Source organism: Nomascus leucogenys, chromosome 11 (assembly GCF_006542625.1).
Source record: "Nomascus leucogenys isolate Asia chromosome 11, Asia_NLE_v1, whole genome shotgun sequence".
Lineage (NCBI taxonomy): Eukaryota > Metazoa > Chordata > Mammalia > Primates > Hylobatidae > Nomascus > Nomascus leucogenys.
In genome coordinates, this window is record NC_044391.1 from 30,546,266 (window position 1) to 30,618,354 (window position 72,089).

The following is a 72,089-nucleotide window of genomic DNA, read 5'->3' on the forward strand; positions in this document are numbered from 1 at the left end:
AATCCCTGTAACTAGTTTCTATGTCTTTTCTATGCATCAGCATCATTATTTTAGGGAGCTCCCTTGCTTTCTGGCCCAAGATACCCAGAATCATCTTGTAGTTTTTCTGGCCCAGCCATTAAGCCAGCATTTTTCTGAGGATACTAGATGGTTTTTTTTATTTTTAATGGAGAATAATATTTAGAAGTTATAATCTGTGTTGGGTATGCTCATTGCTGTTGAGACATTATTGTTCCCCAGCCTTTTCAAAGGACAGGGCTAAGGAATATATGTATGTACGAACACAAGTAATGTAAAATAGTTACATATTTAATTATAGTACAATATATTACAGTGGAAACTTATGTGTATATTTGTTTCTGTATCCATCTGTATGTTTTGAAAACCATGAATTCACAATGAAGCCTCCGATTCCAGACTATCACCACACTTTCTTATAATATTTTCCTTTTCCATATTTATAATTTCTTCTGTAACAGTATGGAAATTAGTTCACATTGTTTTCTAAACATACATATATATTCTAAACATATATATGTTTCTGTGTATATGTGTGTGTGTGTGTGTGTGTGTATATATATATAATTTCATGAGTCCTTACATGCATTATCAAACTCCTATTGCTGCCATTGCTATCAGCTTCCCCCAACATGGTTGCCCTCCTCACACTGCTCAGAAGTCTGTTGCTCTTTCACCACTGCCTTCCTCACCACACTCTGACAATGATTCCATGCACCTGAACTTCACCCCACCTATCTTTTCCCTTCTCAGCCACTTTGTGTACTTACACCTCGCTCCAGGATACCCTTCTCTAAGGATGCCCTCCTTACCCTGATCAAGATCTGATACTCTTGCTAGATTGCTTCCCGTGCTGATGCTTTCGTCACCTTGCTGAATCTCTGGAACGTCTCACTAGATGGTGCCTCTAGTTAACACCCTGTTTTTCCTCCCCTCAGGCTCTGACACCTTGAACTGGACTGCCTTTCTCTATGCATTTTTTTGTTACTGTGCCTGAGCTCTGACAAAACACACTTGGCTACTCGTTCACCTGCACACTCTCTACTCAAGCTCTGACATTCCATGTTGGACTATGCCTCTCCTTACCTTAATTTGGCTCTGACATCTCATACACCTGCAGGGGCTCTGACACCTTATGCTAGGAAGTAAGAAGTCCTTTGCAGCCACTGAGGGCAATATCCCCTTGAAGCCCGCTCTGAAATGTGAAGAAAAGGATAAACAGCTGATTCCGTGTCATTTCCTTTAGCTTTAGAGATGTCTGAGGATTTGATCCTTGGCCAATTATTCTTACAACATATACTCATAAAATCATTTTAAAAATTTTATACTAAATTCAAGGGAGATATGAACCTTATCAAAGTATCTATTGAACCAGACACTGTCAACATTGTTTATTAAATAAGGAGAAACCAGCTTTGATGACACACAACGGCATTTGTAGATGGAAGTTGGTCATGGACCCCTGGTCATATATATTGGAAGGGCCATGTGATTATCTTGTTATTAAAGGCTAAAGGGACCCTAGAGCTTATTGGCTTCCCTGAGCTGAGGTTGTCTGCACATATTCAACCTCATTCCTTAGCATAAAATGACTGGGACACCAGAAGCTGAGTCTAGGGATCACATACTTCCACTATAGTCTGACTGTGGATACTATGTAGGCCGTTCTTTTAAGCTTTAGCTAACTAAACTTGGTGCTTGCTAAAGGCTATTACATTTAATAAATTTAATTATTGATAGAAATCCAAGCCTGTGGCTGCTGGTAGAGCAGAGTGGAAGTTGTAGCACTCTTGGCCCATTAAAGAATACATAACTAAGCAAGTCTGGGTTTAGAAGAAAGGCCATAAAATCACTATACTATATAGTGTGTGCTTCTGTGAGTCATCCAACATAGGCAAAAATGTTGATCCAGTCTTCTGAAGTCTTTGAAAAAGGTTGGTTGTGGGAATAGAAGAGACAATTCTGGGAATCTAGCCAAGGTTAGCTTCCAGTCAGGGGATCGGACCTTTGAGTCAGCAACAAAGAAGAGACAAGTATTTTCTCTTAGGAGGTAAAGGATATAAAGTAGACTGAATATATATATATATGTGCTCTTCTTAATTGGTTATGGAAGTACCACTCCTTTTTTGGATTATCTACATCTCCAGATTTTAAACAAAATGAGAGAATAGAAAAAGCCTAAGAAGCAGATGCCAAACTACCGGGCACAGTGGCTCACACCTGTAATCCCAGCACTTTGGGAGGCTGAGGCAGACAGATCACCTGAGGTTGAGGGTTCAAGACTAGCCTGACCAACATGGAGAAACCCCGTCTCTACTAAAAATACAAAATTAGCCAGGCGTGGTGACACATGCCTGTAATCCTAGCTACTCGGGGGGCTGAAGCAGGAGAATCGCTTGAACCCGGAAAGTGGAAGTTGCAGTGAGCCGAGATCACGCCACTGTACTCCAGCCTGGGGAACAAGAGCGAAACTCTGTCTCAAAAGTAAATAAATAAATAAATAAATAAAAGAAGTAGATGCCAGACGATATAAGAATGAATACTTAAGTAAATACAAATATTTTTCACTTTATGTTCGTAATTTACAAGTGCAAACTAGCTATCTGCACAGAAACACTAACCAAACTAATTTTTAATTATAATCTTTTAATTTTGTGATAATTATTGATTTGCATGCAGGTGAAAGAAATAATTCTGAAAGATTCTCTGAATCATTTACGTGAGTTCCTCCAATGATAACATCTTACAAAACTATGATACCATACTACTACCAGGATATTGTCATTGATGCTGTCAAGATATAGAACATTTCTATCACAACAAGCATCCTCACATTAACTTTTTATAATCACACCTACTTTTCTCCTACCTCACCCCCTCTTTAACCTTGGCAACCATTAATTTGTTCTCTGATGTCATCATTTTTTATTTCAAGAATAATATAAATAAATTCATATACTATATAACCTTTTAGGATTATTTCTGTATTCCTCAAAATTATCTGGAGACTCATCCAGTTTTTTGTGTGTAACATGTTTTTTAATGCTGAATAGTATTCCATAGTATGGCTATACCACACTTCGTATAACCATTCACCTATTGAAGAACATCTGATGATTGTTTCTAGTGTTTGACTATTATAAGTAAATCTACTATAAACATTAGTGTACAGGCTTTCTATACATCAGTGTAGAAGTTTTTATTTTCCTGGATAAATGCCCAGGAGTTCAATTACTGAGTCAGGAGGTAGGTGGATGTTTAGTTTTTTAAGTAATTGTCAAACTGTTTTGCAGAGAATCAGGACCATTTCTTTCATATCCTCACTAGCAACAAAGTGAAATAAATTATGCGCATTCCAACTAGCACTTGATGTTGTTAATATATTTCACTTTAACAATTCTGATATGTGTGTAGTAATACGTTGTGGTGATTTTATTTCCATTTTTGTAATGAATAATTGTTTTGAAAATGTGTTCTTAGCTGAAATGTGTCTTCGTATAATTTACCTATTCTCTAATTGGATTTTTTTTTCACTGTTGAGTTCTGAAAGGTTTTTTTGTTACTAATGTTTTCTCACTACTCAATATGTATGCTATTTTTTTCTTGTATTATTGCACTAGCTATGACTTCTAGTGCAATTCTGAATAAAGGGTGATGAGGAGACATCCTTGCCTTACTCTGGAATGTAGGGAGAAAACGTGCAATTTCTCACTGTTAAGCATGACGGTAGTTTTAGGCTTTTTGCAGATGTTCTTTGTCAAGTTTAGGAAGTTTCTTGCTATTTTTAGTTTGAAAAGTTTTTGCTTTACCATTGAGTTTTTAAAGTGCCAAATACTCTTAATGTACTATAGCCTGTTGGTATGCCGAATACATTATTTTCAAATGTTGAAACACCATTGCATAGCTACTATAAATCTCATTTGGTCATGGTGTATAATTCTTTTTATACATTGTTGGAACTGATTTCCTAATATTTTGTTGAGAATTTTTGCATCTGTGTTTATGATAGCTATTGTCTGTAGTTTCCGTTTCTTGTAAAATCTTCAACTGTTTTTGTATTAGATTAAGTCTATATTTACAGAATTATTTAAGACGTGTTCCCTCTTACACTTTTTGGAAGAGACTGATATATATATCTATATATATATATATATATAGATATATATATATCCATGAAACTTTCACCTCAGTCACAATAATGAACATATATATCACTGAAAAACTTTCTTCATACTCCTTTGTAATTATTGCATCCTACCTCTTCCTGTCCTCCAGCATTTTGTCACTATTCATTGATTTGAAATTTCTAGAACTTCAAATGGGTTGATAAAATATGCTTTTCTTTCTGACATCTTTGACTCAGCACAGATTTTGAAATTCATTTGTATTATAGCATGTAACAGTAGTTAATTCCTTTTTGTTATTGAGTAGTATTCCACTGCAAGAATATATATTAGTTTGTTCACTAACTTGTTCATGGACATTTGGATTATTTCTATTTAGCTATTAAAAATAAAGCTGGTAGAAACATTCATGTATCAGCCTTGGTAACACTTTCTTCTCTTTCATGTAAATATTTAGTTGCAAAATGATTGCATCATATTCAAAGTGTATACTTTCAAGAAACTGCCACACCGTTTTCCAAAGTAGCTTTGCCATTTTAAGCATCCATCAGCATTGTTGAAAGTTTTAGTTGCTCCGTATGCTTACTAACACTTGGTATAATCAGTCAGTAATTTTCATTTCAGCTATTTTACTAGCTGTGTAATGGCGTCTATATATGGTTTTAATTTGCATTTCCCTAATGACTAAAATGTTGAGCATCATTTTTCAGTTTATTTGCCATTTTTACATCTTTTTTGGTCAATGGTTAAGATATTTGTCTCGTTTTTAAACCACCGTTATCAGATATATGATTTGCACCTATATTGTCCTAGTCTGTAGGTTGTATTTTGCTTTTTTAAACTGTGCCTTTGAAAGTGCAGAATATTTTAGTTTTGATAAAATCCAATTAAACAATTTGTTCTTTCATAAATCATATTTTTGAAATCGTATCTAAGAAGTTTTTGTGTAACCCAAGGTCAAAAAGCCTCTTTTCTAGCTGTCCTCTATAAGTATTGCAGTTTTGCATTTTATGCCTTTTTATGATCAAATTTAAAGGAATTTTTATATGTAGCCAAAAAAACCTTTTTTTTGTTTTGCCTATAGGTATCTAATTATTTTAACATCATTTATTTAAAAAGAAAAAAAAGACTGTCTTTCTTCTACTGACTTGTATTTGTATCTCTGTCATAAATCAATTCTCCACAAATGTTTGTCTCCTACTGGATTCTCTACTTAGCTCTATTGATTTATTTTTCCTATCTTTGAGTCAAATACCACCTGTCTTCATTACTACAGTTTTATAATAAGTCTTGAAGTCAGGTAATAATCTTGATTTTATTCTATAGATAGAAATTAGAGCCAGGCACCATGGCTCACCTTGTAATCCCAGCACTTTGGGAGGCCGAGGCAGGCGGATCACTTGAGCTCAGGAGTTTGAGACAAGCCTGACCAACATTGTGAAACTCTGTGTCTACTAAAAATATGAAAGTTATTTGGACATGGTGACACACGCCTGTAACCTCAGCTACTCTGGTGGCTGAGGCATGAAAATCGCTTGAACCCAGGAAGTGGAGGTTGCAGTGAGCTGAGATCACGCCACTGCACTCCAGCCTGGGCGACAGAATGAGACACTGTCACCACCACCACCACCAACAATAACAGTAACGACAACAGAAATTAGGAAGCACTTCAACTTTGTTCCTCTTGTAAAATATTATTTTATGTTATTTTGGGACCTTTGTATTACCATGTGAATTTTAAAATTGGCTACTCAATTTCTGAAAAAAACCTTTCAGTTTTCATTTAATATACACATTAATTTAGGAAAAACTGATATCTTAAATTCACAATTCATAAACATTTTTCTGTTTATCTCCTTTGCATTTCTCCTTTTCTTAGGCCTTCATTAATTTCTCTCATAATTGTTTTATAGTTTTTGATTTGCTGGTCTTGTACATCTTTTTCATTTTATATTTTAATGTTATTGTAAGGGTGTTTTTAAATTTCAATTTCAGATTGACCATTAGTGGAATATAGAAATGCAGTTTCTTTTACTATTTTGATTTTGTATCATGCAATACTCCTAAATTTGTGTAGTATTTCTAGGATTTTTTTATATTCTATTTGATTTTATGTAGATTATTACATCATCTGCAAACTAAGATAGTATTACTTTTTATTTTCCAATTTGAATTCTATTTACATATTTTTCTTGCCTATGTGCACTGCATATACCTTCTAGTTGAATATACGTGATAATAGCAGACATCCTTGTCTTGTTCCTAATCTTAGGGATAAAGTGTGTAACTTATTACCATTAAATATGAGGTTAGCTGTAGGATTTTCATGGAAGTTCTTGATTAGGTTGAGGGTTTCCCCTTTTGACTATATCTTTCATCAGAAATAGATGTTGGATTTTTGTAAAAGTTTTTTCCTGAGTATATTGAGATGGTCATACTTTTTGTTGTTAATATGTTTAATTGCATTGATATTTTAATTTTAAACTAGGTTTGCATTCTGGTGATAATTCTTATCTTTCTAATATATCATTAGATTCAATTTGCTAAAGTTTTGATTAAAATTGTTGCATTTATTAATGAAGGATATTTGTACGTTTCATTATCTTGTAACATCTTTGTCTGGTTTGAGTATCAGTGTATTGCTGCCTTCATAGAATGAGTTGGAGAATGTTCTCTGCCTTGCAGTTTTCTGGAAGAGATTGTGTAAAATTGATATGATTACTTTCTTAAATGTTTGGTAGAACTCACCTATATAGTTATCTGGCCTGGGATTCTCTTTTTCAGTAGATTTTTGACTACATATTCAATTTCTTTAACTGATATGGAACTACTCATGATATCTATTTCTTCTTAAGTGAACCTTCATAGTTTGTATTTTTCAAGGAACATTTTCATTTCATTGAAACTATCAACTTTAAAGCCATAAAGCCATTTATAAAATTTCTTTATTATCCTGTAAATATTTATAGAACCTGTACTGATATCACATCACCTACCTCATTCCTGATATTAGTAATTTGTTTCTTCTTTCTTTCTTGGTAAGTTTGGTGAAAGGCTTACTGATTTGGGGTTTAATCAAAGGAACTGTTTTATTGATTTTTCCATGCTGTTTTTCTGTTTTACATTTTAGGATTTTCATATTTGTTTTTATAGTTTTATTCCTTCTCTTTGCTTTGGGTTTATTTTGCTGATCGTTTCCCAGTTTTTTAAGTTGAAGTTGTTTATTTGAGGACTTTATTCTTTTTTTATATTGACATTTAGTACTATACATTCCCACCATGTACTACTTAGTGGCAAATGACATGTTTTGATATGCTGTGTTTTTACTGTTATTCAGTTCAAAATACTTTTAATTTGTATTCTGATTTTTTCTGTTACTCATTAGTTATTTAAAATTATTCGTGTGGTTCCAAACATTTGAGAATATTCCAAATGTCTTTCTGTAATCAATCTCTAATTTAATTTCATTGTGGTTAGAGAACATTCTTTGTAAGAGTTGAATTCTTTTAAACTTATTAAAACATTTTATTGCTCAGAAGATGGTCTATGGTACTAAATGTTCCAGGTGCACTTAAAAAGAATGTACATTCTGCTGTTGATGGGTGGAGTGGTCAAAAAATTTTTAATTACATCAAGGTGATTTAATGTTTTTTATTTTTTTATAATTTTACTGATTCTCAGTCTACATTTTCTGTTATTTATTGAAAGAGAAATATTGGGATCTCTGGCTATAATGGTGGACTTTTCTATTTCTCCTCACATTTCTATCAATTTTTGCTTTATGTATTTTGAAGTTCATTTATTAAGATAATAAACATTTGGTAACATTATGTACTTTTGCTAAATTGATGAATCTACTTTTACTGACATGGCTATAGCCGCTGAAATTTTGTTTTTGGTGGTATTAACATGGTCCATTTTTTCTATTATTTTAAACCTATTTTTGTCTTTATAAAGTTTGTTACTTATGACCATCATAGAGTTGTGACATGTGTTTTTATCCAATCTGAAAGTCTCCTCCTTTTAATGGAAGTATTTATACCACAGCAGTTTAGTGTGATTATTGATTTAGGCAAATTGCACTATGTCATCTTGCTGTCTGTTTTTTATTTGTCTCATCTTTTGTTGTTTATTATTTTACACATTTATTGTTAAAGCTTTTCTCCCTTGTTGGATTATTTTATGATTACATTTTATTCCCTTTGTTGTCCTATTAACATTTTTTTTATTTTGTTATTTTAGTGACTAGGGTTTAGTGTGAACATCTTTAACTTATCACAGTCTGCCCTTAAGCGATATTATATCACTTCACATGTAGCATAAAAGCCTTTTAAAATTTAGTATTAGAATAACTATGTTTCTTAGATAATTTTGGCAACTTAACAAAGTACCATGGGCCACATAGCTTATAAACAATGTAAATTTATTTTTCACAGTTCTGGAGACTGGGACATCCAAGATCAAGTCACTGGTACATTTAGTGTCTGGTGAGAGTCCATTTCCTGATTCAAAGGTGGTGCCTTTTAGTTGTGTCCTCACATAGTCAAAGGGACAATGCTTCTTTCTGGGGCCTCTTTTGTTAGAACACTAATTCCATTCATCTACTTCTCACACCATCGCTTTGGTGAAAAGGTTTCAACATATGAATTTTGGGTGAACACAAATTACATAACTATAAAGTATTTTTGTGTGTGTGGAGTATTGGTGAAGAGTGTTGAAGCAATGCAAAAAGATGAGTAGGACTTTGCAACTGCCTTTAAATATGTTATACTGTTGCTTCTGTTTAGAACCATGAGCAGAACAACAAAGTTATATTAACTCGGTTCTTCCGGTACAAGAATTCTAGAAATAGATTGTCTAAACAATGTCTTCAAAATGCCAGAAACCTTATAGAAAATACTACATTTGGTTAAAGAGAGCTTTATTGATAAGATCTCAGAGTTTTATGGAAAGTCATTATCTTACAAGGTTTTATGAACCATTATTATATGCTATTTTACATGCAAAATGTAAATATTTGTCTCTTGAAAAAAAATTTCCAGGTCCAAACTTGTTTTGAACACACTGATTGTTTCCAATCTTACAGAGTCTCAGTAGAGACTCTCAGTAAAGATTTAAACATTCTCAGTAAAGAGATCCTGTGAACAAACCTTTTAATTAACTAATTGTTTTCAGAACTTATATGACTATATTGCTATATATCTTCTGTTTTTCTTACCTATATTTCTCATCCATCCTTCTCTACTCTGCTCTCTGCCTTGAAAGACTGACCTGTATGTGTTACAGCAACAGATTTCTTAGCCCTCTAACTTTACCATGGGTTTGACTTATACCAATAAGAAGAAAGAAAGACATTCAGGTACTTGTTTCTTCGGTTTCAATTCTACTTGGTTATTCCTATTTTTGTCCCTGATAGAAAATCACGTCTCCTAAACACAGCCTTTCACACATGACAGTTTCTTTTCATGTTCAGGTTAGGTTCTCCTCCTTTTATCCCTTTGTCTTACATCAGTAACAGGTAATAACCCTGGGTTACTGTACTTTCCCTTTTGGCTTCTTTAGAATCTGTCCATACCTTGGAAAGAGCAAAGCTGTTCCTGAAATATCCTTCCTGCTGGGGTTTTCTTTTTTTTTTTTTCCCAGAAAAACTATTAACACCTATTAGAACCCTAGTGTTCCAGAGACTGTAATTTAGGACACTCGAGTGCTATAAAGGGCCATGGAATATTATTCAATGGGCATGGTATTTAGTTTCAGTTGTAATAAAAAAAATGGTTTTGAAAACTTTATTGAATCACTTGACCTCTTCAGGATTTTTTTTCAACATCCGTACAATAAATTCATCATATTAGGTGATTCCTAGAGTTCTTTTAAACTTGAATACACTTGACATACTATTTTCTTAGCCATCATACAAGGTACTCTATCAGAGCATTAATAAATTTACAATGGGTTGAGGTAGAGCAAAATGGTGGAACAGACTCCACCAATCATTTCTCCCACAAGGATACCAATTCAACAACTATTTACACTACAAAAGCACCTTAATAAGAACCAAAAATCAGGTGAGCACCACAGTACCTGGTTTTAACTTCCTATCTCTGAAAGAGGCACTGAAGAAGAAAAAAAAAGCCATAAATCACTGACAGCACCCTTCCCTGGCAGTGGTGGCATGCTGCAGAGTGAGTTTCTGTGCACTAGGCAGAGAACTGGCTCAGTGCTGCCTTATTATAGCAAAAAAAAAAAAAAAAAAAAAAAAAAAAACGGACCAAAGTCAAGTGACTCCCGTCCACTGAGGGAACATTTAAACCAGCCATAGTCAGAGGATAATCCTGATCTCAACATTCAAACTTGAGATCTCACAAGGGCTAAAGTGCTCTGTGGCCCTAAATAATTTTGAAAGGAAATCTAGGCCACAAGGACTGTAAAACCTGGGTGAATCCTAGTGCAGATGTAGGCCCAGAGCCAGAAGACAGGGGGAACATGAGACCTATTGAGACACTAGCAAAGGCAGCTACAGGAGTGCTGGCATCACCCTTCCCCTAACCCCAGGCTGCACAGCTCATGACTCCAAAAAAGACACCTTTCTTCTGATTGAGGAGAGGAGAAAAAAGACTGTGGAGGACTTTGTTGTGCCTCTTGGACACCAGCTCTGTCACAGCAGAATAGGGCAATGGTCAGAGATGTGAGGCCCCCTTTCTAGGCTCTAGCTTCTGGATGACATTTCTAGGCACTCGCTAGGATAGAAAGGAACCTGCTGCCTTGAAGGGTAGGACCCAGTCCTGGCAGGATTCATTACCTGCTAACTGAAGAGCCCTTGGGCCCTGAATAACCAGCACTGATACCCAGGTACTACATCAGGGGCCTTGGGTGAGACTCAGATTTGCTGGCTTCAGGTGAGACTCAGTGCATTACCAGCTGTGGTGGCTAGAGGGCGAGACTCCTGCTTCGAAAAAGCAGAGGGAAAAGTAAAGGGGACTTTGCCTTGGACCTTAGGTACCAGCTTGGTCGCAGAAGTGTAGAGCACCAAGCAGGCTCTGGGGGCCTCAATTCTGGGAATTGACTCTCGAATGGCATTTCTGGACTTGCCTTGGCTCAGAGGGGAGCCCACTTCCGTGAAGGGTGAATCCTAGCCAGGTAGCATTCACCACAAACTGACTGAAGAGCCCTTGGGGCTTAGGGGTACACTGGCTATAGTCTGGCCGTACTCTCCATGGGCCTGTGATGGTAGTGGCCATTGGATGAGGCTCCTCTGGCTTTGGAAAGGGAAAGGAAGAGTGAGAAGGACTGTGTCTTGTGGTTCGAATGCCAGCTCAGCTGCAGTACAATAGAACACCAGATAGACTTCTAAGGATTTTTACCCTAGTCCCTGGTTCCCAGATGGCACCCCTGGACCCATTTGGGGTCTGGGGCAAATCAACACCCTGAAGGAAAAGACACAAGTCTCACTGACTTTGCCACCTGGTGTTTTTAGAGGCCCAGGCCTTGAGAGAACACAGGTGGTAGCTAGGGATTGGTTACAGCAGGCCTTGGACGAGACCCTGTGCAGTACTGATTTTAGGTCTGATCCAGCACAGTCATAGTGATGATAACCACAGGGTGCCTGAGCCACTCCACCCCTAGTTTCAGGTGGCTCAGAATAGAGACAGAGACTCCATTTGTTTGGGAGAAAGTAAGAGAAGAGAATAGTGTTTTCCTGGTAATCCAGAGAATTCTTCTGGACCTTGTCCAAGATAATCAAGGTGGTACTTCTATAAGTCTATAAGTCTGCAAAAAGCACAGTACTACTAAGTTTGGGGTACAAACAGCCCAGAGTGAGAAAACTACAATAAATACCTAATATTTAATGCCCAGACTCAGACAAACGTCTTCATGTATCAAGAGGATCCAGGAAAACATGACCTCACCAAATAAACTAAATAAGGCACAAGGGACCAATTCTAGAGAAACAGAGGTATATGATTTTTTGGATAAAGAATTCAAAATAGCTGTTTTCAGGAAACTCAATAAAATTCAAGATAACACGGGGAATGAATTCAGAATTTTATTAGATACATTTAATAAAGAGATTGAAGTAATTAAAAAGAATCAAGAATAAATTCTGGAGCCGAAAAATGCGATTGGCATAATGAAGAATGCATCAGAATCCTTTAACAGAAGAACTGATCAAGCAGAAGAAAGAATTAGTGAGCCTGAAGACAGGCTATTTGAAAACATACACTCAAAAGAGACAACTGAAAAATGAGTAAAAAGACTACTGCCTAAGTTCTCTCAAAACCTAGCACTCTAAAATCAAACTACAGGATCTAGAAAATAGCCTCAAAGAGGCAAATATAAAGGTTATTGGCCTTAAAGAGGAGGTAGAGGAAGAGATAGCAGCAGAAAGTTTAGTCAAAGGGATAATAACAGAACTTCCCAAACCTAGAGAAATACATAAATATCCAAGTACAAGAAGGTTATAGAACACAGGGAAGATTTAACCCAAAGAAGACTACCTCAAGGCCTTTAATAATCAAACTTCCAAAGGTCAAGGATAAAGAAAATATTCTAAAAACAGCAAGAAAAAAGAAGCAAGTATGATACAATAGAACTCCCATATGTCTGGCAGCAGACTTTTCAGTGGAAAACTTACAGACCAGGAGAGAGTGGCATGACACATTTAAAGTGCTGAAGGAATAAAACTTTTACCCTAGAATAGTATTAGATTGTTGCAATAGTTAGTGTGATTTTAGGTTTGCACAAAAGTTATTGCATTAAAAGGTAATGGCAAAAACTTCAATAACTTTTGCACCAACATAATATACCTGATGAAATTATCCTTCAAACATGAAGGAGAAATAAAGACTTTTCCAGACAAACAAAAGCCAAGGGATTTTATCAAAACCAGACATTTTCTACAAAAATTTCCAGAGAGAGTTCTTCAATCAGAAAGAAGAGAATGTTAATGAGCAATAAGTAATTACTTGAAGCTACAAAACTTGCTGGTAATAGTAAGTACACAGAAAAACATGGAATATTATAACACTGGGATTAAGGTGTATAAACTCTTATCCTAAGTAGAAAGACTAAATGACACATCATTCAAAAATAAAAACTTCACCAATTTTTGAAGACATCAACAATATAATAAGATATAAAAAATAAAAAAATTAAAGTGAGAGGGTGAAAGTAATATGGGGATTTTTTATTACTTTAATTTTTGCTTGTTTCTTTATGTAAAAAGGGTTAAGTTGTCATCAGCTTAAAATTATGGGTCGTACGATAATATTTGCTACCCTCATGGTAACCTCAAACCAAAACCTACAAGAGATACACAAAAAATTAAAAGGAAGAAACCAAATTATATCACCAAAAACTAAATTAAATCACCTTCACAACAAAAAGAGGACAGGAAGGAAAAGAAGAGGGAAGAGAGGACCACAAAACAACCAAAAAACAAATAACAAAATGGAAGAAGCCAAGTCCTTACTTATCAATAATAACATTGAATGTATGGACTAATCTCTCTAATCAGAAGACATAGAGTGTTTGAATGGACAAGAAAATAAGAACCAATGATCTGTTGCCTACAAGAGACACACTTTACCTATAAAGGCACACAGAGACTGAAAATCAAGGGATGAAAAAATATATATTTCATGCCAATGGAAACCAAAAAGGAATGCAAGTAACTATACTTAAATTAGACAAAATAGATTTCAAGACAAAAACTATAAGAAGAGACAAAGTAGGTCACTATATAATGACAAAGGGGTAAATTTAGCAGGATGATATGACAATTTTAAACATAGATGCACCTAACACTGGAGCAGCCAGATATATAAAGTAAATATTATTAGAGCTAAAGAAAGAGATAGGCCTCAATACAATAATAGGTAGAGACTTCAACACCCCACTTTTAGCATTGGACAGATCTTCCAGACAGAAAATCAACAAAGGAACATTGGATTTAACCTGCACTATAGACCAAATGGATGTAATAGCTATTTACAGAACATTTAATCCTAGAGCTACAGAATACACATTTTTTTATTCTCAGCACATAGATTATTCTCAAGGTTATACCATATGTTAGGCCACAAAAGAAGTCTAAAACATTCAAAAAAATTGAAATAATATCAAGCATCTTCTCTGATGACAATATAATAAAACTAGAAATTAATAACAAAAGGAATTCTGGACATTATGCAAATACATGGAAATTAATATGACCAAACTGAATGGCCAATGTAGGTCAATAAATAAATTAAAAAGGAAATTTTAAAAAAGCTTCTTGAAACAAATGATGGTGCAAACACAACATACCGAAACTTATGGGATACAGCAAAAGTGGTACTAAGAAGAAAGTGCATTGTCATTAGTTCCTCCATAAAAAAATAAAAAACTTCAGATAAGCAACCTAATGTTGCATCTTAAGGAGCTAGAAAAGCAAGAGCAAATCAAACCAAAATTAGTAGAAGAAAATAAATAATAAAGATTAGAGCAGAAATAAATGAAATTACAATGAAGAAAATAATGCAAAAATGAATGAAAGAAAAAGTTGGTTTTTCGAAAAGTTAAACCAAAGTGACAAAACTTTAGCCAGAACAACTAAGAAAAAATGAGAGAAGGTCCAAAGAAATAAAATCACAGATGATAAAGGAGACCTTACAACTGTAAGTGTAGAAATTGAAAGGATCATTAGTGGCTACTGTGAGCAACTATGTGCCAACAGGTTAGAAAATGTAGAAAAGTGGGCAAATTACTAGACACATACAATCTACCAACATTGAACCATGGACAAATTAAAAAACTGAATAGACCACTAAGGAATGAAATCAAGGCTGTACTAAAAATCTCGGTCGGGGCTGGGCACGGTGGCTCATGCCTGTAATTCCAGCACTTTGGGAGGTCAAGGCGGTGGATCACGAGGTCAGGAGATCAAGACCATCCTGGCTAACATGGTGAAACCCTGTCTCTACTAAAAATACAAAAAATTAGCCCAACATGGTGGCGGGTGGCTGTAGTTCCAGCTACTCAGGAGGCTGAGGCAGGAGAATGACATGAACCCAAGAGGCGGAGCTTGCAGTGAGCTGAGATCGTGCCACTGAACTCCAGCCTGGGCAACAGAGCGAGACTCCATCTCAAAAAAAAATAAAAAATCTTGGCCGGGCATGGTGGCTTACGCCTGTAATCCCAGCACTTTGGAAGGCCAAGGCAGGTGGATCATGAGGTCAGAAGATCAAGACCATGCTGACCAACATGGTGAAACCCCGTCTCTACTAAAAATACAAAAATTAGCTGTGTGTGGTGGTGCATGCCTGTAATCCCAGCTACTCAGGATGCTGAGGCAGGAGAATCACTTGAACCAGGGAGTCAGAAGTTGCAGTGAGCCAAGATCATGCCACTGCACTCCAGCCTGGGCAACAGAGCAAGACTCCATCTCAAAAAAACAAAACAAAACAAAATCCTCTTAGTTATGAAAAGCCAAGCACTTGATGGCTTCACAGCTTAATTCTGTGAAACATTTAAGGAAGAACTAATACCAATTTTACTTAAACTATTCCAAAAAGCAGAGGAGTATAGAGTACTTTCCTACTCCTTCTACAAGGCCAGTAATACCCTGATATCAAAACCAGGTGAAGACACATTCAAAAAAGGAAATTATAGGCCAGTATCTCTGATGAATATTGATGCAAAAATCCTCAACAAATACTAGCAAACTGAATTTGGCAATACATTAAAAAGATCATTCCCCATGACCAAGTGTGATTTATTCATGGAATGCAAGGATGTTTCAACATATGCACATCAAACAATGTGATATATCATATGAACAGAATGAAGGACAAAACCCATTTGATCGTTTCAATTGATCTTGAAAAGTGTTTGATAAAAATCAATATAATAAAAAGCCCAAAACAACATTATAGAAGGAACATACCTCCTCAACATAATAAAAGTCATATATGACAGACCACAACTAGGATCATACTAAATGGTGAAAAACTGAAAATATTTCCACTATGTTCTGGAACATGACAAGGGTGCCCACATTCACTACTGTTATTCAACATAGTACTGGAAGCCCTACCTAGAGCAATCAGGCAAGAGAAAGAAATAAAATGTATCCAAATTGGAAAGAAGTCAAATTATTCTTGTTTGCAGATGATATGATCTTATATTTACAAAAACCTAAAGGCTTCACACATAAAGCCCTTTTAGAACTTATAAACTAATTCAGTAAAGTTGCAGGATATAATATCAACATATGAAAATCAATATCATTTCTTTATGCTACAGCAATCTCAAAAAGAAATAACAATGTAATCCCATTTAAAATAGACACAAATAAAAGTAAATACCTAAGAATTACTAAGAATTAAATACCAAAAATGCGAAGGTCTCTATAATAAAAATTATCAAACAATAATAAAAGAAATTGAAGAGGACACCAAAAAAATGAAAAGATATTCAATGTTCATGGATTAGAAGAATCAATACTTGTAAAATATCTATACTACCCAAAGCAATCTACAGATTCAATGAAATCCCTATAAAAAATACCAATGACATTCTTCACAGAAATAAAAAATAACAATCCTTTAATGTATATGGAACCACACAAGACCCAGAATAGTCAGTTATCCTAAGCAAAAAATAAAATGGGAGGAATCACTTTACCTGACTTCAAATTATACTACAGAGCTATAGGAGCCAAAACAGCATGGTACTGGCATAAAAACAGATACATAGACCAATGAAACAGAATAGAGAACCCAGAAACAAATCCACACATTTACCTCAAACTGATTTTCAACAAATGTTCCAAGAACATATACTGGGGGAAAGACAGTCTCTTCAATAGTGGTGCTGGGAAAACCAAACATCCATATGAAGAAAAATAAAGATATATACAAAATAGCCATATGCAAAAATCAATCCAAAATCGACTAAAGACTTAAATCTAAGACCTCAAACTATGAAACTACTACAAGAAAACATCAGGGAATCTCACTCACAGATTAGTCTGGTCAAAAGTTTCTTGAGCACTACCCTACAAGCACAGGCAACCAAAGCAAAAGTGAGCAAATGGGATCACATCAAGTTAAAAAGCTTCTGCACAGCACTCCCATGTTTGTTGAAGCACTGTTCAAAATAGCCAAAATTTGGACACAACCTGTGTCCATCATCAGATGAATGAATAAAGTTGTACTTATACACAATGGAGTACTATTCACTATTACATGTTCTCATTTATTTGTGGAATCTAAACATCAAAACAACTGAATTCATGGAGTAAGAGAGTAGAAGGATGGTAACCAGAGGCTGGGAAGGGAAGTGAGGCAGTGTAGGGAGATGTGTGAGAGTGGTTATTGAGTACAAAACATAGTTACAAACAATAACGCCTAGTATTTTATAGCACAACAGAGTGACTATAGTCAATAATAATTTAATCGTACATTTTAAAATAACAAAAAAACTATAATTGGATTGTTTTTAACACAAAGGATAAATGCTTGAGGGGATGGACATACCATTTTCCATTATGCGATTATTAAGCATTGCATGCCTGTATCAAAACATCTCATGTACTCCACAAATATATACACCCACTATATACCAACAAAAGTCCAAACAAAAAGTTTTTGAAAGATTAAAAAAATTGTATCCTATTTTTCAATGAGAATTTGCATTATTTTAGTTATAATACAGGTAGAAGCCTCAGAAAACCAAATTCAACCTATTATTTCAACTAAAGAAATAATAGAAAAGCTATCAAATTGTTTACTTTTGAAAAACAAAACTGTGTTATACATAAAGCCTTACTCATTGAAATTCATTGTGGAATGGGCACGGTGGCTCACGCCTGTAATCCTAGTGCTTTGGGAGGCCAAGGCAGGTGGATCACCTGAGGTCGGAAGTTCGAGACCAGCCTGACCAACATGGAGAAACCCCATCTCTACTAAAAATACAAAATTAGCTGGGCTTGGTGGCATATGCCTGTAATTCCAGCTACTCAGGAGGCTAAGGCAGGAGAATCGCTTGAACCCAGGAGGCGGAGGTTGCTGTGAGCTGAGATTGCACCATTGCACTCCAGCCTGGGCAACAAGAGCAAAACTCCATCTCAAAAAAAAAAAAAAAAAAAAAAAAAGAAAAAGAAAACGAAATTCAGTGTGTACTCAATCAACTTGGTAGACATTAATTAGAATTTATATATAAGCTGTTACTAATTTAGTGAACTAACTTGGTATGTTTATGGTTCAAGAAGCTCAGCTAAAGATAAAATTGATTTAAAAAATTCAGAAATCCATAAAATACACCTATATGCACACACACATAAATATATATACATACTTCTTAACAACTAATAGAACAGGGATAACCAATAATTAAAACAATTAGACTTGGTTAATCTCAGCCCAATTATGTTGAACCTGTGTGGCATGTTATTGATATTAGTTAATATCTTTTGGATGTTTAACTGATTACATGCATTCCTATGTCTTCAACTTAAGATTATTTTGTGAGATGATTTTCTATCTTTGGGATTATTATTTTACATTAGTTAAATAATAATTATTAAGATGGTTGGAGCCCTTTTAGGTTGCTTATAGTTAAGTCTAGCTTCCTTAAAGCTCTCTGTGGTTTATATATTATGTTTTCTCAATGCCATAACAACAAAATATAATAGTTTAGAATTAGTAAACCAGAGGCAAGAACCTTGGTAGTAAAGTGGATAATTAAAGGAGAGCTACCTAGTAAAAGGACTGTGATAATAAAAGTCATAGAATCTTTACTATAGATTCTATAGTAAATAGAATGCTGCTTCCTATAACTGACAAATTGCTTTTAAATTATTATTTAAATTATGCCATTCTTAAATATAGTCACGTATACCTATTAAACACCATCTGGTAGTTTGGGGGTGGGGGGGAAATAACTATCAAACTTCTTTATATTTTTTAATTAGCATTTAGTCTGAGTTATACTTATGACTTCATTTGTATTAAATATTTATAGAGCACAGCTATTGCTGCTGGATATTTACAGCATTGGACATCATAAATTGAATTTCAAAGGGAAAGGACAAAATTGCCTGTACTTTCTTTGATACTGATACAACATTAGCATTGCCTTATGGTGAGGGATATTAACTATTTTTCTTGTCTCAAAAATGAATCCCAAAGTCACATTTGAGTTTTTCATATTTTTCTGTTTCCTTGGCTTTTCTAAATTCTCTTTTACAAATCATCTTTAATAGCATTACTTAAAGGGCAGTGTATTATAGTGAATAAAACCACATAGTCAGGAGTCAGCTTCCTGGATTTGATTCCAACTCTACATCAATGAGCAGATAGTGAATGATTTCCTTAGATGCAAATGAGAATAGTAAGTTTCCTGTTAGGAATACACACACACACTCACACACATACAAACACATGCGCGCGCGCACGCCGCTAGCCTTGCCTGACATACAGTGAGCACTACATAGGCATTTGCTATTAATTCCGCCTTCTTTTATCATTCACTTGTTCACATTTTCTTTTCACTATGCCTTCTTGCTAATCTGCTTAATATTCTAAGTTTTTACACACAGCTTTTTGACTCCATATTGTACCCAAATTTCTATTAGAAAAAATATTTTTAATTCTGTTTAGCTATAAATTTTTTCCTAAAATGTAAATGTTTCCCTTCAGACTAAAACATAAGGTATTTTATAAGATCTAACATATCTAAAATAACAAATACTAAATATTGTTAACTATCATTTATTTGTCCTTATTCTATACAACCAAAATAGCTAGACAGGAAAATGATCAATTTGTACACATGTCTGTAAGGCAAATGGTTTGGCAGCCATCATTTTCTTCATTTTTGTCTAAATATTTTCTGTTTGTTTTTATTGTGAGAAGGGTTTTATAATTCACATTTTCTTGACTACTAGTTCTGATTACATTGCAGTAGATAAGGTAAACAAGAAAGTGTCCAGCAAATCGTTCAAAACTGTGCTCATCATATTTTCAGCCCACACATTTCCTGGTGTTTGAATGTTGTCCTCATTTTCTTGAACACAGTTTTATATTGGAAGTAATGAACCTACTTTGTGAAATGTAAGGACATATCCTTTTTTGTTCTAAGCTTACCAGAAAGTTTATTTATATATAAATGGATAACATTTTATAACTTCTCTCTACAAATTAATGACATCAAATGGGTTATTTAAAATTTGAAGCGGATAGCAACAATTCGTCCCGTGGAAACCTATGCATGATTAATATGAATGCAGTGAATATCAATAACATGAAGAAGTATTGGGGCTGAGGAAATATTGGGACTGTTTGGATATAATCTTTTAGTGTTGTGTACTGGCTCTGAGACACTACCAATGAGAGCAACGTAATTTTCAAAAACACTTCAATTATCTTGGTGATCTTCACAGCTCACTTGAATCTATCAAAAGAGTATTTCCCTTCCCTCTTAAAAATTTGTGAGCTTGTATGCTTTTAGTTCAGTCTTCTGTTTCTGGATGCCAAGGCCTTCTCTTAGAAGGGCATATTGCTACTCTTTTGTATTTTGCTTAGATAGTCCTGTGTCTGCTTTTATTGCTCAGTAATTCAATTAATCCTAATTGTTCTCAACTTTATTATCACCTTGTCCCATGGGAAGTTTCCTATTATAATAATATATTGGATGATTTAAATTTTTTTTCATTGACTCTGTACTAAGACCAATTTAAGGTATTTTATTGAAATGCAAATTTCATACTTTTAAAATTTTATGTACCTGAATATATATGATTAATTGAAAGATGTAGGAAGGGGGAGAAACATCAGGACAATTTACATTATCTTTTTTTCTGAACCATTTTCAACAGACAGGGCCTTCTACATATGCAAATACACTCTCATTATATTGATTTTTTAAAACTCAAGACAAATGGAAACTGGGAAGACAAAAGTCGTTAGCACAATTGTTCCACACAAAATAAAAATTTTATTATATTTGTTTTTAATCCCTCCTCTTTGTTACTGTCTTCTGATCCACAACCAAAAATGCAGGACAGGGTATATGGAACTCAAAATTTAGTCTCTGATAGTTCAGTTTTGTTTCTAAGGATTGGAAGATCACTTCAAAAGTAAAACATTACTCTCACCTCTACTGCTGCTGCAATAATTTCAGGGAAGATGAGAGACTGTGTGGATTCCAGACAATGAACATAATTCATAGCCTGCTCTAAAGCTCTGTAGGACACTTCCTTTTAAATGTATAAGATATTAACATATCAGTCATTTTAAAGACTCATAGAGAATGAAAGACTTACCAGATAGTTTTTGATGTGTGAAATTTAGGGAAATGGGAGGTGAGATAGGTAGAAGGCAATGGAAGCAACTGTGTGTATTACTTGGTGATGTCACAGCACTATAAGGGGAGATGAGACAAAGGATAAGAAAGGAACTATGAGGAACTTAAAAGGTCAGTAAAAGGAAAAAGAAACAAGAATATCATTATTTTTAATTTTTTGTGTAAAAAGACAAATTTGGGGGCTTTTTTCTTAACTAACACCTGGATATGGTAATGAATTCACAGACCAAGAGTAGGCCTACACTCACACAAATGGGTAGTTATTTTGTTAATGTAGGAATGTAGAAAACTTGCCAGTGTTTAAGCTGTAAATTTCCATGTGTCTCTTTTCATTTTCATTATATGCCTATTTCAGTAAATTATTGAGTAAAAAGCATGTTTTCTTAAAAAATACACTAAAATTGTTTCAGATGCTGATCACGGTTTTTCCTTATTGGATATAAAATAACAGATACACACTTTAACTATTCCACAAAAATTACAGGTTCCCAAACCAAAAATAGTACCCTTAATATGTATGTGTTCTATCTTCATTGCCCCTTTTCCTTAAAATGTTTAGACTGACAGCTCTTATTAATAGGTAAGTTGATTACAGGTATCTTCTTTTCATTCAATTGAATGGCCTCCTGCAGTTTCTGAATGAATAAGATATTCCTACATTTTTAAAATTAGAATATAGAAACTCAAGACATGAAATTGACCATACCATGCCATAATTCACACTTGAGTTTTGGGTACATTTTTATTTTTGTATTCATTTAGCATTTGAACTGTTGTGTGGCTTATGCTTCTTGTATATAAAAATCATTTGCCCTTATGGCCAAATGAAGTTATGCAAAAACGAAGTATTATGCAAGTAATTCTAGTCCCCACCAAAACAAAGATAAATAATTTCCCTAATTGTGAATGGGAAAAATGACAAAATTAATTTGCATGAAGTAAAAGAGTTTACAAATAGCAATCATGTTACCCTTAAAATAAATACTTTTTTTCTATATTACAAATTTTCTTCTGAAGGACTCAGTTTAAAAAATAAAAAACCATTAAAAGAGCTTTCATAGTGTAAAGGGCAAGTGGGAATCAGTGGAGGCTTGACTATAAGCTTCATGAAGGAGAGGACTTGATCTCTCTCATTTACTATTTTATTCCCAGTGCCCAGAGCAATGCCTAGCTGAAAGTAGTTGACAAATAATTATTAATATAGCAATAAACTGTTATTGATACCAGTTGGCTGGGTGAAGTCCTTGAATGTCGGGGGACCCCACCCCAGCCAGTGTCCAGGCTCTTGCCACCATCTCAAAAATGAATTCAAGGATGGGTTGGCAAATACTGAAAGTAAAGAGATTGTAAAGTGAAAAGTACACATTCAAGAAACGGGAGTGCAGGTGTACTCAAGAGAGAGTTGCTCAGTGGAGTTTGGGGTTTCTACTTTTATGGGTTTTTTTACCAAGGGGTGGAATATTCACGAAGGTTTCTGGAATCTGGAATCTGGACAGAGATGTCTTGGAATTGTGGTGCCACCCATTTTTGCGCCAAATATGGGTGTGCCTGGAACTGTCATGGTGCTAGTGAATGTGTGATTTAGTATGTTAATGAGCATATAATGACATCCTAGATGAAACCTAAGTCAAATCCATGCCATGTTGGGTCCAGTCAGTCTTAGCCAGCTTGGGCCACACCCTGGTTTTTCAGGGTCTCATCAGCTCCTAGCTTCTATGGCTATTTCAACAGTTTCCTTTCGCTAGTTACATGAAACACTGCCTGGAATTTTCTATTCTCCTGCAACCAGCTTATATTATTCCTGTCTCATTATCGCTTAAACTTACCTTATATATGCTTTGTATCTTATTGGGATTTATTTTGTGTGGGGGAAAGTAGAGATATTTCCATATATAGGCAAAATCTATACTTGAAGAGACAAAAGTTAAGCATTCCATTTAGCTGTTAAAATCATATTCAAATTATTGCATTATTGATTAAACTGTGATTTAATACTCAAAACAAATTAAATGGGGGATGTGCTAGGGACAGCTTAAAATGTTGATTTTATTTGCTTATTCATATCATTGAAGTGATATGCTTAAAATCACCTCATTAAAATATGTTTAAAAATTACATTTATATATGTTTTATCTTTAAAAGCATGTAAAAGAGGCCCAGAGTGGATCTTGTTGCTGAGCTTGTTTCACAGAAACTTCTTCAAAGCTTCAATATAATAGTAGAATTGTTTGTAAAAATTTCGCATATTTTCTTTTTCATATTAACAAAATAAAAATAACAAATGTAGTTATCCTTATCTTGTTTTCCAAAAATTGTTGATCCCTTTTTTCAAAATTTTCCTACAAGTATGCATGCCATCACTGAGTATAAGGCAATGATTGATGAGCATGCTGAATAAAAAGCATCTTGCTTTTACTGTTCTTTAGTTACATTAAGAATATTCACATTGATAAGGCATGACACTCATTACCCATTTGGTTTAGTTTTAGTTTGCACAAGTCAGAGTCATTTAATTTAGACCATTAAAATTAATATTGAAAAAGTAAAAAAGCCTTTTACATTTTTGTTTCCTATTTCTCACAAGGTAAATAATTTTTCAATCTGATAAAATTATACTCAATTCAAAAGTATACATTTATATTAAAATAAATGGGGTTTGTGTTTCTTTAAGGTAAAATGTTCATGATTATAATCAAGATATTTTTGCTTTACAGAATGTTGTCTAAACTCTAGTTGTTTTTTTTTTTTTCTTAATGCAAATAGGCTATTTTCCTTCATGAGCTATGTAGATATTTTTGCTAACCCATCTGGTTTAGAAGCCACGGCTTGAATTTTAATGAGGCAATATTATTTACTGTACTTTTTCATGCAAATTTTTCAGTGTTTGCACTCTGTTGGTAATCCTCTCTGTGAATGGGTCAAATTACCTTTGCCTTTCTTGGGAACTTGGAAATAAGTTTTGGCACTGGATCAGACAGTGAAGTTCAGGGTTGTGAGAGCTTAGTATTTACAAATCCAAAGTGATCCACCCCAGATTTTAAACCAGGAGTCAGATTTGTTTGCTCACTGTGTTACTTCCTGTAGATAGTCAGATGAACTTCCGCTGAAGCTCTGTTATTTTTTTTCAGGCTCTTGGGACGTTGTTACATATAAAGAAGCAGAAATATATTAACTGGCACATTTCTGAGTTTTAAAGAGTTAATTCAAACACATAATGACAACAAAACTATTGCACTGAACATTTATAATGTTATTGTGAAATGTGTTACATTAGTTGAACTCACCTTTTTGTATGGCTATCTTGATGATTTTGGAGTTATATTAGGTCATACTGAGATAAAGTCATAGCCTGAATATTTAAGATTTATATTTTTCCTAAAATGTAAGAGTTGGGAGAATATATTTTTTAACATTTACATTGCATGCCTTGATAGTCTATCTTTTAGAAAAGGGTACTATAATGTTTTAATATTGACGCTGTTTCCATTCAGTTAATTTTTTGTTTTGTTGGGGTGGCGAAAAGTTTGGCTTTGACTGCAGATTATTAACAAATGAATATTTCAGATGGTTGCCCACAAGTTCTCTTTTTCTTAGGTACTTGTTTTCTGCAAATGAATAATCACACAAAGTTTAAGTCATTAAAATTTCAGAGTAAATTTACAGAATGATATAGATTTTCAGAGGTCTTAATTAAAGTTCATGGAACTTTAGAAAATTGAGAAATGCCCTCTCTTGACACTTTGTCTACTGAGTTATTTGGTTTTCTGATTTAAATATGTGTTTAATTAGTTATTATTAGTATGCAGTAGCCTACAGAGAATTGAAGTGATTCTGACTGTGAGACAATTTGACACTTTTCAGGGAGAATGAAATTAAGGGTTATTGATTAACGGGCTCTAGCCTCTTCTAAAGTGCTCACCTCCTATGATAACTCTCTGGAAATGACCAGTCTCTGGTAATTTCTGTGAGATCAGACACAGCAGAAACCACACGTCCCGTTCTTAGGAGTTTGCAGCTCTGTGACACACCATAGCTATTTTGTCTAGTTTCCCATATGTAATTCACTTAGTCTTACGTAAATAAATGGGCAGGAAGTTAACGTGAGGAGCTGAACATAAAAGCTAGTGAGTGAACCAGTAGAAGAAGTAGAGGTTTCTATCTGTACATCTTTTGGTCTCTGACAGGTGTTCTTTGCTTATAAAGGTGATGCTCCTCTGGCAACAGACCCAGAAGTGACCAGAGACTTCCAAGTCAAGGTGAAACCCATGCTTTTTTGCTAGTTAGGGGAGTGTCCTTTTACCTGTTCCCCAATATTTGGGAAAGATATTTCAAATGTGACTATTTAATTAAGGAATAGAAACACATACTGATGAGTTAGCTGAATGAGCTCCTTGGCTCCAAATACTTAAAATCCATTTCATAATGTAGGGTTAAGAGTCTAGAAACATTTTTCACAGAGTCCCACACTATATTTTTGAAATTGAGGCTGCTCTTTGAAGGATGCAATGTAATGGTGGCATTTTGGATTAATAATATTCCATCTCCTAGAATAGAGCTTATATGTTAAACTGTTCCTATGAGGAAAGATTACTTTGGCATTTAAATTTGCTGCTTGATTTTACCTTTTTTGAAAAAGAATAGAATTCCCTTTAGTTGTAACTTTGGATCTTCCTGCTAAGGTTTTACAAATCTGACAATAGAAGTTCTGGCTCATAAGCTCAGAAGGTTTTTCAAGTTATAAGTCAAAGGATACACACCGAGATGCACATAATGAGAACTCACCCTCATGGTACACTAGTGGTACAAACCCCTTTCTCCTTTCTCTGCCGAAGTCACAGAATACAAGATTCTGTTCTTAAATACTTTAAACCAAATTGTCTTTTAGGGTAGGCAGAATAAATAGGAGTCAAACAGAAGCACAACAGCCTAACAAAGTTTTGCTGAACTCAGTCCACAGTCAGTCCAATCTTGGCTTCAAACCTTTAGGGATATAAATGTATTAGCAATGATATTTTTCCCACAAGAAATATAACTTAAACACATACTATAAGGTAAGGAGCTTCATTTTAAATCTCTAGTCATGATCACTGGGGAAGACTTGTCAAAAACCTTTCTTTTTCTTATTAGCAACTACCAGGCAGCAGATAGTGTCAGTTTCCTTAGAGCATTTTTATAGAAGGGGTCATTTTTTTGTGGAGAAGCAAATCACTTCACTTAGAAAGTTGTGACCGGGCCCAAAATTTTCTATGACATGTACTTTCTCATTGAAGGAAAAAGACAGCCAGGAAAAGTCTTTACTGCTAATTAATGAAAACACATATTAGAAAAACCTAATAAGTCAATTTTGAATCAATAGCGAATAACTGTAACTTCTCATGTGATTATAAATATTTGTATTTGAGGCGACATAAGATTTTGTTTGATAATTTGCTTATTTTTCAGATTATAGGCCCATAGACATGACTGTCTGATCCTTTTCCATTTAAGTATATACATTAGAGGTTAAACGATGACAGGCATGGCTGGAGGAGGAAGAGGCTCAAAAGACTGCAGGGGATCTTGTTAGAATGTGTCAAATATTTCACAGATATTTACTTCAAAAACATATACAGATGGCCTATATGATCTAAAACTCTGTTTTTTAAATTAAGATTTCTTTTTCAGGAACCAGTCAGTTATGCCACAATTCTAAATGAAGTGATTTGCTTCTCCAAATTCAAATTTAAAATTTACCATTTAAAATCCAAATTAAATTAACCCCATTTATCTTCTGGCTAAAACATCCAGCACTTCAGCTACAAAATACATGTTGAATGAATATATTTTCTTGTTACTTTTGGTTGACTAGAGTTCAGGTTTTTTTTTTTTAATCTTTAAGATACACACCTTATACTGAATTCTGATTATATGAATATTTATACATAATATAAAACATTATAGGAAGATGTCACTTAAAATTGCTAATATGCTTGCTCCAATGTTAAGCAAGTCAACCAACTCTCTTGGCCTCAGTTTCTTATATGTAGAGCCATCTTCTCTGTTGAAATTATCCTCTGGAAAATCTGAAATTTCTTGATGGTTTTTACCTATTCAGTCAATAATGAAAGTCTATTTTTTTCTCATCTCAAAAGAAAGTAAAAGAATAATCACAAGGGAAAATGTTAATAGTGATAAGAATAGAGCATGGGTTATCACATGCCTTTAATAATTTGACAACAGTTAAAAACCTCTGGGTTGCGGTTCCATTTTTTTTCAAATTAAACCAAATTCTCAGTCACAGCCAGAAATGGAATGCTGTTGTAATTTTTTGTGGGGGCAATAGAAAACAAATTTGTGAGAGTTCAATTAATTTCCCTGCTACATAAATTAGGTAAAAGTTACAGTATAATTATTTTTAGGTGAAGAGTCTCTGAGTGAATCATGTTTTCGTTTTATAAGAGACAATGTCCAAAACTGATCCAGCGTATGCCCTGCCTTACAAAACTCCCTAGGGATGCAGTGTATACAAACAATGCCTTTGAGGAAAAACTAGTTTACAAAAGGCAGAAGAGTACTCCAGAAGTAGATGGCTTTCAAAGACACTGCATCAAAGATGGTTGAGTACATAACTAGCTTTGTTGAAATATTGGAATCCACACAAGAATTTCTACAGAATTACATGTAGGGCTATTTCATTAACTTCTTGTGAGAACAAAGAAAATTCTTTGTTTTATACACCCCACAACTTAATTGTTATAAAATGCTACCACTAATTGGAATAAATTCTTACCTTCCCCATTGTAAGTCAGTGCTGCTCAAAATTTCTTTCTGATAATGTGGCAAGAGTAGCCTCACTTTCATCTATTAATGTCATCTCTTGTGTGCCTGCAAAATTTGCCAGAACTGATTAGAGAAGATATTAAATGATAATTGGACATTTAGTGCTCGTCAAACAGAAAGTGACAGATGGGGCACTAATTAAATTATAGTTTTGACATTATTCACAATGGTTTATGACTCTTCAGTGATGACCTTCATGCATCTCTTCTCCATATTTTTTCCTTTGGTGGGAAGGAAGGATAGGATGTTAATTGGTAGAAACAAAAATTGTATTTTAAAAACACTGAGCAAAGCAGAGATGTTTAAAGTTTGAAATTTCTAAACCTATCTATTAAGATAAAACATTGATCTGTGCTGAAGTGAATAATCATAAAGCAAAAAGAAAATTCACTATGAAACTAATGGAGTAGAGAGAAAATATCTAGGAAATCATAAAGAATACACAAAGAAAGATCAAAACACAACAAACCTATTTCTAGGAAGGGTAAATACCTTTATTTTAATTTGAATTAAAAATATAATTTTGATATCATAAATGAGAATGCAGTGCTTTTTGATAATGTCTTTTTGTGTGTTAATTCAAGCTTGCATTACTGGTTACCTCCACCAGCTAAATGAAGAAGCTTGTTAAAATGGAAGGGGAGGGGGGAATTAAAAGAAATTCTAAGCCACAGTTGCTAAACCAGAACTGCATTTTCCTTTTCAATTAAAAGAAAAAACATAGTGTTGATTACTTTCTAACTTTAGTTTAATTTTACTCCAGTGTTTAGTAGTTGTCTAAAAAAAAAAAAATTTGAAGACTTGGATGCTTAGCTTTAGATTCCCATAGTGAACTCATTCTGTCTAGTGATTAGCTATAGTTTAAATTTAAAATTAAACTGTTTTGTATAATGTCTCTTCCCTGCAATTTTCAAGGTACACTTTCTGCTGACATATATGTACTGCTTTAGTTACTATTAATGAGATTTAAGTCTGATGACTCATTAGAACCCATTTCCTCTCCTACCCCTACTATACAATGAGTAAAACAGGAGGGAAGATGATTTGTTCTGACTGAGTGACATCAGTCAGAACATGTAAAGGTATAGAAAGGATGGTAAATGAATATATAATTTGTTTAGATTATTCTGCCTAAATACATTATGTAATTTGGATATGATAACTGACTAGCCTATTCAATATAAGGGACTAAATGGAATGGACACAGTCATGAGGTTCCAGTTGTGCCTGGCTATCCCTGTGAATTTGGTGAAGTATGTCACTGTATTACTCAATGAAATGCAAAAGTATTCACTTAATACAACTGAACAATAGCATTTAGAAAATTTTCTGGTTTATAGTAGGATACTTAGCTATTCAAAACCTTTATGATGTTTCATGTTTGTTGTTAAGTAGTTAAAAGGCTAAATACACAGGCTGCAGTGTTAAGGATGTTGGTGTACGTTAATGCCTTTTTAACATACATTTATTTATTTATTTATTTATTTATTTATTTATTTTGAGATAGGGTCTTGCTTTGCTGCCCAGGCTGGAGTGCAGTGGCACCATCTCAGGTCACTGTAACCTCTGCCTCCCAGGCTCAAGCAATTCTTGTGCCACAGCCTCCCGAGTAGCTGGGATTACAGGACTGTGCCACCCTGCCTGGCTAATTTTTGTATTTTTAGTAGAGACAGGGTTTCACCATGTTGGCTACACTGGTGTTGAAGTTCTGCCCCCAAGTGATCTGCCCACCTCAGCCTCCCTAAATACTGAGAATACAGGCATAAGCCACCAAACCCAACCTGTGAATGCCTTTTTATTAAGCATTCTTTTACTGCTATTTCTCTATCTCTTGCTAAATATAAGCAGCATGATGTACTCTGCTCTCCTGTTCTTTTAACTCCATTGAGCTTCTTCTTTTCTTCATTTCGTCTTTCCTTTCCTTTTCCTTTTCCCTTTCCTTTCGTTTACTTCCTTTCCTTCCTTTCCTTCTTTTCTTCTCTCTGTCTTTCTGTTTCTTTATTTTCTATTGATTATTGTATGCGATTTTTCTGTCACTTCATGACAGGGATATTTCTGAGAAATCAACACTTAGGCAATTTCCTTGTTGTGCAAACATCATAGAATGTACTTACATAAAACTGAATGATATAGCCTACAACATAACTAGTCTAGGTGGTATAGTTTATTGGTCCTAGACTATAAGCCTGTGCTAAATACTATAGGCAATTTTTACACAATGGCAAATATTTGCACATCTAAATAATGAAAAAGAAGGCAGTAAAAATATGGTATAAAAATGGTACATCTCTGTAGGGTCCTTACCATAAATGGAGCTTGCAAGACTGGAAATTGTTCTGGGTGAGTAAGGAGTAAATTTGAAATGATAGGACATTACCATACACTGCAATAGACTTTATAAACACTATATATTTGGCTACACAAAATTTATAAAAAATATTTTTTCTTTCTTCAATAATACATTAGTTTATTGTAATATTTTTACTTTATATAATATTTTTTAACTTTTGGACTCTTTTATAATAACACCTAGCTTAAAACACGAACACACTGTACAGCTGTACGAAAGTATTTACTTTCTTTATATTATATTCTTATTCTATAAGCTTTCTCCTATTTTTAAATTTTTACTTTTAAAACTTTTGAATAAGACCCCCAAACACAGAAAACAAAAGCAAAAACAGACAAATGGAATTACAACAAACTTAAAATCTTCTTCACAGTAGAGGAAACAATCAATACAGTGAAGAGACAACCTATGGAATGGGAGAAAGTATTTGCAAACTATGCATCTGGAAGGAGTTAATACCTAAAATATATAAGAAACTCAAATAACTGAATTGCAAAAAAGCCAATAATTCAATTAACAAATGAGCAAAAGACCTGAACAGATACTTCTTGAAAGAAGACATAAAAATGGTCAACAGATATATAAAAAATCCTCAACATTACTAATCATCGGGAAAATGCAAATCAAAACTACAATGAGATATCACCTCACCCCATTTAGAATGGCTATTATCAAAAAGACAAAAAATAAATGCAGACAGGATGTGGAAAAAGATCTCTTATGCACTGTTGGTGGGAATGTAAATTAGCACAGTCATTATGGAAAACAGTGTGGAAGTTCCTCAAAAAATTAAAAATAGAGCTACCATATGATCCAACAGTTTCATTACTGAGTATATGTCCTAAGGAAATGAAATCAGTATGTTAAGGAAATATCTGCACTCTTATGTTTTTTATTGCAGCACCATTCCATCCACAATAGCCAAGATACAGAATCAACTTAAATGCCCACGTACAATGAGTAAGGAAAATGTGTTGTGCGTGCACACACACACACACACACACACACACACAATGGAATGCTATTCAGCCTTAAAACAGAATGAAACTCCTTTATTTGTGGTAACATGAATGAACCTGAAGGACGTTATGTAAAGTGAAATAAGCCGGGCACAGAAAGACTAACAATGAATGTTCTCACTCATATGGGAATCTAATTGATTTCATAGAAACAGGGAGTAGAAGGATGATTAACAGAGGCAGGTGCGGTGTGGGGAGCAAGGAATGAGAGAGATTGGTCAATGAGTAAAACATTACGTTAGACCAGAAAAATAAATTCTGGTGTTTTATTTCAGAGTAAAGTGAAAATAACAGTGTTGTGTATATTTCAAGATAGCTCCAGGAAAGATTTTGAGTGTTGTCACCAAAAAGAAATAAAAAATGTTTAAAGTGATGGACATGGTAATTACACTGATTTCATCTCATGCAAAGTACACATGCACTGAAATGTCACACTGTACTCCTGATACCGTTCGAATAGCTTTCCTCTCCAAATCCTATGTTGAAATGTAATCCCCAATTTTGAAGATGGCATCTGGTGGGAGGGGTTTTGGTCATGAAGGCCGATCCCTCATCTCAATGGGTTGGTGCTGTCCTCATGATAGATTGAATTCTCATTAGATCTGGTAATTTAAAGTGCATGGCACCTACTCCTTTGTTATTTGGCTTCCACTCTTGCTATGTGATGTGCCTGCTCCCATTTCACCTTCCACCATGAGTACAAGCTTCCTGAGGCCTTCCCAGAAGCCATGCATGCTTTCCTGTACAGCCTGCAGAACTGTGAGCCAATTAAATCTCTTTTCTTTAAAGTTACTCAGTCTCGGGTATTTCTTTGTAGTTAGCCAAATGGACAAATACAACTCCATAACTAAGTGCATTTATTATGTCAATTCTAAATTTAAATATTAATAATTTTTGATAAAAACTAAGATACAAAGTCACTCATTAGTTTACACAAAGTCAGGGTCATCGATAGCTCTGTCTTCCACATCTATATCTTGTCCCAGTGAAATGTCTTCAGGGGCAATAACATGCATGGAGCTGTCATTTCCTGTGATAACAATATCTTCTTCTGGAATACCTCCTGAAGGACTTGCCTGAGGCTGTTTTACAGTGAACTTTTTAAAAACCTAAGTAGAGGTACACTCTAACAATAAAAAGTATAGTATAGTAAACACATAAACCAGTAACATAGCTGTTTGTTTTTAGTATCAAGTATTATATACTATATAAAATTGTATATGGAATACTTTTACAGAACTGACCATAGAGTAGTTTTGTTCACACCAGCATCATCACATGAGGAAAATGTTGTGCTATGACATTACATTACAATGGCTATGATGTCATTAGACAAAAGGAATATTTCAGCTTAATTGCAGTCTTATGCGACCACCATCATATATGTGGTCGATTGACTAAAAACATCATTATGGAGCACACAACCATACATTTAAGATATACAGAATTTTATATATATATGTATATATAGAAATACACGGTGAGGTGACTACTACAGTTGAGTAAATTAACATATCCATTGTCTCAGTTACCATTTATGTGAGTGTGTGCACATTTATATCTTACCACATAAGATCACCTAAAATCTACTCTCTTAGCAAATGTCTGTACATAATGCAGTATTATTAACTAGAGTCATCATGTGGTACATTGGATCTATAAACTTACTTATTCTAGATAACTGTTTACCCTTTTAGATATCTCTTTACCCTTTTATCTGTATCTTCTGATTTCCCCTCCCTCCCACTCCTGATAACCATCTTTCTATTCCTTGTTTTTATATAGTTGATTTCTTTCTGTTTTTTATCTTCCACATATAAGTGAGATCATGCAGTATTTTTCTTTCTCTTTCCGACTTATTTCATTGAACATACGTCCTCTACGTTCATCTATGTTCTTGCAAATGGCAAGATCTCTTTTTTTTCTTGAAGTTAAATAGTATTCCATTGTGTATATACAGCACAATTTCTTTATTAATACTGACCATCATGTAGATTATTTTCATATCTTTTCCATTGTGAATAATATGGCAATGATCATAGGAATGCAAATATCTTTACTTTCATGTTTCTCTTCAGATTGTACACATCTTTCACTTTTTATTTCAGTACAGATTTTAAATAAAGATGTTGTCCTAGTTTATTATATATTAGAAGCATTTCATATTAGTTTTCTATTGCTACTGTAAAAATATTACCATGTTTTATTACCCTAAAGCAAAACAAATATATTATACTCCTGCAGATTGGAAGTCTAATGCAGGTCTCATTGGAAAACTCAAGGTGTCAGCAGGTCTGCATCCCATTCTGGAAGCTGCAGGGTGATATCTGTTTACTTGCCTTTCCCAGCTTCAGGAGGCCAAACACATTCCTTAGCTTGTGGCCCCCTTCTTTAATCTTCAAAGGCAGAAATCTGAATCTCTTTGGCCATTTTCTGTAGTCACATCTCCCTCTGACTCTTGCATTCTGCCTCCTTCTTTCATATTCAAGGATTCTCATGATTATAATTTGTCCACCTGGATAATCCAGGATAATCTCTGTGTTATAACGTAAGCAACCTTAGATGAATCTCATCTGCAATCTAATTCCCCTTTGCCATGTAAAATAACATTCACAGCTTCTGGGGATTAGGATGTGGAGCATATTTGGGCTTAGAAGAGTGGAGCATTATTGTGCCTAACACATTCTTAAGTAAATTTTTCTTTCTTCCTAAAAGAAATGTAGGAAATATCATTCTGGACATAGGCTTAGGCAAAGACTTTATGACAAAGACTCCAAAAGCAACTGAAATAAAAACAAAAATTAGGTGGGGCTTAAACGGAAAGAGCTTCTGCACAGCAAAAGAAGCTAGCAACAGAGTAAACAGCCCACAAAAAGATGAGAGAAAATATTTGCAAACTATGTATCTGACAAAGATCTAATATCCAGAATCTAAAAGGAACTGAAACATATCAACAAGCAAAACACAAACAAACTCATTAAGAAATGGACAAAGGACATGAACTTTTCAAAAGAAGACATACAAGTGGTCAAAAAAACATGAAAAAATGCTCAACATTACTAATCATTAGAGAAATGCAAATTAAAACCACAATGAGATACCATCTCAAACCACTCAGAATGGCTATGATTAAAAGGTAAATATATAATAGATATTGACAAAATTGCAGAGAAAAGTAACACTTACATGCTGCTGGTAAGAGGATAAATTAGTTCAGCCTGTGGAAAGCAGTTTAGAGATTTCTCAATAAGCTTAAAATAGAACTATCATTTGACCCAGCAATCCCATTATTGGGTATTTACCCAAATGGAAAATAAATTGCTCTGCCATAAAGGCACATGCATACATAAGTTTATTGTACCACTTTTGGCAACCACTGAGGAACTAGAGAAAGAAAATGTGCACAATGGAATACTACTCTGCCATTAAAAAGAATGAAGTCATGTCCTTTGCAGCAACATGTATGCAGCTGGAGGCCATTATTCTAAGCAAATTAACACAGGAACAAGAAGCCAAGTAGAGCATGCTCTCACTTATTACTGGGAGCTAAACGTTGAGTACACATGAACTCAATGAGGGAAACAATAGATACGGGGCCTACTTGAGGGTTGAAGATGGAAGGAGCGTGAAGATTGAAAAACTACCTATTGAATACTATGCTCACTACCTCCGTGATGAAAACATTTGTATTTCAAACCCCTACACAAGTTACTCATGTAACCAACTTGCACATGTACAACCTGAACCTAAAATAAAGGTTGGAAGAAAAATAAATAATATGACAAATGAAAATAAAAAGAAAGAAATGGTAAAAGAGATTCTTTAGCCTGAAGAGAATTAATACCCAACCAAAATCTGAATCTACTGAAAGGAATGAAAAGAGCTAGTAGTGGTAAATGTGTAGATAAATATGAAAGACTTTTCAGAATTTCTTAATTTCTTTTAGTTTCTTTTTTTTTTTCTTTTCTTTGAGATGGAGTCTCTGTAACCAAGCTAGAGTGCAGTGGCACGATCTTCATTCACTGCAACCTCTGCCTCCTGGATTCAAGTGATTCTCCTGCCTCAGCCTCCTGAGTAGCTGGGCCTACAGGCGTGCACCACCACACCCAGCGAATTTTTGTATTTTTAGTAGAGATGAGGTTCATTATGTTGACCAGGATGGTCTTGATATCTTGACTTCATGATCCGCCCCCCTTGGCCTCCCAAAGTGCTGGGATTACAGGCGTGAGCCACCACCCCTGGCTGAATTTCATATCTTCATTTCTTTAATAGAGAACTGACCTTGTTAACAACAAAAAAAAATTACTTAATATCATAATCCTTCTGGAGTTTATAACACATACTGAAATAAAAGCAAATAACAAAAATAACAAAAACAGAGGTTTAATGAAATTATGCAGTGATAAATTTCTTACACTTTACCTTAAGTACTATAACACAAATTATTTCCTGACTGTGACATTTTAAGAATGCATACTATAATCTCAAAATCAAGTACTTAAAGAACATAAAAAACCAATAGAGGAAATAGAATGGAATAATTTAAATTATTTGATTAACCTGAAGGAAGATACAAAAGGAAAGAAAAAAATTATATGGAAATAAAATATCAAGAGGATAGTCAAACCCCAATTAAAAGGGAAATTGTCACACTGGTGGAGGGAGGAGTCACAGGTATGCTATCTATAGAAAATGTACTTCAGATTCAAATACAGGCAGATTGAATATAAAAGTTAGAAAAATATATAGTAATCAAAATATATACATAAAATATAGTGTGTCTGTAAAAAGATAAGGAAAAGCAGGCCTCAAGACAAAAAACATTATAGAGATATAATTGGAAATTTCATAATGATGAGAAAGTGAATTCATGAGGAAGAAATGGGAAGTAAAAACTGACAAAACTAAGAGATTAGCCAAATTTATAATTATAGTAGGAAGCTTTAGTACCCATTTCTCATGTGTAATCCTGCATGTAGGTTGGTACCCCATCCTCTAAGTAATTCAGATCTACTTCATTTTTACAGTGTACAGTTCAAACAACAAACCTGTTAACTACTCCTCCTGAAATAGATATTGCATTATCCTTTAAAGAAGGGAGCTCTTTTCCCATATCTACTTTTTCATTTCTGGAAAGCTTAGCTGAGGGGTTGCCAGTGACCCACTGAGCAAAATCATCTCTATTTGCTTGAGATCTGAGAATCAAACTTTCCTACATAGACTGAATATCCTGGGATTTGAGAAATCCGATACTCTTCGTAGGTCACTGAGAATATACCCTAACATGTGTGTGTGTGTGTGTGTGTGTGTGTGTGTCTGCATGCATGTGTTAAAGTGTATTGTAAAAGGTTAATAATATATAGAATGTGGCAGTTAATAATTTACAGACTTTTTAGAGGAAATTTACCTTGTCTCAAAGTTTTCCTTCAAGCCCAATAGTGTTCAGAATTCAGTTTTATCAGCAGGAATGAAAATTAACAATCATGGAAGGAAAGTAAATCTTTTTATTAGGTAAAACACATACAATGCAAAAACAATTGATAATGCCTTCTTTGATAAATAGAGTAACAGTCACAAAGGCTGTAGAGCACTGCTAAAGTATTTATTTGACATTTATTAAACAGAGTTTAATGGCAGTGACATTTTAATCTAATTCATCAATTTAATAGTTTTCATGAAAATGCTTCATTTACTTAGATGTTCTATGTATCTTTCCTATTCCTACTAATCATTTTTGTTCATTTGCTATTGAAGTAGGTTGTCTTGAAATAGTGCATTAGAATCAGAAGAATATAGCTTCATAAAGCATTATCATTAAAAACCTATCTAGATTAAGAAGTAAGTAATTATAATTTTACAGGATTATTTTTTCATTTGTCTCAATGACAGTAAATCATTAGGCCTGAGAAACCATCTGTATGGATCCATAGATACACGCCAGAGGTCATCTTTGGAAACATAATCATACATTATTATGATGTCCCAGTTTAAAAAGGGTTTTCTTCTTAAAAAAAAATCTTTAGTAGTGATCTCTTCTAATGAACATGATAAATCTGATAATCTTCAAGGGAGTTTTAGTTTCAAATTTCTTTGCCAAATCAGTAGAACCCCTAGGGTGAAATAATGAGTAGACAAATAATCTTGTTCTGCCCCTTAGGGTAGATATTTTGTACTGATGATATTTCTAGTGCTGACCTTCCACATTCAAGTGTCTAAGTTTATAAGTAATTAATCAGTATTCCCTGGCACTTTGAAGATTTGAGCCTAAGTGGATATTTGCTTTCTGCTAACTGGTTTCTAGTGTTTTAACTGCCTGGTTGTAGAGTAGTTGAAGGCATCTGATATCTGTATTTCCTTAGCCCATAAGGACCTCAAGAATGACTATACAGAGAAGAGATAATTTTTAAATATGGATTTAACTGATATAAATATTACATGGTAAAAGGAAAAAAGTTACATTATTAATTTCTAGCAACTTTTTTTTTAAATTGTTCTAGTACAGTTCGTCTGGTCTGAGGAAGTACTGCTCTGTAATTATTCTACATGAATTGCTTCATTTAGTTATACATTGAGGTTAGTGTCTTCAGAGAAGGCCAACTAGCTGGATATGAAGTGCCATCAGTTTACAGTCTTGACCAATAAGCCTTCCTGTAGAAACTGAAATTGTCAGTATGCTGGATTTCTCAGACTTAAATTGATAATGATGGTTACTGCATTCTCAATGTAGCATAGATCAGAATAGCAGTTTACTTAATTAATACCTCAGGTAGAACAGACATCAAGTGGTCCAATGGTGTTACTCTCTTTTAAAAAGAAATCTTCATGTGAAGCTGAAATATCAGAATTTGAAAACAGAGCAGGGGGAATTGTTTATGGGATATGAACATTGAATATTATCAGACTTTTATGTATAAATTTACACTAGTCTCAATGACACAGATAGATATGCTAGGCAGATGTAATATGTTTATCGTACCTGTTGGAGAAATTTCTTTTCTGAATCATGTTTGGGTGAGTTTTTCCAGTATTCAATGGCCTGTTGATAAATGATTAAGAGTTGACTCTTTAAGGAAAACCATCCAATTTGTAGGTTTGTCAGTTTTTGTGGTATAAATATTACCATTATGGCTAAGTTGAAGCCACCAATATCACTGAAGATGCAGCTGGGATACATACAATCCAGTTCTCAAAAGTCACCACCAGCTGATTCTGTCACACCACTGCAATGCCTACCTTTCAAATATTACTTATATGCCTGCTACTGAAAAGCTATTATGTCCTTTGGATGTTATCTTTAAATGTATAAGTATATAAATGTAAGTATGTAAATATATAAACATAAACATGCTTGATTATAATACCTTAATATTTAGTAATTTAAAATGAATTTTCATATCTTTTCTTCTGGCCTCTCACATTCTTAACTGATTTTGTGGTTTAATTTTCAGAAGTACTTTTTATTTCTAAGTTCTTAGGGAGCTTCATGGTTATTGCTTCATGTATTTTCAACTCCAGACCTTCTAAAGTGTTTTTCTTATGCTATCTGCATCAGAATCTCTGAGAAAAGAGGACTTAGCATCAGCATTTTAACACGTTCCTTTGGAAAGACATTGTTAAGCTTTGATAATTTCTGTTCTAAAAGACCTGCCTTTCCATTAAAGATAAAATTATTTTAATATTGACTTTCAATATTGACAAAATGTAATCGAAATAGAAGTGGGAAAACAAGAAGTAAGAAATGATGAGAAGTTAGTTTTATGATCTCATGAAAATATAATCTTGATGGACTTGTCTTTGGAATAAGAACTAACTTCTGGAAGAAGGCTTTCTTTTCTCTAGTTTTGTCTATTTTGTCTGTTCTATTTTGTCTATTAAGTAGATTATTTTTGGTGGTATTTCTCAGTCCTCAGGTATAGGAACATTCCCTGGTGAGGTTAAATTTGTATTTAATTCCGCATGATGCTAATAAGCAGCTAGAATGGTGGAACATTCCAGCAGGGAGCCCAAATTTTCTTGGTTTATGATACCCAAAGTAATTTTTTCCTGTAATTCCTAGATCAATAAAACAAACAGAACACCTAAGGGTCCTCTTTGAATATTAGCTTGCAGTGTGTTAATATATATTTATGTCTTAAACTTATCAGCAGTTTGAAAATTAATATTTATAAATTGAAAGAAGAAAATACTTCTATTTCTTTCTTAACCAAAATTATTTACTTACGGGATGTGTGCAGATTCTTGTGGGCAATGCACCACTTGCACCACTTCTCAGAACTTGAATTCAGATCGAAGACCTTCATTCATCATCCTCTTTTTTTTTTTTTTTTTTTTTGGAGACCGAGTCTCGCTCTGTCACACAGACTGGAGTGCAGTGGCGCAATCTTGGCTCACTGCAAGTTCCACCTCCTGGGTTCATGCCATTCTCCTGCCTCAACCTCCCGAGTAACTGGGACTAAAGGTGCCCGCCACCACGCCTGGCTAATTTTTTGTATTTTTAGTAGAGACGGGGTTTCACCGTGTTAGGATGATCTCGATCTCCTGACCTCGTGATCCGCCTGCCTCGGCCTCCCAACCTCCTTTCTTATTCTACGTTAAATTTCTCAGTGTGCTTGCCTTTTAAGGCAGCAACAAGTAAAATCCAAGCTTTGAAAATATATAACGTCATTGAAAGAAATACACTGTGATCCTTTTTTGGTAGTGTCTATGCGTCTCTAGAAAAGTTAAAATACGTAGGAGTACCTTTGTTAGCTTTCTGCAGCTTCCCAGGTGACTTGGTACACACTTTCAGAGCCAGGAACTTATAAAACAAATCTTATGTAAATGACAAAAACAATTTTAAAGTCTCTAAATAGAGTGATTAAAAAAACAATAAAAATCTAACAAGAGTCAGGCTTGCTCATTAAGTTATGATTTTATCAATTTTTCAATAATGGTGAAGGAAGTGATGATGACGAATGGATAATGATGATGATAGTGATAAAAATAATGAAATAATTATGCACCAGTCACTAACGCATATGTAAATGCATTTCTAAGTAAGTGCATTTTGTACGATATCCTAATTATTTTTTGTAACAAATTAAGAAATAGATACTATTATTATGCCCAGTTTTTAGGCAGAGAAAATGGAGGCTTACAATGTCAGTGATTTCTCCAGCTAGTAAGTGATACAACTGGTTAGGGAAAGTATTTGGCTTGGATTAAGAGGCTATAAATTCTTCTTGAAAGGAATCTGCCATGACCATAAGGAATGGAACTGGTGGGGAGTCTACGGTCTCAGTGAAGGCAGGCAGATAAAAACGTAAAGTAATGAGAAAACCAAGGATTCCTGGCGTCATTGGCACATGTCTTATAGGACTGGTGAGAAGAATAATTGTAAAATCTAGGTAGTTTGGAGGACTGAGAGCCCAGGGTGTGTGTGTGTGTGTGTGTGTGTGTGTGTGTGTGTTGTGTGCATGCAAACACACATAAACATTCAGAATTCCCAGACATCGTTTGGCTAGGGTCGTGTCCTATTACAAATGACAATTAGACGAAGAAGCAAAACAAGCAAAATGAAACATTAGAGCCAAAATGATGGCTAAAGTAATACAATAAAAGTGAAGATAAGGGAGAAGACAGAGAAATGGCAGTAACTTCTGCTACCTTGTACCTTCCTAAACCTATTTATCACTATTGCCCTTTACTTGAAATATTAAAATTCTTAAACATCTGTATTTCTCTTAAGGTAGCTCCTGTTTCAAACATGCTGTATAATTTAAAAATAAAGTTTGGGCCCGGCATGGTGGCTCATGCCTGTAATCCCAGCACTTTGGGAGGCTGAGGACGGGGAGATCACTTGAGGTGAGGAGTTTGAGACCAACCTGGCCAACATGGCAAAACCCCGTCTCTACTAAAAATACAAAAGTTAGCTGGGTATGGTGGTGCATGCCTGTAATCCCAGGTACTCAGGAGGCTGAGGCAGAAGAATTGCTTGAACCTGGGAGGTGGAGGTTGCAGTGAGCCGAGATCGTGCCACTGCACTCCAGTCTGGGCAACAGAGTGAGACTCTGTCTCAAAATAAATAAATAAATAAATAAATATAAAGTTTATATTTTAAGTTTATATAAAGTTTATATATTAAGAAGACTTATCTTCTTAAAATATTTTCTTCTTAGGAGCTATATGTCATGTCATCATGTGAGGCTGGGTTTTGAGAAAAAAGGCAGAGTTTTTGAGTTGGATGTATATTATTGAAAGCCAGTAATGACAAGTGCTAATTTGTATTTATGAAGAAATGTTAGGAAATAAAATGTCATGTAATGTCAGAAACATAAGAGCATATTTTAATTAAATCTTTAAAGACCTTCCAGAGAATTTAAAGTTTCTCTATCTGGCATTAGGCTGGAAAAGGATAAGAAGCAGTTGGATGTTTTCAACTCTCCACTCTATTTATTCCCTGCCTTCCTTATTCCAGAATACTTTATTTTAGTCATTTGGTACTCAGGACATATGCTATTAGGCTGGATTTTTTTTTCTTTTATAGAGACAGGGCCCTGCTGTGTTACTCAGGCTGGAGTGCAGTGATGCCATCACGGCTAACTGCAGCTTCCAACTCCTGGGCTCAGGTGATCCTCCCATTTTAGCCTCCCAAATACCTGGGACTACAGGTGCGTACCACCATGCTCAGCTAAATTTTTAAAATTTTTATAGAGACAGAGTCTTGCTATGTTGCCCAGACTGGTCTTGAACTCCTGGATTCAAATGGTCTTCTCACATCAGCCTCCCAAAGTGCTAAGATTACAGACATGAGCCACCACACCCAGCCAGAATTGATTCATTTCTAAGAACTGTGAGATGTTTATTCTGATACTTCCCTGTATTTACTCTGATGCTTCACCCTGTTGGTAGGTGATCTTTTGCATTTCTCTACTCCATAATTTAAGTGAGCACAGTTCTTGGCACAAAACAGTCAATTAATAAATATGTGTTGGATGAATTAATAACAACACTCCCATATAGATTTCAATTATTGTCTATATAATTTACTTGATGTATTTTAAGTTGTAGCCGTCTAACTGAGCATCTTCAGGTCAGATTTACTCTGCACATGGAAAATTATTTAATGACAATTGAGAGAATCATCTTACTGGTGTCCCTGCTTCCAACGTGTCAGCCTCTCTGAACTTCATGCTGCTGTTATCTCCAGCAGTCCTAAGTTACTCATCAGCTTTGCACTCCAGCTACTACTTATTTTCTTGTTTTCTCACTCTGGAAATCTCTTCTCACCTCCTTTAATTCTTCCCCTTTCAGGCTCATGCTCCTGCCCCTCAAATTCTTCTTCCTCCTGGAAAGTCAATGTAAACACGCTCTCTTTCTCTCAACTGCCACTGATATGTGCAGTTTTAATCACCCCTTTTTGTATTAAGAGGCCTTTGCGTTTATTTTTTGCATAGCATTTATTTTGCCTTTGCTATGAATTTTGTATGAGAGTTAAAATATTTGTCAACTAAGTGAATGAATATTCTATCGTTCATTCTCAAGCAGAGTTTGTTAAAGTATAATTCATCATGTAATGCTCAACTCCATTTCACTTACTAGGTTATGGATATATAGCTATGTCACGTTGTTACTGTTTGGGGTAACTCTTTGTGGGGTAAATCGCTCTCCTAACTGGAGAAAAAGTATGAGAATATGACACACACTACAGTGCTAGATTCTACGTTTCTCTCTCCAGTCAAAATTACCTTTTTAGTGTTCTCCACTACTTTATTGTTTTGTTTTTCTTGCATGTATGTGTGTATAAATGTTTGTAAACACACACACACTATACACACTATACATGTGTATATATATAAACACATATATGCACACAGACAGAAATGCAAAAAAAACAAATTTATAATTTTAAAATAAACATACACAGATGTTTCTCAACTTAAACTGGGGTTGTGTCTTGGTAAGTTGAAAATATAAATTGAAATTGCATTTAATACACTTAAACTACCAACATCATGGTTTAGCCTAGCTTACCTTAAATGTGCTCAGAACAATGACATTAGCCTACGGTGAAGCAAAATCATCTAACACAAACCCTATTTTATAATAATGTGCTGAATAGCTTCTGAAATGTATTAAATACTGCATCGACAGTGAAAAGCAGGATGGTAGTATGAGTACTGACCATTAACATACATAGCAGAAAGTACACTAGGTCTGAAGAATGCTTGAAGACTTGAACTGTAATTAATTGCTGGATGATGGGGTTGCAACAGAGAATGAGTACCAGATTCTTTCTCTTCTGATGAGGGTTGGGGAATACCAGGTAGAAGGTGCTGAGGAATGCGACACTCACCGATGGTTTAGCAAGCATAGTGTTCTTTAGGAAGATACCAAGTATTCAGTGTTTCCTCTTCTGCTGATCTGGCTGACTAAGAGCTGTGGCTCGCTGCTACTGCAAAGCATCTTGAGAGAGTATTGTACCACTTATTGCTAGCCCAGGAAAAAATAAAAATTCACAATATGATTTCCCCTGAATGCTATCAATTTCATACAATTGAAAAGTGGAGAAATCATAAATGAAACCATTATAATTATGTTCATTCAGAGAAATGCATCGTTAGGCAATTTCATTGTGTGAACATCCTGGAATATACTTAAGCCTAAATGATACAGCCCACTACATACCTAGGCTATGTTGTATAGCCTATTGCTCCTAGGCTACAAGTTCATAGAGCATATTACTATTCTGAATACTGTAGGCAATTTTAACACAATGGTATGTGTTTGTGTGTCTAAACGTAGAAAAGATAGAGTAAAATATGATATAAAAGATGAAAAATGGTACACCTGTACAGGGCACTTACCATGAATGGAGCTTACAGGATTGGAAATTGCTCTGGATGAGACAATTGCTCAGTGAATGAGTGGTGAGTGAATATGAAGGCCTAGGACATTACACTACTGTAGACTTTATAAATACTGTACACTTAGGTTGCACTAAATTTATTTTAAAATATTTTCCTTAATAAATTAATTTTAGATTACTGTAATTTTCTTCTAAAAAGTTTATAACTTTTTAATTTTTTTAACTTTTTGACTCTTGTAATAACATTAAAATGTACATTGTATAGCTGCACAATATTGTGTTTCTTTATATCCTTATTTTGTGAGCTTTTTTCTATTTCTAATTTTTAAAAATGTTTTCAAAAATTAAAATTTCTAAAAAATTTTAAAAACTAAAAATTAAAAAAAAAATTTAAATGTTTTTTTAAAAATGTTACGTTTTTACTTTTTAAACCTTTTTGTTAAAAACTACACAGAAACATACACCTTAGCCTAGGCCTACCCAGAGTCAGGATTATCAATATCACTGTCTTCCACCCTCACACCTTGTCCCATCGAAAGGTTTTCACGGGCAATAACATACATGGAGTTGTCATCACCTATGATAACAATGCCTTCTCCTGGAATGCCTCCTAAGGAACTTGCCTGAGGCCATTTAGAGTTAACTTTTTGAATATATATATATAACTAGAAGGAATACACTAAAATGATAAAAAGTACAGTGTAGTAAATACATAAATCAGTAGCATAGTAATTTATTATTATCATCAAGTAATTGTACTGGACCTAATTGTCTCTGCTATACTTTTACATGACTGGCAGTGCAGCAGATTTGTTTACACCAGCATCACCACAAACACTTGAGTAATGAATTGCGCTAAGGTGTTAGGAAGTCTAGGAGGTCACTATTTAATAGGAATTTCTTGGTTCCATGACAATCTTACGGCACCACCTTTGTATATGTGGTTTGTGATTGTCTGAAACACCATTATGGGGCACATCAGTGTAGAATTTTAAATGTAAGCAACCTCCCAGATTATTTTTTATCTTTTTTGTTCTCTTTTAATCTTACCCCTGCTCCCGGAAAATCATTGTTCAAATGCTATTTCTCATGTTGGGTGGTATTTATAAAATCAGCAGGCTAACTGAGCCTCTTGAATGCATGGAATTTCTTTTTTCTTTTTAAATGTAGTTGTAGAGATAGTGCTTTGCAAATAAGAGGAAATCGGCAGAGGAAGTTCAATATATTGCTATATGAGACCCAAGTGGTAAAATGTGTTTTAATGTAGATTGAAGTCAATTGTATTTCTTGATGTGTCTTTCCACACATTCCTTTTGTGTACGATAATGTCACTCTCGGGCAGTGGATGCAGAGAGGGGAAGTGAACAGGTAATGATGCTAATTTACCTCATCCAGGAGTGGGGCAAAAGTGCCCTTCTGCTGTTACTAGGTTAGAGGGAGAAAGTGATGTGGGAATTTGCTTTAGAAATACATGGTAAAAGAAAAATTGATCTTTGTCTGTGTTTGTCCTCTTTTGTTGATGTGGGAACAATATTGAATGGCTTTTGGCAACTACTAATCAATTGCTGTCTTCCTCCTAACAATCTTTTCTGTCATTGTTTGATAGTCTTTTATCTCTTTTCTCAGTATATTCTTATATTAGTACTATTCATTTACTCAGACATTTTACTGAGTGCTTACCTGTGGTCCACACTGTACTAGGCATAACAAGGAGTAAATGTAAGTACAGAAGAAGAAAAAATTTAAAGGTTTTTGCCGTAAAAACACAATCAGTTATCCTACACTCAAAGCCCTGTTGCTCATGAAGTAGGTAATTAATATGTATGTTGTCACCTAAATAGAAATGTTATGCACAGGCCTATTATAAACTTATCTTGCATTATTTATCAACTTTTTAATAAATTTTTTCTAATTTATTTAAAATAAAATATAAAAATTCAACATTTTTAAGATAAAACAATATTTTTACCACATTGATTTCATTATTTCTTAAAATGTTGCATTAAAATAAACTTCTTATCCTCTTTTAGAAAGAGTCAGTCATTCAATAAGCATGCCTTTATAATTGTGATGGGGATAAAATAATTATAAGTGTTTTCACTCCTCCTACTCCCAGAATCTAAGGTGATTTTAAGATTTCCTCTTATCTCCTGGTACTTACAGAGTCATGGGGGAATCTGAAAGAAGCTCTGGCAGTGACTTATGTAACAAACTGAACCAGTAGAAAAGAACAGGCACAAATTTGTGTTGGTTAAAATTTGAGGAGGAGAGTTTAGAAAACAAGAGAATTAGGAACATAGAAAGGAGAGAGTCGAAGACAGCTATTGAACATACTCTGAAGAAATAGATGAGTGAAGAATGTTAGGATATTTTTGGAATGCCATGAAATATGTTGACCCTGATCCTTTTGCATTTCACCCTTCCCTCAACACTTCCTCAGAAGGTATCAGAAAACAAATACACATTTTAGTTACTTTCAGTGAATTTCAGAAGACATTAAGATGGCTAGTTACAAGGTAGAACAACAACAGATGAAGGTTATTTGGATGCCAAAAAGTGGGAAAGCATACTAGGGATGTGATACGAGTGATACAGCATGAAACTGTAGTTTTCTGAGGCTACTTATTTAGTAGTCAAAGGATGAACTTTTTATTTCTCATTAAAATGTTAAAGAAAAAAACAGCAAACATTCGTAAGAATACTTTTATTTTAAATAAATGTCAGAGGTAAAAAAAAAGTCCTGCAAAGTTTCTGACTTAATTGTCTGGGTGTGGTGCAAACATTTATTTTTGCAAATGTCACCTGGCAATTCTAGTAAGCATCTTTGAACCACTACTGTGCATCCTGAAAGCCTCCACGTCTGGGAGAATTTCTAGTAAAGGTGATGTGATGACAATGATAGTGACTGTGCTGGATTTCAAATGGCAGTGGAAGAGGTTTGCCCATTAAAAAAAAATAAACATATGCACTCTAAAACAAATATTGGATCTAATCTTTTTAGTGAGTTTTCATTTGCCTTTTAATTAATTACATTTTACACATGCTTTTTCTTTTAATTGCAAGGTCTAAACATTCTTTATAGTTTCTGTCTTTAATGGCGTTTTTAATGACATCATCTTCCAAAATTATATAGCTATTCTTATATACTTCTTGTGATGTTTTCAATATACTATCAGTCAGTATCTTTGTGTTAATTAGGAGAGGGAAATAGGGCAGAGGAGTGAGTCCCAGTTATCACTGGGTTTTGATATTCCCAATGCTAGTTTCATAAAATTAACTTGTATGCTTTCCGAATATTTATATTTACTAAAGCAGTTTAAAAATTTTTTTTTTCTTAAAAGAGTGAATAAATTATTTAGTAAGCCAACTGTACTGGCCTTTTGTGCTATGTATTTATAAACATTTTATAAAATTTTGACTCTTATGGTGTTCAAATATTCTGCCTTTTCAGTAATGAATTTAACTATATTTTTTCATAAATTTCCATTACATATACATTTTTAAAAGGTTAATTTTTATGCATATTTTTACAATTTCTTAATCCATTCCAAATATAAAGTCACAGCTGCTTTTTTACTTTTTTATTCTATGCACCCTTTCTTTCTTTGTTTAATTTTCTTTGTCAGCAGCTTTTCCATTTTACTGATCTTTTCAAAGAACTAGCTATTTGAATTATCTTCTTTAAAAAATTGCATTTTCACCTATATGCAAATTATTACATCCTTAATGTATAACACTTGTATCTTTATAGCATTTTTAAATTTTATCGAAGTCTTAATAGAGATTATTTTCAAATTTATAAATTTTTGATTAGGTTGTTTTAGGTTTTTTTTTTTTTTGGGGGGTAAATGGGATTTTGTTATGTTGTCCAGGCTTCATTCGAGCTCCTGGGCTCAGCCTCTCCTTTCAGCTGGAACTATCAGCATGTGCCACTGTGCCTGGCTCTAGTGTTTTTTGATTGCTTGGTTGTGTGTATGTGTGTTTGTGTTTATGGCAACCTTAATGATTTTTATTATTACCCAAGTGTGTTTTGAATTTTTGTATATTTCAATTTGTGCATATATGAGCATGCATATACAAATGTATTAATTTCAATGAAGATAAATTTAGGCAAGGGCAATTTAATGATTCGACTCAGCATAATATGAGTTACAATTATATTGTCCCAAACAATGAAGACCACAAAACTAAAGATCACAATCATTAATTCTTCCTTTTTATATTTGTATTTCTGGAAAATACTTGATATAACATGATTTAATATTTTTCTTGTTTATACTTGTATACATATTATTCTTGCCACCATATCATGCTCTTTCCTTCCGTTCATCAATCACCGCTGTCATTTACCATTTCTTAGTTAACGACATGACACTCACTCCAAACCACTCCACTTAAATCCAGTACTCACAACTATTTTGTTAATATAAAACATTTGTGTATTTATAAACGCACCCCCCAAACCACAGTTAAAACCAGTAAGCAGCTTTCTGAGCATAGTTTTTGAATACTGGGAACATAGAAAATGTATAATTCAGTCTTTGCTTTGAAATTGAGAATGCTCAGAGTCAGAGATTTTGATTTACCCACTTAATATTATACAGCTGGATGGTCATCAGACAAGAATAAACTCTTTCTCATTTTCAGATATTTAGCCTGTCATGAAGAATTATAGACGAATAAATAAATTGTATATGTATATATTTGGCAGCATGTAAAATTGAGATATTCTACAGAGTTCCCAGGGATATTGTATTAGTGCTAAAGAACAAACTAGAAATAAAACTTCAAGTCAAATAGTGACGTTTTTTATACTAAAGTGCTATGATTATTATGTTTCTAATCAAATTCAATTCAAATTGTCCTCAGATTCTTTTTTGCCTGCTATCATCTTGCAATTACGTTGCCTTTTTTTTTCTGTGTTTAGTCTCTTTGAATGCAATTTTTATCCAATAATACTTTTATTGTCCAATCAGAACACTGCCTTAACACTTTGGTATTTCATCAATAAAATGTCACAGCTCTATCTTGGAGGTTCAAGTCTTTAGCTTCTAACAATGGAAGAGCCAATTGTGAACTTAGTTTCTCTAAGTACAAAGGTTTTAAGTAAGACCATATCAATGAATATGTTAGAAAATACAATACACGCATGCACATGTATGTATGTATGCATATATGTATCTATATGTATGCATATGCTATGCTAAAAACATAAGATGTTTAAATGTTAACTAGCTGTGTCTGTGCACATATTCAAAATTAAGATGAAGGTGATATAAAAAAACACATCAGACATTTGTTAAAAATGGCAAAGAAAACTTTTTTCAAGACTATTGTAATAGCAGAGAAAGACTACCCTATAACAAAAGATGAAAAAAAAAAAGTAAACACTTTGGTGACCTAATAAAAGGTGCTATAAGATGTTATAGGGAGGTTGGCCAATATGATTAGTCCACGTGTGTTTGCTAATTGGTGCTTATCAAAGAAAAGTTCCTATACTCCCACAGAAAGGAGAAGAAGGGGTTCCTGTCTTTCTTAAAGAGGGCATTTCAAAGGAATGGCTCCAGAGTCCTTGAGAAAGACATGCCTGGAATGTGAAGATTTAAATCTCAAAGGGAAATAATTTATAATTGCAAGTTTTCTACTGTAGATGCACTAAGAAAAGGGAAGTTAGAGGTCCATATTCAGGAAGAAGACTGTCTAAAGTTTAGTCCAGTTGAGGGGAAAGTTAAGGCCTTTTTGCTCAACTAATCTATTAGTTAAATAACCTCTTATTGCTTTATCAGAAAAACCAGCATACAATATATTTGATGACACTTTCTGTTATTTAGTATTTAACTGGATACTTCTAAGTCTCTCTGTCTCTCTCTCCTTTGGGTGTTTATGCTTGCTTTTTAGAATTATCATGGAAAGGAGAGAAGGAGAGATCTTTTTATAACCAGAGAGGCTTCATCGTGTAGAATGCTTAAAAGGAGAAAGAAGTGTGAAGACAAGTTCCACATTAATTTTTCAACTTATTAAATGTCAGTTGTATTAATTTATATTTTCTTGAAGATTGAAATAGGTTTTCATTAGCACTGCACATGAAGTTTAGAATTGTCTATTCATATAATTTCCAGTATTACTATCAGCTTTTAGCACTATGGCAAACCATAACTTTCATTAGTCCAGTAGTCTCACCTTAATGATCAGAGAGTCTTTTTTCAAGACTATTGTAATAGCAGAGAAAGACTACCCTGTAACAAAGACCCCTAGCTGATGTCTAAACACTGTGGCTAATACCAAACCCTCCTTATACTGTTTTTTTTCCTTTTCTTTTTTTTTTTTTTTTTTTGTTGATCCAGTAACAGAGAGGGTTACTGAGTAACAGGTGGGCAGCATGTGCAGCATGGATCTCCTGGACAATGGGATGATTCACATCCTGGGTGAAACTGAGCAAGATGGTGAGAGATTTCATCATGCTACTCAAAAGAGCATGCGATTTAAAATTTAGGAATTGTTTATTTCTGGAGTTTTTCATTTAATATTTTTGGACTGTGGTTGACTGTGGGTAACTTACACTGTTAGAAGTGAAACCACGAATAAGTGGTGGACTTTTGAGAAGTCTCAGTCACATGACTCGTTTTTCATGACCTTTCTCCAAGCACCAAAATAGGCTTGTAAAGTCACATTCTCTAGCTTTCCAAAAACTGGGTGCAGATACACACTTTGATAGGCAGTAACAGATTCTATCTCCAAATTGCTAAAGTTATTTACAATTGAAAATCTGACACAAATACAGATTAAGGAGAAACTATAATAGAATTCCGTTTCACAAAATAATTTATTTCTTGATTCTCAGCTAGTTAGTAGTCATGTAAAACCTATCTATGATAAGAAAACAGGATTGAATAGGGCTATAACCAGGAAGGTTAAACTTGGATAATTGCACAATTGCATTAAAACCATCTATCAAGTCTAAATGCCTACCATTATTTTGGTGGATTCTGATTTCTTTTTTGATTCATCATTTTCAAATGCAAAATAATTGTAGGATTCCAAACTTTTGACCTTTAGAAAATGTCAAAAGAAAGGAAAATACTTTGTATAATGTCAATAGGTGCTTTCTTTCCAAATTATGTGGTGATTTGTTTCTTTAACTTAGTTCAGAACACTTTTGATAACTAAATTCCCTTAAAAGAATGAACTTCTTTTATTCATTAGATTATCTTGATGGTTCTTGGTAGATAAAATTTATTTTACCTACGGGAACCCTTTATCACAGTTTGCCTGGCAAAGCTCTCCTTTTTCCCTAGTTTACTGACATGATTATTACTAGTGTCTCTTTCACATTCAAATGTGTACCAGCTTGGATGATAAATTATGTAATCACTCTATTACAAATTCAATCAGTCAGTATTCTACAGAGAAATAGAACTAGAGGGATGGAATAATAGATAGGTAGATAGATGTATAGATAGATAGATAGATAGATAGATAGATAGATAGATAGATAGATAGGTGATAGATAGATAGATATAGCAAATTAAGAGTTTTATTTCAAGGAATTGGGTTTTGCAATGATTGTATGGGGCTAACAAATTTGAAATCTGTAGAAACTTCAGGCTGCAAACTCAAGTGATAAGAATATAGTGATACTGTATTCTTGAGGAATAATTTCTTCTTTCTCAGATAAATGTTTTGCTTTTAAGACCATTCAACTGATTGGCTAAAGATCACCCTCATCATCAAAAATAATATTTAATTGAAGTCAATTAAATTATATTGATTGATTATAGATGTGAATTATATCCACAAATACCTTCATGACAACATTTTGAATAAGTGTTTAATTGAATAGCTGGGTACAATAGTCTAACCAAATTGACACATAAAACTAACCATCACACTAATCAATACAAAAAGCAGGACAATTTTTCACAAGGTTATTAGCAATGGGGAAAGATGTTTAGGTTCACTTAATTGACTTATGTAATTAACCAAAACCTTTCTATCCCTCTATAAAGCATACTGATTGATGCCCATAGTACACTTAACAGTCACAGTTAAATGTTTATTCTCTTGCCCTCAAACTTCTGCTCTTACCAGTTGAGTGATATGTATACCATAAATCAGTTGTGTTTCGCCCAAATTATGTATGTATCCCTTTAGCTCAAATGTTAGCAATTTTCAGTGCATAAATTTGGCTCTTACCACATGTCCATTCAGCATATATTCATATTTCAAACTGGCTATATTTTGATATCATTGAAACAGATGCCTTACTTACAATGTTATGGAATGGGATGAAATCACCTTTGCAAAAATTATAACAGATAATTGTGACAGTGAAAGATATGTGACCTGACACCATCTTGCTTTAAACCTCCAAGCTGTTCTTGTTCATTCCTGGGCATAGACCAAACTAACTTTGGAGGAACTTAGTTTATAGTTTAAGTTTGAAACAAAGATGATAACAGCTCCTTCCAAAAATAAACCCCATTTCTGCTTGGGGAGTAGACTGCCTTTGCAGGACTCACAAATTAGCTACAAGATTAGAAATTATGGTTTAGAAGTCATGCAGCTGGAGGCTGGAAGATTCTAAACCTCCCAAATTGCTCCTGAGGGATAACATCACTATTGTAAAACTTGAGATCAGTCCTTAAGGTATTTTGCAGACCCTGCACTGCATGGATCAGCTGGCACCATCCAGATTGATAAACAGGCTCCCAGGAACTGGCTCAGCAGAAGAGAACAGCTTCAACTCTCTGTGATGTAATCTTTGACCTGACCAATCAGCACTTCCTGCTTTCTGACCCCCTACCCACCAAATTATCCCTAAAAACCCCATCTCTGAGTTTTCAAGGAGACTGATTTATTATTTTGAGTAATAATACAACTCTAGTCTCCTGTACAGCCAGCTCTGCCTAAATTAAACTCTTTCTCTACTGCAATTCCCTTGTCTTAATAAATTGGCTCTGTCTAGGCAGCAGGCAAGGAGAAGCTGTTGGGCACTTACAGGGATAGAGAATTTACATTGCATGCCCATGCATAATTGAAGATCCATTAGTGTTTCACCCCATGCAGGCTGCTATAACAAAAATACCACTAACTTCATGGCTTATAAAACACAAACATTTGTTTCTCACAGTTCTGGAAGCTAAATAGTCCAAGATCATGGTGCTGATGGATTTGGCATCTAGTGAGGGCCCATTTTGTAATTCATAGATGGTACCTTCTCACTGTGTCCTCATGCAACAGAAAAAAATGAGCAATCTCTCTGGGGTTTCTGAAGACATTAGTGTGAAAGTTCCACCCTCATGACCTAATTACCTCCCAAAGGTTCTGGCTCGCAATACATCACCTTAGGGGTTAAAATTTTAATACATAAATTTTAGGGGAAAACAAAGATTTGGACAATAGCAATTACACGTTTCTCTTCCTTGTCCAGAGTTACTTCATCTTTCTTACCCCATTTACCCTACAGTTTTGAACGTTCTCCCCATAGCATAATTTTCCAGAAATATTTGTTTCTGATTCATAAGTTGCATGTATCTTTTTAGGAAAATAAAATGTCACTAGGTATCCTCCCTCTAAACATACCTCTCTCTAGAAAAACAGCTCAGCTCAGTGTGTATTTATAACTACTCCAATAAATCCTCATGTTTCATAATTCAATTACTTACCATATTCACTAAAAAAAAGGAACTTTTTTTGCAGAGCTAGAAAAATTCCTGTAAAGGAAATAAGATTTTCTTCTTATGGGGATACTACTTTTTTCATAGAAATATTATTGAGTTCTAGAGATAATATATGCAAAATACCTATTTCAATGATTGGTACATAATAGTTGCTCAAGAGAAATATTATTATTGACTTCAACATGTTGCATCAGTGGCAAGCTTTTACTTTTTTTAGAATGTGTACTTGAAAATTACATGTATTTTATCAATGCAATAGGACCTGAAACAAAATTTTACATTAGATGTTTAATTCAATTCTCTGTGCTTTGTTCTATACTACTTTTTATCTCAACATGTCTTTTTTAACAAAAGATGAAATAATGTATTAAAATGTCATATTTGCTCAAATATCCATTTCAATTTTTTAATGTCATCTTCCATGTTTGGGCTCCCCTCTGGCCCAGGGCAGGTCCAGAAATGCCATCCAAGGGTCAAGTCCTATAATTAGGGACCTCAAAGGCCCACTTGGTGCTCTATACCTCTATGGCCACGATCTTGCCTTAGGTGCAAGGCAAAGTCCCCTTTACTTTTTTCTCTGCTTTTCTCAAGCAGAAGGAGTTTTGTCCCATAGCCATCACAGTTGGTAATGAGCTGAGTCTCATCTGAAGCCAGCAAATCTCAGAGGTTCACCCAGGACCTTTTATGTGGTACTGGTTATCACTGCTGATTATTCAGGGCTCAAGGGATCTTCAGTTATCAGGTGATAAATGTTGCCAGGACTAGTTCCTTTCCTTCAAGGCAGTGGGTTCTCTCCTGGCTCCCGACATGTCTAGAAATGTCATCTGGGAAATAGGGCTTAGAACAGGGGCTTAGAACACAACTTTGACCGGTGCCCTATCCTGCTGTGACTGAGCTGGTATCCAAGATGCAAGATAAAGTCCTCCCCACTCTTCTCTCTCCTATTGTCACGTGGAAGAAAGGAGTCTCTTTTGTGCAGCCTGGGGTTTGTCAGCACCTTTTTGGCTCTCCCAGCTGGTGTCTCAGCACGTTGTATACCACTCCATTCCACTGTCTCTTGGCCTAGTTCAGCACTAGGACTCACCTTAGGGTTGCAGTCTTTATGGCTTAGACTGCCTTTCATGTTTACTTGGAGACACAGCACTGTAGGTCTTGGTGGAAGGTTTGCAGCAACTCCAGTTCAGACAACTGCTGGGATCTGCAATACCCCTCTGGCTAGAGCTGGTTTAAATGCTCCCTCCATGGGCAGGTGTCACCTGAGTTTGGCGTGGTTTTCCTATCTGCTCCAACAGAACAGCACTGAGTTCAATGCCTAACAATTGTTGTGCTCTCCCTCTCCCAGTGCCCAGAGATGCTCTCTGTGCCAGGCAGCTGCTATCAGTGGTTAAAAGAGGGCTGGCATCAGTGATTCAGGACTGTTTTTCCTATCTCTTTAGTGTCTCAGCAATATGAAGTTAAAATCGGGTACTATGAGTGCTCACCTAATTTATGGTTCTTATGAAGGTGTTTTTTTCTGCGTAGGTAGTTGAATTGGTATCCTCGTGGATGAGGGGATGATCAGTGAAGCCTTCTATTCTGCCATCTTGCTCTGCCTCTGAATCTATTTTCATACATTTTGCTCTCAAATTGCTTAGCTCAGTGATCACTACATTATTCTTTCTAAGGTCTGCCTTAGCCACGTGTCTTTGCCTCTGAAACCTATAATTGCTTCACTTTGCCTGTTAACATAAAGATTTCCCAGACAGTCATCTTCCTTCATTTGAGCTCCTACTTCTCAGTCCCAGTATTCAACATGAGCCTTACCCAACAAAGCCTACTCCAGTGGTTTCCAAAATGTAACTAGCAGCTTAACACCATCTGGAAATGTTTTGGAAATGAAAATTCCAAGACCCGACTTCAGACCTACTGTGTCAGAAACTCTGGGAATGGTCCCTAGTAATCAGTGTTTAACAATTCCAGGTGATTTTGATGGGTGTTTAAGCACACTAAAGTTTGAGAATCATTGCTCTAACCCCTGAATGTACAACATATGCTCTGATTTAAGTAATTTCTTCAGCCTATTTCATTAACTCTCCCCATATTATCACCAATTGCAGTATTTCCTAAACTTTGTTGATTTTTCATACATTTTTCAAGTCCCTATTAACCTGTATTGTAATTTTCTTTAAATGTTTTCTAAATCTGCACATACTTTATGCTAATTTACATTAAATTTATTTAAAAATGAAGTATATCAATAACATTAATAAAATCAGTAGTTCTGGCAATAAATAAAAGGTAATTATAAAACTAAATATAACAACCAGGGATTATAGATATCAGAGTGGGATATAGAAGGGTAAGTGTAGTTATCAAAGTGTTAAACAAAGGACTTTTGTTTTGATAGAACTATTCTGTATCTTGACTATGGTGGTAAATATGCAAATCTACACATATGATAACATTGTATAGAACGAAATACACATATGCACACACACACAAGTAAAACCAGGAGAATCTCAATAAAATAGGTGGATTATATCAATATCAGTATTCCGATTTTGATATTCTGGTATATTTTTGCAAGATATTACCACTGGAGAAAACTGGGAAAAAAGGTACACAGGATCTCTGTATTATTAATATTGAAATATTACACTATTTCAGAAACAATACAGATATGTCAGTAGCACCAATGTTAAGTGAAAACATATGGACCAGATAATTATTGGGCTGTCAATCTACAGAAATTGTAAAGGTTCAAATGAGGGATGATCTCTGGATAGACAAAAGGAGGTTGTGTAGATGAATCCAACACATGCACATATATAGGTACACAACTCATCAGAATTTTTGTGGTCGGAGAGAAAAATCAAATCTGATTAAGGTAGAAGGTATAGTTGGTAATGAACAGTACTTTTGCTAATTATCTTTACTGTTCTCCCCTGGAGTATAGTGAACAGAGACCAAGTGAGCCAATATCTTGTGTCATATGACTATAGAACAATAAAAAGGGAAAATAAAGTAACATGTATTCCATTTTGCTCATTCCCTTGACTATTTAAAATCTGATAGGAACACATTCATTGATTCCTGGCCTTTGGAAGGTTTATGGATATGTAGAGTGTGGAGTGTTAGGCAACTATGCAAAGCAAAGGACCTCTGTGTGTTTCCTGCATTTGGCTGCCTGTGAGAATTTTCTGATGGGAGCCCCCACAAACGCTGCCAGGAAAGAAAGCAGCATAGATTTTTGTAATTAAAAGAGCCCCTTGTTTTAGGAAGCATATCAATGAAGCCCTTGGTTTAAATTCTATTTAAACAACTATCTTGTAATTTGGAATGCTTATCAGGAACTCTGTGTCATTAAGCAGCACAATGTGACTTTGTAGAGGATCCATTTTAGAAATTACATTCCATTCTCTACTTGTCTTTTCCGGGAGAAGACCTGAATATTTAGGAGGGAAGTTACTTTGCTTCTTGAATTCTGCTCCTGTGTTTATTATTAGGTGTGAGTAAAAGTTTCATTCTTTTTTCTTTTCTAAATACATTAAAACATTCCTAGATCTACCAATTAAAATAGCAATTCTAACTTTTCAAACCAATATTTACTAATTGTTAGAAAGACAATTGGTTTAACAGAATTAGGAACTTAGATAAATGCTGTATTAATTTATTATATTTTTCAAGTTTAAATAAAACTTGATAAATGTGACATAGATGACTATTATTGACATACACACACGAACACATATAATCAGATCTATATCTATGCTTTTGTCCTGATCTTCTAAATTAGTTTCATTTGTCTGTGTTTCTCTTCCTTGGTCAAGATTAACAAATAGTATTAACCTTTCATGTAACTGCTTTCTAAAATAACACAGAAAACTGGGCAAAACCATATTTTTCCAACCACAGTCATTTCTCTCACGTTTTTTTGACCCAGATAACAAATTCTATTTCTGACTGTTTACCTAATCCCTATTTCAGTATAATCATGTATTGAAAACCAGAATTTAGTATGTATATTCAGTAGTATTGAATATACATATATGTGTGTGTATATAAATATAAAATTATATACATATAATTTTAAGACTTTTGTGAGACAACAGAAATAAAATAATAGGCAACATAGAAGAACTATCATATTTGTCATTAAAATAGCCTCTAGACTTAGAAACAGGTCAAACGTCCTGTTTTATAACAATAGTTAGTAATAGGGAGTAATAGTAATAGGGAGATGAAAGAGACAGATCATCATGTCCTCCTTTACCTTTGGCTATATTCCTAGTTCAATGTCTTGATGCTACTTAGGAACTAGCTCCTCTGCTCAACTTTTTAAGTTGATATGACAGAAATACAACAATTGTTAAAATATCCCAAGAACATTAGTTTTATAAACATGGATTCTACTATTCTCTAAAAAAGTTATTTAACTAAATCATAAACCCTAAGAAATTATTTTGAAGGCCTGTTATTAAATATATGTGTATGTGTGTGTATATATATATGTGTGTGTGTGTGTATACATATATATATATATTTATATATATATAGAGAGAGAGAGAGAGAGAAATGCCTCTTGCTGATTCTATTGCAAATAGTCATATTTTATTTCCTCATTCAGAATAACTTCTTTAGAAATTTTCAAAGATGTCTTTGGTACTTCCGGTACAACAAATATATCATCTGCAGATAAAATACACAGAGCAAGAGTAAAAAATAAGGCATTTATTATACAGTTTGAGTAATTTGATAAAATTAATAACTACTTCACTATCCTCTGAGCTGTATGAAAAGCCTAAGGGCAAACAAATACAGTAGAAATGAGTGTGTGTCTTCATTAACTCAACAACACTTGCTATAATATAATTATATGTTTTTTTTTTCTGTAGTTATTTCCACTCTAGATGTATTATTCCATCTAGAGTAGATGCTTTTCATTTCTAACTGAAGTGAGCTGCAGGTATTGTACATGTATTTATGCAGTTAGTTAATATGGGTCACACTGGATTAGTGTGGGTCCTGATCCAGTGTCTCATGTCCTGATAACAAGAGAAAACAAACACAGAGGCATTCAGAGGGAAGATGATCATGTACAAATTGTACATGTACAAAGTGGGGAGATGCCATGTGAGGATCGAGGCAGAGATAGGAGTATCTATTTTACGTTAGAGTCTACAAGCCAGGGAGCATCAAAGATTGGGAGGATACACCAGAAGCTGCAAGATAAGCATGGAATGGAGACTCTCCCTCAGAGCGTCCAGAACTGCACGTGTTAAAAACATGATTTCAGACTTCTAGCCTCCAAAACTGTGAAAGAATAAATGTCTTATTGTTTAAGCTACTAAGTATATGGTATTTTGTTATGATAGCCCAAGAAAATTAATAAAGGTAGTAAAAGAGACTTTGTAAATGAAATTAATTTAAGAGTCTTGACATGGTGATATTATTCCGGATTATCTGGGTGGGATCAATGTAATCACAATGGTCTTTGTAATTAAAAAAGAATCACAAGGAAAGAAGGAAGCAGGAGAGTCACAGAAGGAGATGTGATGATGAAAACGGAGGTTCGGAGTGCCACGGGCAATAGTCCCTTAAAGCCTCCAGACAGAATGCAGCTCTACTGACACCACGATTTTAGCTTAGTTGGATCCACTTTGAACTTTGTGAGATCATACACTTGTACTGGTTTAAGTCACTAATTTGTGGCTATTTGTTACAACAGCAAAATAAAGCAAATATAGATTTCTAGATTCATTCTTAGCCCTATCCTCTTTACCTATCCATAACTGTAACCCATTCAATTTTTGTTGCCCAAGAATTATTGAACAACATAATTGGTATTTTGTCAATGCTACTATGTTGGATATGAAATGACAATTTCAAATCTGAACTTCACTCAGAGGGCAGCAGAGAAGCTAGAAATACATTAAGACCTCACTTAAAATTGTCAGTAGGTTCTTGGGAAACTGTAACTTTAAGGGAAACAACATATAAAGAAACCATAACTGATATAAACTTAACCCTAGTTTAAACTAGACTCTAGTTTAAGGCCAACATACTTCTAATATTGGTGATATTTAGAATCACCAATACTTCTAGATGAAGACCAAAGTACTTCTAATATTAAACTTTGAAATAAATGTGAGCCATACATACAAGTAAGACAAATTAATAAAAACAAGCAACATAATCATTTACCTGCTTATTCCAGTTCACGGTTGCAGATGGTAGGGGGCTATCCCAGCAGCTCAGGGTGCTAGGTGGGAACCCATCCTTGACAGGATGCCACACTGCAGGGCACACTCCCACATCAGCCAAATGACTTTGCTTGCAGAGCAGAGGATCAAATGTATAAGCAGTGGTAATATTTCCTTCCCTATTCCTTTGTGAAGCTACTTATTTTCTTAACCATTCATCCACTAACTAACTAACTTATTAATTAGAGTGTCTACTGTATGTCAGACATGGTGGGATGTACTGGGAAAACAAAGACAATTAGTGCACATTTCTTCCTCTAGTCAAGGGTTCACAGTGTAGTTGTGGGAGAAGGTGGTAGTTCGCAGAGAGACTTTAAACCACACGTATAAAATTATGTGGTGAGTAACATGATGGAGACAGTCCCATGAGTACTGAGCAGCACAGGGTAAGTTCATTTAACCTAAATGCAGTGGAAAGTGGTGAAGACATCTTGCAGGAATATTCGGCAGTTGAGCTATATTCTAAAACATAGATAGATATTAGCCAAATGTAAAGTCAAAGAAAGAGCAATACATCAAAAGCTAAATTACAAAAAGCCTGGCACCGTAGGAGAACTGCAAGCAGTTTAGTATAACCGAAATTTGGGATCCATGAGGAGCAAGGTAAAAGAAGAACCTAGACTTGTAAGTAGAAAGCAGAATACGAAGGCTCTTGCATGTTATAGTATGGGTTTCTGAAGCAAATGAGAGACTGTTGCATGATTTAAAGCAGAGAAAAGACATATATAGATTTATGTTCTAGAAAAATTTGTCTGGCTGATTTTAACTTACATTGTCTGGGTCAATGTAGCCCCAGATTTTCTCAGTACCCTCAGCTCATGAACCTTTCCTTATTATCCTAATCTCCATCTAGCATTGTTTATTGCAAAGCTCCTGAATTGCATCAAGCTCCTTATTGCTTTAAGACTTGTACCCATATGTTTTCCTCTTCTTACAAGACTCTACCTTTGTTTCCTCTCTTACACCTTTGCCTGATTAGCTCCTACTAATCACTCATCTTAGTCTCACAGCCCCAGATTGTCCACGTTCACGTGTTCATTCAGCTGAAGTATTGGTGTGAGCCAGACACTTTGCTGAACTTTAGCTTATAGGAAATTAAACGAATAAAGACAAGTTGATATGTATTTACAACTCAGGATAAGTGCTCTGAAGTAAAAGAACAGGTTAGATATGGCCACCGTGAAGAAGTGGTATCTGAACTGATACTGGAGATGAAAGGAAGCCATGTGAAGATGGTGAATCCAAGTCCAGGTTGTCTCTTCCTAAACTTTGTTAAATCAAAAATTGCACTGGATAAAGGTAAACAATGAAGGAAGATGTTTTTCAAGGCTATTGAAATAGGGTAGAGAAACCAGAGCACAGTCTCAACTCAATTTCACATAAACAAAGGGCAGAGAAATTTTTAAGATGTGGATGAGGGAGGGGGATCTTCGGCCATCTGTGTTTGATAATCGGCTTTCCCCAAATGAAAAGTACACTTTCTCATATCTTCAGGGCAGGAGGTAGTTTTACAACTATAGCAAGTTCCCCAGAGAACTTAAGCTTCTACCATTTCACTGAAACTGGGAGACAGAGGCCCTATCTTCCTTGATCGTATTTCAAAAAATTGGCTCCCAGATACTTGAGAAAGACATTCCTGGGTTGTAAAACTGGCAGAAGGCTTTTAAAAAGATTTACATCTCAAAGGGTCAGAGGACTAATTTGTAATTAGAAGTTTTCTTTAAGTAAGTGTTCTAAGGAAAGGGAGGTCATGGGCCTCTCTAATTAGGCTATCTGGATTCTGTGGAGGCTGAAGTGAGAGGGAGGTCAGGGCTTCATAGGCAAGAAGAAGCCTATCTAAAGTTTGGTTAAGCTGAAAGAAACATTAGGTTGTCTTGGTCAACTCTTATTATGAACTTAAGTAATGTGGTAGTGGTAGTGTACGTGTGTGTGTATATTTCCTAGCAGCCTAAAACTTCTCTGAGGACAGAGACTGTAGGATTTATTCACCATCGTAGCTCCAGTACAATGCCTAACACGCAATGTGCACTTAACTTAGATTTATTTGTTTTTGTTATGTTGTTGAATTAAGACATAAAGGTATTTGGTGGGGCATGGCTGTGGCTGAAGCAAGACAGGATTAAAAAGGCTAATTAAAAAATGTTGCATTATTCTTGTAAGAGAATGAAGGATGATAGTAGAATGAATATGTAGTGAAGACAATTAATTTAAGAGATATTTAGGTATGGAACCTAATCACCGATTTGCAATTTGTGAAGGAGACATTGGAGTAACTGGCCCTCAGATTTCTGCCTGAGGAACTGGCTGGATGTCAGTGACAACATGATATGAGAAAAATGGAAGAGAAAAGCTGGTTGGCCCTGCTATGGAGATAAAAATTGTTTATAAAAATAAACAATCTTCAAAGTTGATGATAATAATCAAGGTTTCTGGTTTTATGTGTCAAGAACTGAAGAGCTGTCTGGAATAATCTCATTATTATTTTCCTTTTGCTTGCATTTAACTCATGAAATTGTTAATCTTTTACTTTTAAACTGCCTGAGTCATTTCCAGCAAAGTGCTCAAGTCATAGAGAGCATATGGTTGAGCTTTTTCTTTTAATCAATTCTGTAGTGTTTTTTTCATTTTCATAGATGAACTCATACTGTTTGCATTTATGAAATAATAAATGCAACATGTTTTGCACTAATATAGTTCTCTTATTTTGTGTTTTCTCTTTTTAAAGTTCTTTTTTTGCCATTTTCTTTGTTTCATTTTCCTATATCTTATGTAGGATTGCTTTTTTTCCCCTTTCTGAATGCCTCAGTAGTTTTGAAAATATAATTCTAGTTTTACTAATTGTGTTGTACACCATTTAGAATAAAATGCTTAAGTTTTTGTTTGCAACTTACCAAATGTGAAACAAAGAAGGCAGTATGACAGTGGGATAAAGCATTTAAACTCTTTGTCTTTGTGTCTGGGTACAATCTAACCTATCTACTTCTTAGCTACTCAACTTAAGGCAGATCATTAAGCTCTCTGTGACTCAACTCCCTTATCTGTAAAATGGGGAATGGGGATAATAACAGTGTCTAATGCCTCATAAGTGTTTGTTACAATTCCCCAAAACTGCCTCTGGGTTTTATGTGTGGTTATAATAGCATTATAGCACAAGATGACTTTTACCACTTTCTCACATTTAAAAATTTTTTTATACATCTAATTTATGCAATAATACTTTATCTTCTTGTGTTAACTGAATTGAATATTCACTAACCAACAAATATTAAACAATAATACTGTTAGATACTACTATCCCTAATTTATAGATAAGATTACCGAGATTCAGTGTTTGCGTTAGTTGTGGATAATTATACAACTGATATGTGAAAGATTCAATAATAAAACAAAGATCTACCTTGCACTAAACTTATACTCATTCCGTACTTTCATCTTTGTATTTACTTAAAACATTACTGGTAGCTAGTCAATCTCGAAAGGCTTGAATCTTGCCTGCATATGCATATTTTAAACTTACTGAAAGTAAAATTTTATTACAAACTCGTTTCCGATTATGCACCTCTTTGCCTTAGTACAGTGTTAATTCTAGAGGAAAACAATCAATAAATTCCCCCTAAATAAAGTGACAGAATATTTATTTGTGACAATAATTATTGTAAAGGTTAATGATGTTTTTTACTATCTGGAAAGAGAAAGGTCCTGATGAATAACATCTAAAAGAAATACTCTGCAGACATTTTTATTTCTTACATGTTTTGAACTTGAATTTAAATTTTCCTCAAACAGTTTTTAGAAAGGTCCAATTTGGCATCCAGCACAAGGTTATTTAAGAAACAATTAAGTGAGGTGGTGAACTTGCCAAAATATCAATGTTCCCAACAATTTTATTCCTGACTTAGCAAATAGTCTTTTATTTGTGACTATTCACTTTTTTTCTATCTTATATCTAAATATTGTTTCCAAGAGACAGCCAGTATGACTACATGTAAGTAATACGCAGATTAGTGACTTCTCTTTCCTACTCATCAAATCTCCTACTAAAATGAGATTCAAGGATTATTTTTATTTTTAAAATAAATGAAACCCTGGTTATTTGCAACAACAACCATGACAATAACACAAATCTCATTGTATGTAATATGAAAACTTAAAATCTCATCTTATTAATTGGAAACTGAAATCACTTGAAGAAGAGATTTAAGGATTAATTTTTAAATCAGTTTGTAGTCTTCTTTTTCATTTTTATTAGTGCAATAAAAATTTATAATAAAAATAGAGTCCTTAACCTTTCATCTCTTTTCTTTTTTTCATTATCTTTAATTCTAAAGATTTAAAGGTTCTGTACACCAGAAAAACCAATCAGAATACAAAAATGTATGGCCACTTTTAAAACATATCAAGTTCAAAGACAGTTTTATTTATACAAACAATTGTGCAATGGTGCTTTTTGATAGATATTGCATTGTTTACGGAATAAAAAATCTTAGTTTGAAACTGGATTTGGCCTAGTTTGTGCATTTGTAAAATGTGTGAGTTAAACTACACATTTGATAATGACACTTCAAACTCTTAAATTGCTGTTATATTGGAAAAATAGCCTGCAGAAAATGCACCTATGTTTATTCCAATGTATCCAATTTATCTCTGGCTAATGCTGTTAGAAAATGTTTAACTGAAGTAGGTGGAAATCAATTAACATAAATTCAAGTACTTCTTGAACTTGATATGTCTAAGTAAATTTAGAATCTGGTAATTTGAAAATACCGCATTGACAGTATTGACAAAACCAACTACTTGCAGTTCTGAAATGAATGCAGTTGTTTGCAACATGACAGCTGTAAAAAGAGAGAAACCTGTTACCCAAACCGTTTCAAGCATCTCCTACTATGATTATCTGCCTGTCCATGAGAACCAGGCCATTGACAAAAAATCTAATTAAGGTGTTGCTTTCCCAATCAAAGTTATTGCTTTAAACGGCCTCATGGTACCATCAGTTCCTTGAAAGGGAAATGAGCAGAACATGGAGGCCAGTAAGTAAAGAAACACACTCTTCAGGCTCAAAAAATATTTCTGGAGGTGATCTTTGACTGTTGGTGCCTGCACATGGACCTGAGGAAGAAAAAAGATCTTTCAAAGAGTATTTGAAGAAATCACAAACCTGGCCTGTAAAAGACTATGACAACTTAACCTTAAAGCTCCTCCTTGGACTCCAATCTGCTCCAATATGAGTCAGTCTGAGAAAAATGTGCAGGCCTATGCAGGGTACACAGTGAAATGTCAACTTCTGCTATATCCACTGAGGATAAAAAGCTGGGGAAAATCCCGCAGAAGTCAAAACATCAGGGATTTGGGGGGAAAAAAAAGGGTAGGGATTTCCATTCCTCTCCAAGGGCTGAACCAGAAACTACCAGATCAGTTTACCAAAGAACTCATTCTGTTCTCAGAACAGGAGTCTTCTTAGTCACCACATGATAGGATTTTATCTTTATTTTTGATCAGTTCTGTCTGTATTTGTCATTTTCCTCTTTCTGAATGTGAATTATTATTCTGCTAATCTTATTCCTACTGTATATGATTATACCTTAATATAGTGAGAGACAAATTGCCCTTGTTTTATAATTTTCTAGTTAATGAGAGCCACATCTACACCCGATGGCTAGGACTGTGCGTCACCTTGAAGTCCTAGGTAGGTGTAGTCTCTGAGCAGGCTTGGCTGGTACTCCCTTTGGTAAGGTTCAGTTTAGAGAGGATGAGTGTGTTCTGTTTTTGCATAGAAGCTTGAACTTGGGTATTTGAATATTCAAGGGTGGACTGTAGCAGAAACAGCAGGTTGTACCCCCAATGTTTTCTCCTATTTTTGTTTATACTAAGAGAATCTTGAATATTAGCTGGTTGCCAAGAATAAATGCTTTTTTCCAGTATCATTTGCAGCCAGATGTCACCAATAGACTAAGTTCCTATGAATGGAATAGGAGGGAAAATGTGCTTATGATATGTAGGTAAAAGGAGGTAGACTGACTCCCTTCCTTTTCCATTCTACTGCAATGCTCTAGTGTTGAGAGCTCTACAAGTCAGGAATATACATCTACAGATGGCCTCATGGACAAGAGTTTACCTACAAACTCTGAACTGGTAAGATAATTTTCAATATCATTAACTCAATCTCACTTTTTTAACTTCATTTTTTTGTACACACTTAAGATGTATAATATAATCTGACATACACATTAATAGTCAAATGATTAATACAGTCAAATTAGCAATATTCATCACCTTTCATAGTAATCATTTTTGATAAGAATACCTAACTCCTACTCATTTAGCAAATTTTTTAGTATACAACACAATATTATTAACTATAGGCTTTATGCTATACGTTATATCTCTAGACTTATTTGTCCTACCTAAATGCATATTCAGACTGTCCACATATAAGTGACATAACACGGTATTTGTCTTTCTGTTTCTGGCTTATTTCACTTAGTATACTGTCCTCCAGACTCATCCATGTTGTTGCAGATGGCAATATAGTTCTCTTTTTCTTTTAAGGCTGAAAAATATTCCATTGTATATATGTACCACAGTTTCTTTATCCACTTATCTGTCAGGGAACACATATTGTTCCTATATCTTGACTAGTGAGAATAATAACTTGATTTCACAGTTGATCTCTACTTACAAGAAAGTGTATATCCCATTAATAAGCTAAGTAAAGGAAGGATGAGTGGAAAGTAGGAAAGAAATGTTGCAAGAAGAGAAAATAGGAATTGTGCAGTCCTGCAATTAAAATAATTTATGGCCCATTTGAATGTGTTTGGAGTAAGTTGTCATGACAACATAAAAAATTAAAACAAATCGAACCTGGCTAAGTTAGAGAGTCAAAGATAAGTTGCCTTTTCAGGGAGGGCATTGTAATTGCTTTTAGTTGAAGAAATAGTGGGGTGTTAGAATTTACTCCCAGTGCCAAAAAAACAAGAAAAGAAGTAAGATGTTTGTAAGTAAGAGGACAATCTACAATGGATTACAAAAAGTTGCAATCCCTGGGGACCACAGAAAGTTTTTCTTTTCTTTTTTTTTCCTTTTTTTAAAAATTATTTTTATTTATTATTATTATTATTATATTTTAAGTTCTAGGGTACATGTGCACAAAGTCCAGGTTTGTTACATAGGTATACATGTGCCATGTTGGTGCGCTGCACCCATTAACTCGTCATTTACATTAGGTATATCTCCTAATGCTATCCCTCCCTCCTTCTCCCACCCCATGACAGGCCCCGGTGAGTGATATTCCCCACCCTATGTCCAAGTGTTCTCATTGTTCAGTTCCCACCTGTGAGTGAGAACATGCGGTGTTTGGTTGAATCAGCGAAGAATGAAACATTATTTTTGCCTTTAGAATCTCACAGAGGCATACATTTAAACAAATACATACAATGTAATATCTTAAGTGCTGATGTGGTTCTCAGAAACCCACTCAGGTTATTCATAAGAAACAGATACAATTTCTCAAGAATGAGTATGTGTTTGTATGTGCATGGGTTCACTTAGACTGGGAAATTGGAAAAGTCGAGTGAACCCAGAATGATAAAGTAGGCAGAGAACTGTGAAAGTCCAAAAGCTAAGTGTAAAGTTTCATACCTCTAAATAGCTGAGTGTCGTATGTGTTAAAGGAGTAGAAAATATGCGAACAAACATTTTAGATGACCATGGATGTACCTGGTCTCAGTAAACACACTTCTTGAAGTGGTACTTTATATATAGTTTCTTCAACTATCCAACTATTTACATATTCTCTAAGTTGTTGTAATTTGGCATCTACTCCTATTATTCTACTAAAAGCATTTTCTTGTAGGTCAGCTGTAACTAGCCCAACCCTATTATCAATAAACATTTCACAATATTTTGTCGTATTGTGAAATATTCTTTTCTTTTGTCTTTTGTGATTTTGCATCTTTCAAGACCTTTTTTATTTCTCTGACATATTCTTGTTCTCTCTTGTTGAATATTCTCCTTTATCTTTCCTCACCTCCACACTGACTCCTGAACACTAAAAGTGTTCAATAATTTTTTTTTTACTTCTATTTTTACTTATGTGAGGCTAGGTAGCTAGTGTCTTTCAAGTAGTTTGTCTATTTCACCTAAGTTGCCAAATAACTGGCATGAAGTTGTATGTAATCTTTTATTATTATACTGATAATATATTTAGGATATATAATAACTCCTCTGTCATTTGTCACATTGATCCTATTTATTTTCTCTCCTTCTTTTCCTGGATAGAAATTTGGCTAGAAGTTCCCTCAACTAATGAGGGAAGGGATTGGTGTATAAATATCCTTCCTTCTCCATTCTCAAGGACAATTTTGAAGTATTTCTGTGTAGTATTCAGTTTCCTCACACACTTGAATCCAGTTGCCCAATCCTCTTAATGAATATTAACTTGGCCTTTCTTCTCTGTTCTTACTTTCTCTACTACTTCATTGGTGCTTATATCATGATTGGCTTCTGTGAAACCCAAACTAAGACAGAACTTCAAAACCAGTATCAAGTGAAGGGCACTCAGGTTTAAATATTATCAAGTAAAAATGAAAAAAAAATCCCCAAATATCAAAATTAGCAAAACAATGCTACACAATCTTTACTATGTTTTATACAGAAGGGTCCAAGAATGACATAGTCATTTCGCCTAATAACGAACCTTTGGTCCTATTGAAATATGACATATTAGGCAGAAATAATAATCAGACTATTTTAGTCTCACAAACTAGGATTCTGTTACATACTGACATGTGAAAAGTTAGTGATTTTTGCTTTAAAAAATACTTCATGCCACCATGGTGATTGTCTCTTAGTTATATATTTTCTATGAAAATTTGTGCTATATAGAATTTAATTATTATATAATTTACATTTTCTAAATATCGGCTTCTTTATTTTACTTCTGAGGACACTGGCTCATGGAAGTTTTGTACCTCATTCATATTTATTTGTATTCTATCCATAAATGACATACAACATTAAGAATACAGCTGAGTTGAGACTCATAAGTTCTAATTTCCAAGTCAAATTCTCCCTATATCATTGCACAGTATTTCTCTTCTACTGGTGAGAGTAATTTAAGATTTTATCTCATTCGAAGAATAAGTCCACATATAGTCTACTCTGAGACCATGAGAATTTATACTTTGGTTATATGTTTCAAACATAGTGGTGGAAGCTTAAGAATGTGTATTTGAGGCCAGGCACAGTGGCTCAAGCCTGTAATCCCAGCACTTTGGGAGGTCCAGGCGGGCGGATCACGAGGTCAGGAGATCGAGACCATCCTGGCTAACACGGTGAAACCCTGTCTCTACAAAAATAACAAAAAAATTAGCCAGGTGTGGTGGCAGGCGCCTGTTGTCCCAGCTACTTGGGAGGCTGAGGCAGGAGAATGGTGTGAACCCGGGAGGCAGAGCTTGCAGTGAGCCGAGATTGCGCCACTGCACTCCAGCCTGGGCGACACAGCCAGACTCCATCTCAAAGAGACAAAAAAAAAAAAGAATGTGTATTTGAATTCCAACAAATAACCTACATTAGTAAAACATGGTCAATTGGTTCATTTAAGTCTTTGCTTCTTCAGTTTTATTTTACCTTTCAATCAAGAAAAGGTAAATTTCAGAATTCAAAACACATTATGATTAAATGGGTAAGAATAGGGCAAAGTGAATAAAATAATTGAGTAGCGATGTGAGAAGAATTTATTTGTAGAAAACATTACCAAGAAACTATGTTGTGTTTGTTTGGGGAAACAGACATGAAGCTAATTGGAAAATAACCAACTAGAAATCTTCATTTTTCTTTTGACTGTAATGCATAATACTGATTCCCTGGGGATATGGACTTCTACAGATTTCCACATTTTTATTAAGATGTTAGGAGAAAAAGACTTCATTAAGCTGAATATTTACAGATGACTATAGTTTACTATCTAAAAATACTTATCAAAATTTATTTAAATATTTGCTTATAACTTATAGGAATTTATCTTCCGTTTAATTCTGGATTTGTTTTATACTTTATTTTTTTGGGGGGACAATGTTGACTTTATTTTTGGGGGGACAATGTTGATTTTAAATTTAGGTCCAAAATATTTTTGACAACTTGTTGAATTATTTATATGTTTGAAGTGAGATGGGCTAAGTTTCCAATGATAGTCTCAAGAGGAAACAAAACACAGTTCTAGAACACCGTGAGCTGTTACAGGTTACTGGTAGCCTGCTCTATTTACAGCAGAAACTCTTCGCTTTTCTTTCCTCAGAATGCATTCAAAACCAAAGCAGCTTAAAAGAACAAATTCTTCTTCATAAACTGTGGTTTATAAGTAGGCTAAAATCACCCAGTCGGATGTTGTATTCTTTAAATAAGCAGAGAAGCCAAGAATATGACCACATGAATTTACTATTCTTGAAGATTACAATAACACACCAAATGAACAAAAGAAGTGATAAACAGCTAATTTCTTCCGTTTAAGAACACTTAGTGGGATCATTCTAGTCTGAATTTCTAAGAAAAACCAGTTCAGTTGACATTTACTTGTGTTTTGGAAACGTTTCAAAGTGTGTGATATTTAAATATTCAAAATAAACATAGGTTTTAAACATACATATGCATAAATGCAAATACATATATAAATATATGTATTTCTTAGGCCATAACATTTGACAATCCAATAATAATGTGCACAGCAACTTCCGAGATTATGATCTCTAAATATGATACTTCTTTAAAATATTTCAAGTCTCTTTGGAGAAAAAAAGCATCATTTTATTTTGAAATAATAAAAAAATAGATTCTTAGGGGAGAAATGTTTTAGATAAACCTGCAATATTTGCTACCAGAAAGTAAAAAAAACTCTGTAAGATGAACAGGAGTGTGCCAAAGGACATAAAGACCAACACGAAGGGGCTCTCATGGGCCAGTTGTGGGACAACTTGATCATCATAGAGAATAATAAATGCAACTGATTTTCAGACCATTCACATATAAAAACCAATTAGTTTGATTACAATCCTTGAGAAATGGAAAGGTAAAAACATCCATTTGGTTACAATTGCACAGCAAAAGAAACAGTCAGCAGAACAAAATAGACAACCCACAGAGTGGGAGAAAATCTTCACAATCTATACATCCAACAAAGGACTAACATCCAGAATCTACAAGGAACTCAAACAAATTAGCAAGAAAAATACATACAATCTCATCAAAAAGTGAGCTAAGGACATGAATAGACAATTCTCAAAAGATATACAAATGGCCAAAAAAAATATGAAAAAATGCTTAACATCATTAATGATCAGGAAAATACAAATCAAAACCACAATACAATACCACTGTACTCTCTCAAGAATGGCCATAATCAAAAAATAAAACAATAATGGATTTTGACATGGATGTGGTGAAAGAGGAACAGTTCTACACTGGTAGTGGGAATGTAAACTAGTAAAACCACTATGGAAAACAGTGTGGAGATTCCTTAAAGTAGTAAAGTAGAATTACCATTGGATCCAGCAATCCCACTACTGGGTATCTACCCAGAGGAAAAGAAGTCATTATACAAAAAAGATACTTGCACATGCATGTTTATAGCAGCACAATTCACAATTGCAAA

The 72,089-nt window shown here is 34.5% G+C and overlaps 1 long non-coding RNA gene across 1 annotated transcript; it reads right to left on the bottom strand.

Annotated features, from left to right (window-relative positions):
* Nucleotides 1-1,394: 1,394 nt before the first annotated feature.
* On the bottom strand, nt 1,395-44,148 carry LOC105740448. Its single transcript, XR_001116495.2, has 3 exons — nt 43,840-44,148; nt 28,258-28,352; nt 1,395-2,058 (listed from the first exon to the last, which is right to left on the bottom strand). It is a non-coding gene; the product is annotated as an uncharacterized LOC105740448 (long non-coding RNA).
* Between the last annotated feature and the right edge of the window lie 27,941 nt (nt 44,149-72,089).